Source organism: Schistocerca cancellata, chromosome 1 (assembly GCF_023864275.1).
Source record: "Schistocerca cancellata isolate TAMUIC-IGC-003103 chromosome 1, iqSchCanc2.1, whole genome shotgun sequence".
NCBI lineage: Eukaryota > Metazoa > Arthropoda > Insecta > Orthoptera > Acrididae > Schistocerca > Schistocerca cancellata.
The window spans coordinates 193,833,008-193,905,096 of NC_064626.1; the positions used below are offsets into that span (position 1 = coordinate 193,833,008).

The 72,089-nt window shown below is 44.8% G+C and overlaps 1 protein-coding gene across 1 annotated transcript; it reads right to left on the minus strand.

Moving 5' to 3' along the window:
• Positions 1 to 22,884: 22,884 nt before the first annotated feature.
• Positions 22,885 to 39,574, minus strand: LOC126162689 (basic proline-rich protein-like). Its single transcript, XM_049919380.1, has 2 exons — positions 39,562 to 39,574; positions 22,885 to 26,129 (listed from the first exon to the last, which is right to left on the minus strand). Exons 1-2 carry the CDS (start codon positions 39,572 to 39,574, stop codon positions 22,885 to 22,887), a joined length of 3,258 nt encoding a protein of 1,085 aa, XP_049775337.1.
• Between the last annotated feature and the right edge of the window lie 32,515 nt (positions 39,575 to 72,089).

The window sequence follows — 72,089 nt, forward strand, 5'->3', positions numbered from 1 at the left end:
TCGGACAGCTTCTTGTTGTGTCCTTTCGTCAGATTTTGGCAGGGTTATTTGTCGGCACATTTTATCGCTGTGGCATGCCGATTGGGCTGCACTTACAGACAACAAGCTTCGGGCCTTGAAACCTCTTCCCGTGGCTTGGACGTCCTCCTCACGCCCTTCTCGGCGGGAGGAGGTCGTTTTGGCCCGGTTACGCATTGGACACTGCCGGTTCAGCCATCGCCATCTGCTGACGGCTGCGCCGGCGCCGTTCTGCCCATGTGGACAATTGCTGACGGTCCGCCACATTTTAATGTCCTGTCCTGATTTTAACACATTGCGTCTAGATCTTAACCTGCCATGTACTTTAGATGCCATTTTAGCGGATGACCCACGAGCAGCTGCTCGTGTTCTTCGTTTTATCAATTTGACAAACCTCTATAAGGACATTTGATGATGCTGTTTTTTAATCCTATGCCTGTCAGTCTGTCTTTTATAGAGTTTTCCTTTTTAGTTGTTGTTTTAAACTTGTGCCTCGCGGTGCATTCTTAGAGTAGTCAGGGCGCTAATGACCATTGAAGTTGTGCGCCCTAAAACCACAAAAAAAAGCCATTCTAAGCGCCGTATTAATCCTTTCCATTACCTTCGCCGAACACAGTAGTGTGGTGAAAAGCCGATATCACTCAAGTTTATCAGATCTTTTTCCCGACTTGTGGATGGCGACGGCACGACGTGTTTTCAGCGAGTCGATTTTGATCTTTTGTGTCCACAAACAATTGCAAAATTTGAGTAGCAGCAGTTTCCCCTTGTGTGGGATGTGCCGTAACCTGGGTAGTCGGTATAATCCGGATCCGTATCAGGAGCAGTAACCTTCCCTTGCGAGAGCGCAGTCTGGAGTTCCTCCAGCGAAAAGGGTTGTGTAATGCCACTTCCCCTATCTTCTTTCCACCTCGCCCCTTGTCTGTTACGCCAGGTGGAGCTATCATACACAAGAACGATTCTAAAAGTCGGATGTCTCTTGTCTGATAGGTTTTATTGTTCTGTATTACATTCCAGATCCAGGTTAATACAGTTTCTTCGCCGACTGGAGTGCAGAAATTGTCACGATTTTTAGTTTTTCCTACGTGAATATTTTCTTGGCTATAGCTTATGCTTTCTCAATGGCAAGATAGCTTGTGTCATTAGAGACACTTCTGTATTTTCTTAATGTCTCCTTGCGTTCCTAGAGGACTGCGTCACATTCTGAACCCCACAATCAGGGTGATTGGCGAGTAGTTGTCCGCATATGTCGCTTTTCAGGTGTTGAGACTACCGCTGCTTCATCGATAAGCGACACCAACACGTCATAGACTCTTTCATGATTCTCAGTATAGGCTATAGATTAGTTTTTCTTCCAGTAGTATTTCGAATAGGTTCCAGTTCGCTTTGTTTGTGTTAAATTTCCGTCTGATTGCGCGGTTGACAGTCTCCATAAATTGTACGTTTTTCATAATTTGAGTTGGCAATGGATCCGCACCGAAAGTATCCGCTATTACTTTCCATGTTGTTCTGGTACAGAGTGCAGTTGATGCTATGCTAAAACCCTCTGCCGTCAGAGCTTCATTTGGTCGGACTACTCGTGTGGATGAGCCGCCATTTAGTACTGTAAGGTTTTCCCAATCTAGTACATCCACTAGCATTTTTCCCTCATTGTGTTGGCATTTCTGCAGCCCCCACAGTGCATGGTGCTCGTTAGTCTCCTAGGAGCAGAAGGCGTTTTTCGAGCGAGGCAGTGATTGTTGTTAACTGCTGTCTGGAAAGGCTTTCATTAGGTGCTTTGTGTACTGAGATCAAATTCAGAGGGAGGTCGTTGATCTGCAGACGGATACCCATCCTTTGCAATGGGTCATGCTGAGTGCCCATACTGACAGCGGAAAGGTGGCTGCCTTGTTTTACCAGCAACGCTGCATTGTCGTAGCCATTGTCTCTATCCTCTCAATGACGGAGTAGCCCTGGCGTGCGAACGATTCGTTCCGTTTTAACCGTGTTTCGATGATGGTACAAATGTCTACTACAGTGTCGAATAGAAAATGTCGAAGGCCATGTTTGTTTGCCTTGAGCGATCTTGCGAGACGAAATTTACATCAACGTCTCTTGTACATTTTGAAGTACACAACTAAGCCAGTGCATGATAACCATCCTGTCAGTGAAGATAAAAAAAAACATCGAAATTGGAAATTCTTCGTGTAGCCGAAAAATCTTTGTTCAGTGGTAGCACGTTGTAAAATATTACACAGGCCAACGAAAAAATTTTTAAAAAGTTTCTTTCCTTGAGAGCTGATCTTTACACGAGATTTTTATGAGCTGAATTCAAATCTAGCCTTAGTTTTTTGTGTCAGCCATAGTTTTCGAGCAGTATGCTTTTTACTATGTAGTATAAAAATCGTATTCTATACGGTGACGGGGAAATTAATGAAACGCTTTGCTACAACATAAGCATGGTTTATATTTACAGTAAGCTACTTAAAACAATGATACGTGTTAATAGAAGTTTCACTTGTCAGCTGGAATTGGTTTGTATTTTCTTTCTCTTTTTTCTTTGAAGCTTCTTGTGTAGCATTTTCTGCGATGAGTCGCTTGCTGAACTTCTCGGTGAAGTGACACAGTAGTCCCCCATAATGTTGGCCTTGGTAGCGTTTTCCCATCACTATCGTTGCTCCTCACTAACATCTCTAATATTGTCCGGGAAGTATTCAAGGTGACTGTTCAAAAAGTGAATTTTCAGGCTCATTAAACATCCTAAAGTTTTAGACCTCTTTAACATTGTAGCTATAATAGAAACATATTCTGGAACTTTTCATGTCCTAAGAACTTTGTAACGACTTGCTTGAATGTTACCCATGCTTCTTTCTCATTTAAGGTCATTGTGGATTCAAAGTTAACATCAGACATCAATTTTCTAATGTCAAGTCCGACAAAGACTTCTTCTTTCAGTTTAGCTTCTGAAAGGTGTGGAAACTTTTGGCAGAGATACTTAAAACATGGTCCATCTTTAGGCAAAGCCTTTACAAACTGTTTCATTAGGCCCAACTTTATATGTAAAGGTGGAAGGAGAACTATGGATCTAAAAGATTTTTGCGTAGAATGTCCTCACCAGGTTTTACAGACTCCCTCACAGGCCAGTTCTTTCGGCACCAGTGTTGATCCCTAACCCTACTATCTCATTCACACAAGAAACATGTAAATGTAAAGCCACCTTGCTGACTAAGGGGCATGCATGTTACTTCGCCACATATCATCCAACCACGAGCAGGATAGCCTATTTTATTTAGCACTATTTCTAGGTTTTCGTAGCTTTCTTTCATATGCACAAAATGTCAAACAGGTATACATGTTACCATTGTGTAATAAAACAGCCTCCAGTCTTCCTTTTTGTATTCAATACCAAACTCATTCATTAGACTGGGGATGTCTGAGCAGTACACTAAATCACGTTCTTGTTAAAAAAAAAACTTGGGAAATTGCTGCTCTTTCTTTCTATAAATGTATATGCTCGTTCCATCTGCCAATAAGTTCTTTTATTTAATCTAGAGCCCAACAATTCAGCTTTTTCTTTCGTTAAGCCCAGATCCCTAACCAAATCGTTAATCTCTAGACTTTGTGTATTACAGTGGAATTAACCATCATCTGGTTCATGTAAATCAGATTGTACATCAGAAAATACTTATGTTGGAATAGAATTTAAATCTGGTGGTTCAGGAACCGGCAAATCGACAAAATGCCCTACTGGTCGGATGGCGGACGGAAGGTTAGGGTAGCTTATAACCTTGTTTTTCGAATTATGACCAGTAATATCAACACTGCAAAAGTAGCAGTTATCGGAATGATTTCTTGGCTCCCTCGATATCATAGAAAGAATAAATCTAAAGGCTTTTCTATCCTTTTGGGACCATTTTCTCAGATCTTCAAAATCGCACGCACGCACGCACGCACGCCCCCCCCCCCCCCCCCCCCCCCAAGATTTGTTTTGATCACAAAGTTTAGATCCAGAGTATAATAGATAAACATTTTCACAGAGTCTGTAACGTGTCTTTGGTGTTCTTAAATCACAAATTCGACACGAATATAACAAACTGTCGACAGAGTTTTTACAACCACGATTAGACATTGTACTGAGCACATGTACAGGAAACGGGAAAGTAAAGTTCGGTTGACAGTTAACAAAACATCTGTTAACATAAAAACAGAATCGACGGTTTTTTGTCAGCAAATGTTTTTTACCAGTGTTACCAACGTCATATACAATCATTATACCTCATTTTAAAATTATTTTAACTATATAATAGCTGTTAAATTCTTTAAAAATCGCTTAAAATAATAAATTTAACAGAAAAATGATTATTCCTTGGGATTCACAAAAGAACAATGGCCATCACCTTATCAACTGACCAAATGCTCTTTGACTTCTGTGGTGCACTTTCAGCAGCCTTTTCCCATTGTTTTGACTGCTGTTTCGACTCTGGAGTATAATGGTCTGATCGTTTCAGGTTTGATCAATAGTCACAAGTCGGCGTAAAAAGTCTAGAGGATTCTGATCAAACATCGCCAGACATTATGTTGAACTGCTGTGCCGGATGTGCTTTTGGTCAACAGTGAGCAATCGAGACACCCATCTCGTACAGTTTCTTCGTAGTCAACTCTCAGTGCAGAATACAATGTACTCGCTCAGTTCAGACGTCTACAGTCTCAGCAATGTCAGGAATTTTAATTCGACTGTCTTGCATTACCGTATCGTGGATTTGTCAGCGGTTTACTCTGTGGTGACCTCAGTTTGCTGATGGAGCGCACTTCGTCTTCGGTACTTGTACGACCGCGTTTAAATTAATTAATCCAAAATAAATCGTTTTATATGATAGTGGATGCATTCTTGAAATTCTTCGTACGGTTCTTGGAATAATAAAGCGTACCGACAGTGAAGGCGTAACAAAAGTTTTCACTTCTTTACGCTGTTTGCTAAATCTCAATTTTTGTTGTTTATTTGTTCGAAGGATTTGTAATTTTTCAGATGACGCAATCTGACGGTAATAAAATCTTATCAGGGGACCGCCCCTACTCATCACAGATTCCGTCCAAATTTATGGTATATACAGTGCTTCACAATGAAAGAAGGAAAGAGGAGCTCCCAGTGGACAAGCGTTTAGAAAAAAATTGCATTTTTAGCGCAGGTCGGCCGATGCATGGGCCGTCTGCAACGATTGGCATAGCGGAAGGTATACACAACGGTGATCAGAGGGTCGCAGGGTCGAGTCTCTGTGTGAAAACTATGTCTTCCTTTGCAGTGTTTGTTTACGCAAGTGGCACTGCAAAGCAACCGAAATAATGCACAATGTATAACGTTTATTAATATTCTCATGGAAGGCATGAAAAGGAAAGACAAAGGAAAATTTGATACTGCAAATAAGTTTCCGAGAAAGGACTGTAATTGAAATGTACAGGACTTGGTATTCCATTAGTTTCATTCTGGCATTTAATAGTGCTCAGCAGCTAAACGCAAACACTATGGTCCCAGTGAACTAAAATCGACCAATCCAGAGTGAAAAAGAAATCATAGACCGAGAAGACATCATCACAGTAAATTTTTTTCCACAACACCGGCGCTTATGACCTCAGTTGCTTCTGTGCACTCTAACAAATCCAAAAACAAAATTCCACATCACCAACTATCCTCATCAAAATTGGGCGAAATAATGGGTAGCACTTTGTTTGCAAACTGTGCGATGAATGTAAACAAAGTTCGTTTCTCTATAGAAACTTCAAGGCAACCATGTCGCCCAAGTCGAAAGAATGTGGCGTGTACGACACGTGCAAGATGCAGACACAATTACTGCGTCCCTCTTTTCACTTCGAATATTACCACAGCACGTGTAAATGAACTATAAAATAATATAAGTATCCAACTGCATATACCTCCCCGGAAATTTATTTCCTATTCCTAATTTTCCTTTGCCCTGCCTTTTCATACCGTTACCAAAATATTAATACTCGTAAATATGATGTATTGAGAATTATTTCAGCCTATCTGCAAAATATAAAAAAATGCTGCGAAGGGATCAGACAACCTTCGAACCACCGCTCTGTACTAGATCTGCTGCCTCGTAACTGAGCTAACATAAATAGTTAATGACTCGTCCGACCAGCGCCAAAATACTTACTTTTTTCCAAGCGCATGGCCATATTTATTCTTAAGCACTGAATGTTTAGAGAGTTGTGATAATGTATCTTCTTCTTTCGAAGAACTAGACCCCTTTATGAGGTTTGATAAAAAAATAACGAACTTTCTGATTTCGCCGGCTTTATGGATTCAGTTTTCAAACTCTTTCATCTTGTTGTTACACATGCTTCTTATGTATGTCCGTATTTTCAGCTGTTCTGAATGTTTTGTTTGATGGCAATCGAAAAGGTTAAAAGTGTTGTAGAATGCTGGGGAATTTTTACTTTTCAAGATGATGTATCAAAGAATTTGAATTAAATTTTGCTTGAAAAGAGGAATAACGTGCAGCACCGCAATCGAAACGTTGACTGCAGATCTTCTATAACTAAGACAAGTGTGTACGGTGGTATAAGCGTTCCAAAGGGCTTGGAGGAGACATTGAAGACGAATACCGTTCTGCACTACCTAGCACATATATTGGACATGTGGAAGAAGCAAAGAAAACGGTTCTGGAAAACCGCCGAATTACCAACAGAGAGGATTCTGACGACGTCGGCATATCGTTCGGCTCATGCCAAGTATTATTGTTTCGGATATTTTGGGATTGAAACGTCTAGCAGGAAAGTTTTTCCAAAATTGTTGAACTTCCGCCAAAAGCAACGTCACTTAGACGTCGCTCAGAAATTGGTGAATGAAGTCAGCGATACATAACTTCTAAATAAAGATTAACAGGTAACAAATGATGGGTATAGGAGCTAAACTGTCCTGTTTTTTGCCAAAAACATCACGTATTCCTTACTGACCGTACGATTCATGATGCACTACCCCATTGTAATCGAAGAAATCAGTGGAAACTGCCTGAAGAACAAACACTGAAAAAATCGACAATCGCGATCAGATGTGAGGTTTCTTCTCACTGAGTTCTTCGATTACAATGAGATAGCGCATCAAGAGTCGTACGGTCAGTAAGGAATACGTGATGTTTTTGGCAAAAAAAGAGATCATTTATGTGGCCCCAGCCAACGTTTTCGCCGGGCATGCCCCCCCCCCCCTGCCCCCCGAGACTTCTACGACGTTTTGCCACCACTGATGAGGTAGAAACAAAATCGTTGTCGGAGTTGAACGGCATAACGAAAAGCGGGTTGCAGAAGTGCTTCCAAGATCGGTAAAAGGGCTGGCGCATGAAGGGGAGTAATCTGAAGGGCACAAGGTTGTGTTGATTAACAAGTTTTTTCAAGCGAACCAAAAATTACCGTTACTTTTTGACCACACGTCGTACAAGCGAATGGTACGGTGTTCAGCACCTGCGAGATGATAAGTTCTGGTTAGGTCGATCTTCCCTTGTTCACGATTCGTTGGAAATTCAGTAAATTATAGAAGAGACCTACAATCATTCACTTTCGAATTATAACGTACAATGAGTTTATTAGCGCCTTGGTAGTTTTTTAAGAGAATCTTGCCAATGCGAGACTTTTTTACTCCAGATAGATGGAGCGAATTACGGAAAAATTTCGAAGTTGTCACTGGTTCAACTTTATCGTAAGCAAACATTCGGTCACTTAAAACAAAGAGAAATTCTGTGCTGAACCTGGAGCTCCTTCAGCGATGCGCGCCTTGCCGGAAGTCGTGTGGTCGTCTGACCACCTTGACCTCAGCACCCGCGAGTGCCCGAGTAGTGGGCAGCAGCAGCGGGCGCCCACACAGCCCTCGCTCCTGTCTTCTGCGGCAGATCAGTGCGACCAGCATTTTGAGACACTGCGGCGGCGGGAGGCAGTCTGCTTCCCTGTCAGCAACGTGGTAGGCGGCGAGCGCAGTCAAGCTCCAGCGTGCGCGATGCTGACCTGCGCACGGTGAACCTTGTCAGCATCGCCACTTGGTGTTGGCCAGCCTTCGTGATCGCACGTGTTGCGAATGTTCTCCCTGTAAATTTGACGAGATTCAATATGAGTGTTGGCGCCGGATAATTATGCCTCCCCTTTGTAAATTGACCGGTTGACCGGTTGACTGCTTGTAATGCCATTTGGTTGATAGATCATAGATACATATGTTTGTTGTGTGCATCTAGATGGTGAGAAACTGGTGGAAGACACATGTGCTGGTTCTCTAGTCAGAAGTGTTAAAACCTTAGTTGACTTCGTAAAGTGCAAAGATGATCTGGAATCTTTTAAATCACTGACATAGGTATTCGTTAAAAAATAAGAGTGGAACTACCAGTTTACTCTAGTTTAGAGTTTACATGTAAAGCTCTTCGCAGATGAGTTAAGTTTCTAGTTACTCAGTGGTTTGCAGCGCGTCCCACATAACGACCTTTGTTATGTTACGGTTTCTACAAATATAATTTCCACTCTCTATCTTCGGTATTACTGTGCAAGCGGTCTGTAGCAAAGTGCTATGTGGTCGGTATCGAGAACAGTCGCATAAATGGTATATTCTTGCAAACTTCGTGAAAATACATGACATTCCGGAAATTTATCGTATGCTTCTCGATGGTTTCAGCACAAAAGTGTCACAAGTACGTAGTTTTTTTTCTTTTTTGCGTAAAATCGTATGTTGCAGCTGATATCGGTTTCGAGATGGGTGAATTAATTCGGGATCGACGAAGCATTTCTCATCGACAGTGTTCAGAAATTAAATGTTCTTGTAATCCGAGAGTTCGGAGATGATCGCACGCAACTAGTTCAGAAACCACAGCAGCAAGCCGGCCAGATCTGAAACAGTACCGTCAACGGACGTCTTTGTGCCAGGGAAACCAGCCCTGCCTGTGTACACGATGTACACGATGTACACCTGTTCAGAGAGCGACCGCTGTCCGTGGAAGATGCTGGCATCAGGCCAGTGTGTGTGCGTGCGGAGGGGGGGCGGGCGGTTGACTCGTGTTCATTGGCCGGCCGCTCCGCTGTGGACGACCGACCGACCTCGTGCTGAGACTACTAAATACGGTGCCTGTGGTTTTCTTCCGATCTGTCTTCGCGGTACATGGGTGTCTGGTGGTAGGTAGTTCTGTGCAGGATGCTCAAATGATGTCTGGCGCAGGACACGATTTAATACAACGGTATGGTGTGGTGGTACAGTCGCTTGTGGTGATATAGCCTGGTTGCATCTACATCCATGCTCCGCAAGCCACCTGACGGCGTGTGGCGGTGGGTACCCTGAGTACCTCTATCGGTTGTCCCTTCTATTCCTGTCTTGTATTGTTCGTGGAAAGAAAGATTGTCGGTATGCCTCTGTGTGGGCTCTAATCTCTCTTATTTTATCCTCGTGGTCTCTTCGCGAGATATACGTAGGAGGGAGCAATATACTGCTTGACTCCTCGGTGAAGGTATGTTCTCGAAACTTCAACAAAACCCGTCTTCCACTGCAGTTTATCTATCATCTCTGCAACGCTTTCGCGATTACTAAATGATCCTGTAACGAAGCGCGTTGCTCTCCGTTCAATCTTCTCTCTTCTCTCTCTCTCTCTCTCTCTCTCTCTCTCTCTCTCTCTCTCTCTCTTGTCAACCCTGTCTTGAACGGAGCCCACACTGGTGAGCAATATTCAAGCAGCGGGCGAACAAGTGTACTGTAACCTACTTCCTTCGTTTACGGATTGCATTTTCTTAGGATTCTTCCAATGAATCTGTCTGGCATCTGCTTTACCGACGATTAATTTTATATGGTCATTCCATTTTAAATCACTCCTAATGCCTACTCCCAGATGCGATTGGATGCAAACGACTCCAGTAATATACTATGCCACCCGATCAGAAAAAAACAGTGCATTTGCGCTAGGTGTTGCAGGTGTTTCACATTTACAAGCAATTTTAGAAGTGATGTCATGATCGCATGGGTAGAATTGACATAAAATCGATAGAATTACGAAAATGACGGAAAATACATATAAATTGAGGAAAAATACACTGAAATGTGGGGAAATTGACGAAGTACTTCCGTGTCTTTTGGCTGGTGCAGAACAATTCTTGTATGTAGGAACGAGTATGTGGCAGCAAGAGGAATCGAAGATACGTTGACATGGAAGCACCAGGAACTAGGGAACAGTCACTTCTTTTTCTGTGGAGGCATCTTTCTAATGTATGTATACTGAAGTGATACACCCGAACTGACCACTGTATTTGACGCTTTCCAAGAAAACACCATCTGCCTCTAAACTTGCATGCATCTGCTTTAAGGGATAACAAAGTGGATGGGTGATTGAGATGGAGCTGTAACGAGGTATGATTTAATGGCTGACTGATGATGCATTCTAGAGGGGGGTGGGGGGGGGGGTAGAGATGCTGCTGCAGGTCAGTTGATCATTTTTTTCCGTTGTTCTGTCAGGATGCATCAGTTGTGTGACGTGGAGCACTGTCTACTTGCGATCGTTAACAGCAAACCTGTCTGTCACCAGATGACTTCCATCTCATGTATGATGAAACGTGACCACTCTGTTTCGACACTTCCCTATACGCATACGAAGATTTACATGACACTCCATTCCCTTGTCGCATCTTGAGTGAAAAATCGAGACTTCAATTTCGTGACAAAAATGATTACAAGTTAGCAACAAGTGTTCGTAAGGCGCTGCAATCCTTTAACCATCTGCTTCACGAATGTCCTGTTTACAGGGTTAGTGGCGGCATGACGTGTAATTTCATATGTCAGACACCGCTGCTATGCGTTTATCTGTTTCATTGTAAGAGGTATTCTCCATTATTAATGATCATTCTACACAGGACTGATGCGAGCGTAGTATAATTTCGGAACCATGATCGGATGTGAACACAGGACGCTAAACGACTCTGGAAAGCTAGACTGTGCGTATATCACATAGAGCTGATGTTTTAAGAAAGTAGTGTTTCCATTTTACAGTTTGTTACCATAGTTAATTGTAGAGAAACCTGCAGGTGTGCCATGTGCAGGAAACATATTTCTTACATTAGAATATTAACAGTGCTTCATTCCACACAACTGATAGGTCGGAAACTCTAGCGATCTAACATTATAACCTACTTAAAGTGCAGAACCGTGTAGCCATAAGAGAGCATGTGTTCGTTCTCTCAAACGAATAACCTCCTGGTACTGATCCTAGACACTAGGACAATACTTCAGAATTGATAGCGCAGTTGATTTACGTAAAATGCTTCAAACTACATCTGTCTGGAGCTTGACCATGCATAATAACGGCCCGGTTCTTGTTCTTCTTAACCGCCTATCACATCACAACACTTTCTAATCTACTACTATATATCTATAAGGAGTGCTAACCACCTCGACATAGGGGGGTCTAGAGAAATCTTGGATGGGTTCGGACTTTGCAAGCTCCATTGATCCACAAGATGCGGGATGTACTGTTCTACCCCTGGTCATTTGCAGGTTTAATCAGTAACGGTGCTGCAGGATGGGTTAGTCGAAGATAGTGCGAGGGATCTTTCAAACTTTATTCTAAGATTGCGAGAATGCCCTGTGACACCCATCCGCATAGAGACAGATGGTAAATTAGAAACTATGCTCAAAGTGCTAGAAATATGTAGATCGCTGTCTGGTATACATAGATGATGTATATGTTCGAGAATTAACAAAAGAATGAGGTACTGCAGTCATCTATCTACATTCGCAATGGTACCTGGAAAGTACAGAAGGGGCGGTTTAGCAGTGATACTGAAACTGCGAAGCATACTGTCCCAAAATTGGTAGGTGTCTAGATGACTGTAAAATTGTTCACACTGTCTGTGATGCCTATTATTCCAGTGCATCGACGGTGTCTTTTCCATCCCACCCGTCCACCGGTAAACTGTTGATTACCATATATTGACTGATGTCCCTTGTTTGAGATGGAGCAAGAGTCTTGGTGGAGGGGCGGCAGCTAGCACCGAAACAGTGATCACATACATAACTGCAACATGAGGAATCAATCGAAACGGAACACAGTATCACCAGCTATCCCATCACTGTGACAGATGAGTTTAAATGTAGAGGTTGTCAGTCACCTTGGGACAGAAGTTTGGAAAGGCTCCTCAACACTGTGAAACTCTACCAGTTTTCTTACTTTGTGACTGTCTTCAGTAGTAACAACATGACTTACACCAAGCGATGTCTAGTTTTCTGTGTGAGACAACGAATCAGAACATGTTAACGTCAGTTTAGAAACTGACACAGACCTCGAACTTGTGGCAGTAAAAACACAATGTCTGGCAGTGTACAAAGCCGGTTACAGTGGAAAAAGAACAATTTTTCAAATGACGACACAGGAAGCCTCTCTTGCGACTGACGGTATAGTCTGTGGGATATGGTTTTCCTCCTATAGTACGGGCGTTGACGCTTTACACTGGTCTGTGGATCAATACCTGTGTTTTTTATAGGATCACCACGTGCACTCGATGGCATCACGCAGATGGTATTTGTTTCCGATATATGGGAAGAGAGATGTGGTAAAACTCTTATCGAGTTCTTAATCTGATGAAGTTAGCAGATCTTTTACAGTTCCTGATTTTTCTCTGTTGGGTGGTACGGAACAACGATGATAAAATGCTGGGGTGATAGGCGTGAAAGGATCCTGAGGTACACGGATCTGCTTCAGAGTGCAGCACCTGTATGTAGTTTGGAGACGCACCACAATACAGTAGCAAGATCCTCGTCCTTCTCCCAGTTCCCATTCTATCTTTTATACGACAACATATTCCCATCCCCATCAAAAGGTCAAAACACAATGCTGTTGCACTAACTCAGCTTAGCCTGTTTGTACATGGGCTGCAGAATGTTGTAGATATAGCTCTCTCCAACTTCTGCTCAGTTCTGACTTAAATTGGAACGATCACATGCACAAAGCTGCAGGGTGGCAGTGCAGAGTCTGATGGGGCAGTTGCAGGATGCATAGGGACAATCTAAAGTTTTACTGTAGCAGGTTCGAAAAGGAGACTCGTTTCGAGATGTGAGAGTGCCAGAAATACTAGTAAAAGACTCCTCCATAGGCTGCAACGTAGGTATGTGATTGAATCGAATGACTTGGCTCCAATTCATAGGCAGCATTTCTACCGAAAACGTAGCACTAGAGATCTGAAAAGCTAATGTCAATTTCTTGCGACCTCAATCAGCACACTATCTACTGTTTGTGATCCTTCGCAGTCAACCACACTATAACCCAGTGGATATATCGCAGAACCCCTGACATGGCTTTGAGACAGAATGCGTTACAAATACTAGAGAAAGATCTCGTGGCTGCATGGGCGGTCAGCAAATATCGGCTTCATACGCCGTTCCTTAGCTGAATCACTTTCAAAATTCGGTGATTTTATTAAGAACTTGAACCAGTCGGCGACGTGTAACCGCACTGTTGGTCTGATAATATACACTCCGGCAATCTCCATCTATATTCAGTGTCGCGGTGTTTGTCTGGAAAAACCACATCATTCGGAGGTAATGTCATACCTCGGTTTATAAGGCTTGTATAATATTTAACACAGATATCATTACCGATACTTGTGAGCACCTGTAGAACCGCTTGTGACAGTAACATAGTCGTTGCGAAAGTGTTATTATCATCTGTCGGCTTGTAAGGCGATTACATCTCTCTAAGATACAATGTTACCACTCACAAGAAGAACTTATGAGACATGTCCACCCATCGCTGATTTTCGGTCAGTATTATTTTGTATCGGAAGCAATCAGTTAATTGACGGAGTATTGTACAGGGTATTTATCAATGAATATTAGGGTTTTAATGCTTTATAATATTTATTATATTAAACGTACAGTTATAAATGATACGTCAAATGAAAGAGCAACTCACAGTTTTACCAAGAACCTTATAAATGTTCAATGTGAGCACCATTTGTCACGCAGCACACATCAATTCTGCAGCTGAGTTCTTCCCAAAGGTTGATAATTGTAGCAACAGCTACTTCAATCCGGCTTCTTAATTCAGGTAGGTCTGCTGGTAGCACAGGCACGTACACACGATCCTTGGTGAATCCCCAAAAGAAGATATCGCGTGGCGTTAGGTTGGGTGAACGTGGAGGCCATGCAAAGCAAGCCCTGTCACTGGGCCCCTTGCGGCCTATCCAGCGCTTGTCTAGCGGTTTGCAGCGGAAACATTGCGCGCTGCGCATGCCCACTGGTACCAAACACAACTGTTTGAGTTGCTCTTTCATTTGACATATCATTTGTAGCTGTAAGTTAAATGTAATAAATATTATAAAGCGTTGAAACCCCAATATTCATTTATAAACACCCTGTACGTAGTAGCAGGGAATGCATGATAGGTTCACTTCGAGCATGAGGCTTATATTTTGTGTGTGTGTGTGTGTGTGTGTGTGTGTGTGTGTGTGTGTGTGTGTGTGTGGTGAGGGAGGGGGCCGGGGGCGCGCTCGACATGTGCAAAGAAAATGATTATGACCTGTCGTAAGGGAAGGTATGGATTTGATGTGGAATACTGCGATAGCCACAAAGGGAATGAAAGATTTTTTTTAACTTGGAGAAGTACGTCAAGTCATCAGAGTGGTACAGATATTTCTATTTCCATAGCCACAGCTGTCAGAAGGGGGTATTTCTGATACTTCGTTGACTGTCGAATGTTGTTGTATTGAGACCATAATCGTAATATTTAATTGTAAATATAGTGATCAGATATGTACGAGGGTCACTCCAAAAGAAATGCACAATATATATTTTTTTAATCCGTCTTTTATTCTACATGTTTGAAAGTTTTACAGTGTGTAGATACATCCTTTAGGAACAATATTTTCGTTTCTCCACATAATTTCCATCCCCCTTAACTGCCTTACGCCATCTTATAACCAGCGTCTGTATACTCGCACGGTAAAACCCCTTGACCAAGCTGTTGGAGCCACTGTTTTGGCAGTGTGCACAAGGGAGTCATCATCTTCAAACCTTGTTCCACGAAGAGAGTCTTGCAGTTTCATCACCTGTCTCAATTCTTCCAAGAAATTCATCTCCACCATTATCGTACTGTTCCAAAAGTTCGCTGCATAAAGATTTTCTTGTTGCTTTGTGAGCCACTGTCAACATCCTGGAAACCCACCTGGCACAAACCTTTTTTAACGCTTTCAGTATTCTGCACACACATCCTTCCCCTATCCCAAGGTAGCGTGACAATTCGTTCACTGTGATGTCTGTCAGCAGTCACCAATTCGTTAACTCTCTGCACATTGTCTGGAGTGTGTGCAGTACGAGGCCTGCCGCTGCGAGGACAGTCCTCAATATTGCCGTGCCCACTTTCATTATGTAACCTGCTTGCCCACCGACTAACTGTACTGCGATCGACAGCAGCATCTCCGTTCACTTTTTTCAACCTCTTGTGGATGTTTCCCACTGTCTCGTTTTCACAGCACAGGAATTCTATGACAGCACATCGCTTCTGACGAACGTAAAGTATAGCAGCCATCTTGAAGACATGCTGTGATGGCGCCACTCACGGGGACTGGTTAAACTGAGTTTGAAAACAAGCGGGAAGGATGTATCTACACACTGTAAAACTTCCACCCATGCAGAATGAAAACTGTATTTTTACAAAAATAGTGTGCGTTTCTTTTGGAGTGACCCTGGTATGTGGTCGGCTTCCTAGGATGGTTCTGTGTGGGGGTGCGGTGGCCTGTGGCGGGAATTACATTTCCAGCAGACAGCAGGAGTCGTCCACAGTGAGAGACCGGTTGGGGTACAGGAATGTAATTGACCGGGCTGTATCGTCCTATAGACGGTTAAATAGCGAACTAATACTCGGTATTTGTTGGGCAGTCTTCGTGATCACATGTTTCTCCGTGGAAATAAGATTATTTTATATGGACGTGTATTTGCGCCGGACCATTATTCACTCCCAAGTAATTGTCCGGTTAACTGCTTCTGCATATTTCCTGTCTTTATTTTGTTCAGAAAACATCGATTGTGTTGTGTGGTTCTAGCAGGTGAAAGATGGGTGGAAGACACGTTTGCTGCTTCTCTAGATGTGAGGAACACCTTAGTTGACTTTGTAAATTATAAGGATGATTTGGAATCTGTTATCTCACCAACGCCGGTATTCGGGAGTGGAAACATCAGTTTCCTCTATTTATTTCGAGTTTTCATGTAACGGTCTTTGCAGACGGGATGAGTTTAAAGTTACTCAGTTGCTTACAGTATGCTCCACCTTGCTAAAGTTTCAGGTTTCTAGAGAAACAATTTCCAGTCCATATCTTCGGAATTATTGCGTGCAAGCGGTCGGTAGTATACTGCTGTGCTTGATATGGAGAATTATCGTGAAAATGGTACGATATTCTGGAAAACTATGTGAAAATATATATGTTCCTATAATCCCAGAGTCTGGAGATGCGTACAGCGAGGAAGCAGGTAGGGGCCAGAAACAGTAACGCCTTTGTGCTGAGGGGAACCGACCCAGCCTTTGTACACCAGTTCAGTGTGTCCGAGACAGCTTCCGGATTACGACGATTTAGCTAGCGGCTCCACCTGGTTGGGTGAATAGTGTACTAAATCCCAGTTTGCGTTGAGTCGCCTTCAGGTGTGTGTGTGTGTGTGTGTGTGTGTGTGTGTGTGTGTGTGTGTGTGTGTGTGTCACTTGTACACTCTGCAGGAATTTGAAAAGATTCAACATAACGAGTGTTTGCGCTGGGGACACTGGTAGCATTCGGACTGCTACCACTCAGGTCCTCGCCCACAGCCGGCTGGCCCCTCTCTCTGGCTGACGAGCCCTTCCGCGGCTGCAGTCATGAGCCACGTTTACAGCGGCAGTTTCCTCCGCTGGTGCTACACTGTGGCGCGGAGAGTATGTGGGATGTATTTGACGATCTGTAGACCACTTTTGCGGGGTTTAACTGTCAGTGCGATATGGCGATCTGTACAAAATAATTTTGCCGCTGAAAGTCTCATCTGCAGAAAAAAAATGACGGACGGTGCTCCCACACAGGCGGCAGAGGCAGAGGTTCGGTGGGTAAATTCAGTAAGAGCGAACGAGGAGGCTCCATTCATTCGCAAGACATCCTTTGTTCTGCGACGTAGGAGCCTCAACAAGCCGTTTTGATAAAGATTGGGGCAAGGTATCTACGGAAAGTTCTGAGAGTAAAATGCGAATTCTGTTTTTCATAAGTGTTCTGATTTTCCCCTCCGTGCTTACAGCGCTCTCTTTCGAAACAACAGGAATGTGGTGTTTCCACAAGCATGCACAGACATGATGAAGGCTTTTAGCGGTGAGAAGGGTGAACCATTACATGTCGAAAACAGATGTTACAAGTGATGGATGGGTTGTCTCGTTAGGATCGCTAGGAAGAATGCATCCTGTGTTATTCTAGGAAGCATTAGATTTATATAGCGTGTCCAGAGGGAGACGTGGCTGTTAGTCACATAGACATGTGACGTCAGTATAACACTGATAACCTTGTTGCTGCACCTGCGAGGGTGAGCCAGTAGGTAACTGTCTCGCTGGACATGTAGGCACTAAAGTTAGAAGTCATTGACCCAGAAACTGTGGCTAGGTGAATACGTGTTTCGATACTTATTTCTCAGGTGTCAAGTGTGAAAGCGATTTGCCACCTCATCCTTGCGAGACCCGAACTGACACCTCCACACGGTTTGGCAGCTGACGGCTGCGTCGTCACTTCACAGGGATCTCCAGTGCATCCCGAATCCTGGCAGTGTGTGAGGATGTGTTTTTTATTAGTGACCTTTTGTTTAAGCTATATTCTATCGATTTCTCACACCAATAGGATGCAGGGAATTAAAAAAACTACCCATTACATGTGTAGGATATTGATTCAATTAATTTGCTTAAATTTTTTCTATCAGTGTGGTTTTAGCGGTGCGCTGGTTAAGGGGAGGTTGTGTATGGGTGGGTGACATGGAGCAGAACGGCATGTGAAGTGCAGAACACCAGGTTAGTTTGCATAGTTTATTTGCATAATTTTTGTGTAAAATGAGTACAATAGTTCAAGGAATGTAGGTGACATGGAATTAACCACTTAACAGAACAAAAGGTTAAGTGCTGACAAAGGAAAAAACATTAAGTTATGCAACATGTTTGCCTCATGTAATTACTTCTTACAAGACCTACATCTTTCCAAACAGCAGAGAATGATGAATAAGAGATATCCAAATTGTGCCAACTGAATTTTTATAAACAAACAGTATACCCTCGAATTTCCTTCCACTCTGCCACAGAGCCACCAATTTTCGTATATCCAATACATGGCCATTAATCCCAAAAATTGTTTATTTAAACAATATTCCATACACTGCAATCGATTTCCTGCTATATTCCATACACTGCCATAAATAATTAAGCAATATTCTATACATTATCTAAATTATTTAAACAATATTACATAACCTGCAAACAAGTTCCCTCGAAATGACCGATCAACTGAGTCTTTTTCCGCCAGTTTCCGGGCGGAGGGGGGGAGGGGAGGGAGGGAGGGCAGTTTACCAGAGGGGAAGTGGTTAATTAATTGATGAATTTTAATTAAGTAGTTACTCAAATTGATAAGAGTGAGAGGGGCTACTCGAATAACTCAGATATGAAGGTGTACCTTTATCGGCAAGGGGAGGGGGTGAGGTGGAGGTTTCCTGAGGTGTGGGGGAGGGGGGGGATGGAGCGGGGAAACAATAGGTTAAGGACCTGTCAATCAAAGGAGAATATTAGGTTTGCCCTTGAGTGCATAATTGCCGCTGATGTCGGAACCCACACTAAAAAACCGCTGGTACCACCCTTGTCGTCCTACTACCGTATTATGACGTGTCTCCCAACAAGCATTTCCGGCTCCCTTTTAGTTGACGGTTTTTGCAGTCGTTTGCAGTTCTGCATGGCCTTGCCTGCTTGAGTGCCGTCTTCGGCATTGTCTCGATCGTCTTTACTCCTCGAGCGTGGACAATGGCTTTCTTTTTTCCACTGACAGTTCTGTTTGTATGGATTTCTGGCGGCGCAATTCGTTTCTTTCAATGTCTTTGTCTTGGACCTGTTGCTCTTCGGTTTGCTGAAACTACAAAATTCCTGGTGCTCATGTCTGATAGGAAACTTTCTTGGTCATTCCACGTGTCTTACCTGGCTGCTCGCTGCATGTGGTCCGTCAATGTCATGTGTGTCCTCGGCGGCAGTTTCTTGGCGGAACGGATCACCCCCTCTGTTTGTACGGGTTCCTTGTACGTTTGGAACTAGACTACAGGTGTTTCGTTCGCGTATCTCCATGTCCGTCCCTCTTATGCTGTCTCAATACTATCCACCATTATGGCACCCGCTTCACCAGTGGCACCTTTTCCACTAGCTGGACTGAGATGGTTTGCTGAAGCAACTGAACTACCTGCGTCATACCGCCGTGACTTTCTCCCCTGCAGACACGCCTGCCGTTTGTCTGCCTTGCGCGGCCGTCCATCCTATGCCACCTTCTTCGGTGACTCCTTTGATCGCCAGTACGGGACACATCCCTCTTCTGTTGCCTCATTGAGTCTGTTTTGGCTATTGCTCTGTCTACATAACTTCATGCTACTTGCTACTATCCCAATGGGTGTTAAGTAATCATCGCCTTGGCTTCGTGCAGTTGCACGTGTTCAACTCATAGTTCATTCTCTTCCAAAGGACACTACTCCAGACTCACTCTACTCTCATAAGTAGGACTCTACTCCAGACCCCCTATATTCTCATAAGTTTCTCTGCACAGAACTTCGCCTCGGTACCTTTAAGTATACTGATGGTTCTCAGACTTACCTTGGTGTCGGTGTGCCTTCGTCATTGGCGCTGACGTTTGTCAGTGTCGGCTTCTGGAACACTGCTCAGTATTTACAATAGAGCTCTTCAGCCTGTGTCGTACATGCAGCGGTATAGGCTTTTGAATGTCATCTGCTCCTATCCTCTGTGCCCTACAGAGCCTCTATGTGCTGTACACCATCCATCCCTTAGTGCCATGAGTCCAGGAAGGCTTTCACTTGCTCATTCCTGATGGACCCACTATGATGTTTGTGTGTTCCTGGTTACATCGGTCTGATGGGAAACGTTGATGTGCCACAGCTTCAGTACTCATACCTTGGCCTGCTAGTTCTTCCAGTTCCTCATATGATCTTTCATCTACATCATACTCCGTAAGCCATCTAATGGTGTGCGGTGGAGAGTATATTCTGCACCACTATCTGATCCCTACAGCCCTGTTCCAATCGCGAATAGGGCGTGGCTCTAATTTCTCGAATTTTCTCCTCATAATCCATACGAGACATGGATGTGGGGGCAGTGAAATGTTTTCTGACTTGTCCTGAAAAGTGCTGTCCCGAAATTTAAATAGTAACTCCATCCGCGATTTACAACGCCTCTCTTCTAACGTCTGCCAGTGGAGTTTGTTTAGCATCTCCGTAATGTGCCCTCGCTAGTTAAACGATCTGGTGACGAAACGTGCCGCTCTTCGTTGGATCTTCGCTATCTCCTCCTACCAGTCCTACCTCATAGGGATCCCAGATAGATGAACAATACTCAGGTATCAGGAGAAGAACCGGCTTATAAGTCACTTCTTTCGGGGATCCGTTAAATTTCCTTAAGATTTTTCGAATGAAACGGAGTCTGGTGTCTGCTTTTTTTCCCATGTCTTTTATATGGGTATTCCACTTAACGTCGCTCTGGATAGTCAAGACTAGTTATTTTACGGCAGATGCTGTCTCGAGCTGTTTGTCATTAATAGTGTAGTTGTACAGCAGTGGGTTTTTTCCTACGTATGCGAAACACGTTACATTTATTTATGTTCAGGTTCAACCGCCGGAGCCTGCATCAATCATCAGTTCTCTGCAGGTCGTTGTGCAAATTCTTACCGTTCTCTGGCGTTGCTGTCTGTCTGCAGTAGGTGTCACTAAAGCATCTCCACTGGTCGTGGGGAATTAAACATGCCCCAGCATCTTGGACCTCCTGTCTCTCTCACCAGAAAGAGATCATCTTCTGTAGGTTGCGTATTGGGCACTATATTTTTAGCCATCGCAAATTAAGTGGTGATCCCACCACTGTGCTGATTGCCCTCAACCTTTGACGGTTCAACATTTCCTGATGGAATGCCCTTGTGTGTTTTTTTTAACTGTCTGCATTCTCATATATGTTTGCCGTCTGAGTTATCGGCCGTTTTAGCGAACGACTTATGGGCTGCCAACCGCGTTTTGTTTTTCTGTCGTAGATATATGGAGAAGACTCTTCAGTTCAGAAATTTAGTTCAGGACCTCCTTTGTCTCTAGGGCGTATTTTATGGACCTTTCTCGAAGTCCATGTTTTTAGCAGTCTTCCCTTCTGTTGATTGGGCTTAACGTTTAGTCGTTTTTAACTCATTTTTCGTCTTCATGTTTTACAGTTCTGACACGGGCGCATATAATCCTAGGTGTTTCTGTGCCCTAAAACAAAACAAACGGAAACTGTGCCCACAAACACCACAACCGCTAGGTCCATCATCATCGTGGTACTCACTGGTGATGCCAACTCGTTCAGCAATTCAGCTGTACCCTGGACTGTCGCATTCACTATCACTGACCTACACTGCATTGGACATGGCGTCGGCATTATTCTATATGTAGCAACAGTTATACCCCTGCCCACCCTGTTACAGATTACCAAATAACCCATGCAACTGCATTTATATATTATGGTTGCTATCACTTCTGGGACAGGATTTCACAAAGGTTCATTGATACCTCGAATGTGAACTGCTAATACCCTGCAACTTCTCATAATGCTCGTGAAGCCATTGTGGAAAGGATGCTCTCTTAAATTGTAACTACCTGTGGTATACTTCCATGAAGTGTAACACAGTTCTACACTCTGCTCGATCACCCTACAAAAGACAGTAGTGATCCTGAAGAGAAGACCAACAACCAAATTTGGGTGAAAAATAGCTGCCAAATAGCAGACGGGTTTGGAAGTGTATCAAGAGTCATACTCAATCACTTTTTTCAGCATTCACGAAGGGAGGTTAGGTAATGCATTCAGCCATGTACACCTCGATACATGCTTACATATCTATGATCTACTTAATGGAGGTGAGGCCCAGTCTCGTCCTCCTTCCGAAAGATATTGCCAGTACAAGAAAAAGGCCACATTAATGTCCAGACTCAAGATGAGGGGGATGAATATTACTTTCCATGGTCACTTTTCGCAGGCAATAGAAATTACCCAACAAATGTAATCCTTTGTAATAATTAAAATATGTCTAATGTCCATGACCATTATAATTTCTAAGCCATTTCGTTCTTAATAAAACTCCAGGACATTTCAAAAGCACACTGGACTCGCATTTAGGACGACGACGGTTCAATCCCTCGCCTGATTTATGTTTTCCGTGATTTCCCTAAATCGCTCCAGGCAAATGCCGGGATGGTTCCTTTGAAAGGGCATGGCCGACTACCTTCCCTATCCTTCCCTAATCCGATGAATCCGACGACCTCGCTGTCTGGTCTCCTCCCCCCAAGCAAACCAGCCACAACATTTCAAAATTCGTGGGGGAGTACACTGAATATGCGGTTTATATTTACAGACTTGGAGATAATAGGAAGCCAGAACACACATTGCAGAGCAAGGTAGTAAAGCATAAAGTAGTTGGACCACTCTACTTTACAAAATTTGCTCCCTTGGCACGCCAAACATGTAGATTCCTTGCAATTATCAAAGATTGAGAAGCAACACTCCTTGTGAATCAAAAGAATGTCGCTCTTAATTTATCAAAACATTTTGGTACACGACATTTATCATAGATGCGTCAAATCTTTCACCAAGAGATATTATCTAGGACACCTCATAGTTTGCTCGAGCCAGGAACAGCCTTGTGTGGAACAGCCTTGTGTGGAACAGCCTTGTGTGGAACAGCCTTGTGTGGAACAGCCTTGTGTGGAACAGCCTTGTGTGGAACAGCCTTGTGTGGAACAGCCTTGTGTGGAACAGCCTTGTGTGGAACAGCCTTGTGTGGAACAGCCTTGTGTGGAACAGCCTTGTGTGGAACAGCCTTGTGTGGAACAGCCTTGTGTGGAACAGCCTTGTGTGGAACAGCCTTGTGTGGAACAGCCTTGTGTGGAACAGCCTTGTGTGGAACAGCCTTGTGTGGAACAGCCTTGTGTGGAACAGCCTTGTGTGGAACAGCCTTGTGTGGAACAGCCTTGTGTGGAACAGCCTTGTGTGGAACAGCCTTGTGTGGAACAGCCTTGTGTGGAACAGCCTTGTGTGGAACAGCCTTGTGTGGAACAGCCTTGTGTGGAACAGCCTTGTGTGGAACAGCCTTGTGTGGAACAGCCTTGTGTGGAACAGCCTTGTGTGGAACAGCCTTGTGTGGAACAGCCTTGTGTGGAACAGCCTTGTGTGGAACAGCCTTGTGTGGAACAGCCTTGTGTGGAACAGCCTTGTGTGGAACAGCCTTGTGTGGAACAGCCTTGTGTGGAACAGCCTTGTGTGGAACAGCCTTGTGTGGAACAGCCTTGTGTGGAACAGCCTTGTGTGGAACAGCCTTGTGTGGAACAGCCTTGTGTGGAACAGCCTTGTGTGGAACAGCCTTGTGTGGAACAGCCTTGTGTGGAACAGCCTTGTGTGGAACAGCCTTGTGTGGAACAGCCTTGTGTGGAACAGCCTTGTGTGGAACAGCCTTGTGTGGAACAGCCTTGTGTGGAACAGCCTTGTGTGGAACAGCCTTGTGTGGAACAGCCTTGTGTGGAACAGCCTTGTGTGGAACAGCCTTGTGTGGAACAGCCTTGTGTGGAACAGCCTTGTGTGGAACAGCCTTGTGTGGAACAGCCTTGTGTGGAACAGCCTTGTGTGGAACAGCCTTGTGTGGAACAGCCTTGTGTGGAACAGCCTTGTGTGGAACAGCCTTGTGTGGAACAGCCTTGTGTGGAACAGCCTTGTGTGGAACAGCCTTGTGTGGAACAGCCTTGTGTGGAACAGCCTTGTGTGGAACAGCCTTGTGTGGAACAGCCTTGTGTGGAACAGCCTTGTGTGGAACAGCCTTGTGTGGAACAGCCTTGTGTGGAACAGCCTTGTGTGGAACAGCCTTGTGTGGAACAGCCTTGTGTGGAACAGCCTTGTGTGGAACAGCCTTGTGTGGAACAGCCTTGTGTGGAACAGCCTTGTGTGGAACAGCCTTGTGTGGAACAGCCTTGTGTGGAACAGCCTTGTGTGGAACAGCCTTGTGTGGAACAGCCTTGTGTGGAACAGCCTTGTGTGGAACAGCCTTGTGTGGAACAGCCTTGTGTGGAACAGCCTTGTGTGGAACAGCCTTGTGTGGAACAGCCTTGTGTGGAACAGCCTTGTGTGGAACAGCCTTGTGTGGAACAGCCTTGTGTGGAACAGCCTTGTGTGGAACAGCCTTGTGTGGAACAGCCTTGTGTGGAACAGCCTTGTGTGGAACAGCCTTGTGTGGAACAGCCTTGTGTGGAACAGCCTTGTGTGGAACAGCCTTGTGTGGAACAGCCTTGTGTGGAACAGCCTTGTGTGGAACAGCCTTGTGTGGAACAGCCTTGTGTGGAACAGCCTTGTGTGGAACAGCCTTGTGTGGAACAGCCTTGTGTGGAACAGCCTTGTGTGGAACAGCCTTGTGTGGAACAGCCTTGTGTGGAACAGCCTTGTGTGGAACAGCCTTGTGTGGAACAGCCTTGTGTGGAACAGCCTTGTGTGGAACAGCCTTGTGTGGAACAGCCTTGTGTGGAACAGCCTTGTGTGGAACAGCCTTGTGTGGAACAGCCTTGTGTGGAACAGCCTTGTGTGGAACAGCCTTGTGTGGAACAGCCTTGTGTGGAACAGCCTTGTGTGGAACAGCCTTGTGTGGAACAGCCTTGTGTGGAACAGCCTTGTGTGGAACAGCCTTGTGTGGAACAGCCTTGTGTGGAACAGCCTTGTGTGGAACAGCCTTGTGTGGAACAGCCTTGTGTGGAACAGCCTTGTGTGGAACAGCCTTGTGTGGAACAGCCTTGTGTGGAACAGCCTTGTGTGGAACAGCCTTGTGTGGAACAGCCTTGTGTGGAACAGCCTTGTGTGGAACAGCCTTGTGTGGAACAGCCTTGTGTGGAACAGCCTTGTGTGGAACAGCCTTGTGTGGAACAGCCTTGTGTGGAACAGCCTTGGGTGGAACAGCCTTGGGTGGAACAGCCTTGGGTGGAACAGCCTTGGGTGGAACAGCCTTGGGTGGAACAGCCTTGGGTGGAACAGCCTTGGGTGGAACAGCCTTGGGTGGAACAGCCTTGGGTGGAACAGCCTTGGGTGGAACAGCCTTGGGTGGAACAGCCTTGGGTGGAACAGCCTTGGGTGGAACAGCCTTGGGTGGAACAGCCTTGGGTGGAACAGCCTTGGGTGGAACAGCCTTGGGTGGAACAGCCTTGGGTGGAACAGCCTTGGGTGGAACAGCCTTGGGTGGAACAGCCTTGGGTGGAACAGCCTTGGGTGGAACAGCCTTGGGTGGAACAGCCTTGGGTGGAACAGCCTTGGGTGGAACAGCCTTGGGTGGAACAGCCTTGGGTGGAACAGCCTTGGGTGGAACAGCCTTGGGTGGAACAGCCTTGGGTGGAACAGCCTTGGGTGGAACAGCCTTGGGTGGAACAGCCTTGGGTGGAACAGCCTTGGGTGGAACAGCCTTGGGTGGAACAGCCTTGGGTGGAACAGCCTTGGGTGGAACAGCCTTGGGTGGAACAGCCTTGGGTGGAACAGCCTTGGGTGGAACAGCCTTGGGTGGAACAGCCTTGGGTGGAACAGCCTTGGGTGGAACAGCCTTGGGTGGAACAGCCTTGGGTGGAACAGCCTTGGGTGGAACAGCCTTGGGTGGAACAGCCTTGGGTGGAACAGCCTTGGGTGGAACAGCCTTGGGTGGAACAGCCTTGGGTGGAACAGCCTTGGGTGGAACAGCCTTGGGTGGAACAGCCTTGGGTGGAACAGCCTTGGGTGGAACAGCCTTGGGTGGAACAGCCTTGGGTGGAACAGCCTTGGGTGGAACAGCCTTGGGTGGAACAGCCTTGGGTGGAACAGCCTTGCGTGGAACAGCCTTGCGTGGAACAGCCTGCTGTCCTTACAGGTGAAGAACATCCACTACCAGATCCAATGTTCATTCATTGCGTATACAGACTTGGTACCTCCTAGCTCCTGTGACATGTTTGTGATTATGACCCCACTGCCACCCATACAGTCGTCACAGAACATTTACCACCGTACTCGGCAGGATACGAACTTGTATACTCGTATGACTCATATCGCAAGTTTGATTCGCATGTCGGGAATAATCCTGTGAGACGGTTGTTGGCTTAGCTCGAGAACCTTGTATGGAAATTGATGGGATTTATCGCAACAACATTTTCGTGACTGACTCGTAGAACAATGATGTCCTGTATGAGCAGGCAGCCGATCGTCGTGTTGCTGGGCTGCCACTGAATAGAGAAGACGAAAGTCCTTGTAGAGACCATAGTCATATATGGGGGACGTTCCACAGTGCATCTCACAACTAATGCAACTTCGAGCCAACTATCATGCTAGTGTCCATCTTCTTTCACAATTTGAGTAGGCATGATGCCCACTTCCTCGTTCAACATTTGGTTGATTCTGGGTTGAAAGGTGATAAGGTTAGTCATTCCTGCTACTATTGAAAAGAACATTTCATCTTCCAAGAGAACCACATCAAATATATTTCTTTGATTCCTGGAACCGCTTTGCCTCATGAACGTCTCTCTTCAGAGTCTTCGCATCAGGGAGACATGCATATCACCAGACCACATATTCCAATGATGCAATGTTTCAGCTTGTGATAAAGAAGGGGGTCTGTCCACATGAAATCCTGGATTTTTCTGGAGACACTGTATGAAACCGCATTGCCCGACATAACCACACTGTCCGGTATACTAATGGGCACTGCAATAATGGAAGTGGAGGATGAGCAAGGTGGGAATGTTTGTCTGGAGTTTAGCGTCCATTGTTTAGGAGAATATGCTAGATTATAGATGAATACCAATGTACGCTTCCTCACATACATTTTAGAGTAGTTCTGCCTGAGAACATAGTCTCTGGATTCTGCTTTCTATTTCGTCATGCCAGGCCTTCCGTGGGATTCGTTACACGCAATATGTCAGCATTGAATGGTTGACTGCTGTTGACATCTTGCTCTCCTATGAATGCAGAATTCATGGGAAAGTTTCCCAGTGACTGCACAGCACGCCAAGATGAATAACCCATGGATGAGTGACGAGAAGTACAGGCGATCTAATGATTTTAGATAAATCATTTACCTAGATGTAAACCACCTCTGTGGGTTCGCCGCACAACAGAGCGAGCCATTTCCAGAGTCCCAATGGATGTGTGAAGGAGAAATTGCCAGACTGAAGGATAAGATCCGTGAACCAGGTGGGGATGCTAATGAAAGAAAGATCCTGGACTTCGAACTGGCGTATCTCGCCCATTTGCATGATGAACAGTCAGGTGCCAATATATTAATGCCAGTATATTAACAACTTCGGGATGGAGCCCTTTTGTGGGACTGGGCTCTCTGGACACGGCCGGGTAACAAAGAACATTATATTCTGCCCTATAGAAACCTCAAGTAATGCCACAGATTTGGTATGGAATCTGTTAGTCACACGCAGAAACTACTCCTAGCAATGTTGCCATGGATTTCCATGTTTATGAAAGACTGTAGGGATGGCCTAGATTCCAGTGCAGTCCATGAAGCCTGTATACATTGGTATGTGTGTTGTGGACCTCTGCAAACTCCACATGTACCGCTTACAGAAAGAGTTTGCGAAGCCAAACTTCGTCAATCCCAAGTTACATGTATGGATGTAGTCAGTTTAATCTACTGGCTCAAAGACAGGGATCCATGTGAAATAATTAGATACTCTTAAAGAACTAAACACTTCTGGACACGCAGCTAATAATCCTTTTGAAATAATACCAGAAAACAAGTAGGTTATTGGCCTAAACAAAGATGAATTGAATGGATCACAGAATGTGGAGTTTGTTGGCACTCATATCAAAGATGAGAGTACTGTGTAGGTGCAGATGCCACCCAGTGGCAGGCTAATGGTGTGCATAGTGTGGTCTCAAATGTTATCTCGATAGAGAATTAGTGTGCCTGCTTTATGGGATTGGTGCAGCTCCACAAATGGTCAGTCTATAGAGATTTGATGAGGGCTGCTGCACCGTAACATACAGTTAATCTGTGTGGATGGGACTGGCACCATATGGTATTCACAATACTCATTGGATTGATTGTATGGCTCATAAATTTATTTGAAAGTGGGAGATGAGTGTGTGTGTAATAATAGGATTAGCCATTGTGTGTGTGTGTGTGTGTGTGTGTGTGTGTGTGTGTGTGTGTGTGTGTGTGTGTGTAACACCAAAGAACTTGAGAATAACAAATGACACTATGTGATCAAAAGTATAAAGACATCTGGCTGAAAGTAACTTAAAAGTTCTTGGCGCCCTCGATTGGCAATACTGGAATTTAATATGGTGTTGGCCCACCCTTAGCCTTGATGACAGCTTCCCCAGTCAGGCGCTGGAAGGTTTCTTGGGATATGGGAGCCCATTCTTCATTGAGTGCTGCACTGAGGAGAGGCATCGATGTCTGTCGGTGAGGCCTGGCACGAAGTCGGCGTTCCAAAATATCCTCAAGGTTTCTATAGGATTCAGGTCAGGTCTCTGTGCAGAACAGTCCATTACAGGGACGTTATTGTCGTGTAACCACTCTGCTACAGGCCGTGGATTAGGAACAAGTGCTCTAACGTGTTGAAATACGCACTCACCATCCCCAAACTGCTCTTCAACAGTGGGAAGCAACAAGGTGCTTAAAACATCGATGTAGGCCTGTCCAGTGATAGTGGTACGCGAAACAAGCGGTGCACGCCGTCTCCATGAAAACACGACCACATCATAACAACACAGCCTCCAAATTTTACAGTTGCCACTAAACACGCTGGAAGACGACGTTCACTGGGAATTCGCCATACCCACACCTTGCCATCGGATCGCCATATTGTGTACCGTGATTCATCACTCATCACAACGGTTTCCCACTGTTCAATCGTCCAGTGTTTACTCTCTTTAACCAAGTGAGGTGTCGTTTGGCACTTACCGGCGTGATGTGTGGCTTATGAGCAGCTGCTCAACCATGAAATCCAAGTTTTCTCAACTCCAGCCTAACTGTCATAGTACTTGCAGTGGATCCTGATGCAGTTTGGAATTCTGATGTGATGGTCTGGATAGATGTCTGCCTGTTACACATTACGACTAGCTTCAATTGTTGGTGGTGTCTGTCAGTGAGATGAGGTCGGCCTGTGCGTTTTTGTGCTGTACGTGTCCCTTCCCATTTCCACTTCACTATCACATCGTAAACAGTGGACCTAGGGATGTTTGAGTCTGGAAATCTCGCGTACACACGTATGACACATGTGGTACCCAATCACCTGGCCATGTTTGAAGTCCGTGAGTTCCGCGGAATGCCCCATTCTGCTCTCTCACTATGTCTAATGACTACTGAGATAGGTGATATGGCGTACCTTGCAGTTGGTTGCAGCACAATGCACCTAATATGAAAAAATACGTTCCTGGGGGTGGCCGGATGCTTTTGTCCACATAGTGTACTAAATAGAAGCATTGTGTGTACATCAAATACATACCATTGTAAATAACAATGGAAAATATTAATAAGCAAAAGACAGTAAAAATGTATTACAAAAACAAAATTGTTCATAATCTGTTGGTTAGTTGGTTGTAGGGTCTATAATAATTACATCCAAATCCTGCAGCTTGTTAATTATTAGTTACAGCAAACATGCATTTCTTCCCAGTAATGCTCAGACCTCGAATGGAAAAGCCTACAAAGTCGACTTGGTAATGAGGGGTCATAATAAGGGGGGACAAAGGTGAGCTCGAATCTTATTGGTCCACCTTGGTTTCGTACTGTTTTATTGTGCTCCAGTTGGCTGAGAGAGGTGGAGTGATAATATGCGAGTTTTAAGAGGACATCAAATAACCTTAGTTACGTCATGATCTTGACTATAACTCGCACAATTGCCTAAGGAGTGTGATTAGTTTCCCTGGATGACCTTGATGAAATCCCAGTGGTTTCCTGTGAGAAGTGGAGTGATCTTGAATATAAATTGTCGAAGTGGGTAATCTGACGCTGGATGTTCAATAATTGGTAAGATTATCTTCGCTGAAACATACATTGCTATACTGTTGCCCTTTAAATCGCGTCCCCTTAAATCCTGTTCTCAGGAAGTGCCTGTCCCTTTAAATCTAGAACATACGCTGCTATCCTGTCCCCAGACAAAGCTTATTTCAGTCACATGTGACATTTTTTTGGAATAGAATTTTCAGTATCGTTAGTGCATATAACTAGCGCATAACATTTTTGTAATTAAATGATGATGACTCAAGGAACCAGATTCCTGTGTGTTGTAGCATAAATTTTACATGTCAGTAAATAGTTCATTAATTGTAACAAAAGTTCCACCTCATTTTGCCACTGAAGTTATATTTTAAAGTGGTTTTTGTTAGGAAATGAGTTATCCTCTGGTATTAAGATGAGCACTGAAAGGAAATACATATTAACATTTTGAGGACTTAGAAGCTAGGGTTTAGTTCATACGGCGGATTCTGTGATATTTCAGTTTCTTCACTTTGTAAGAGCGCGCTTTGCCTGTGAAATCCTGCAAAGAGAGAGACTTAGAATTATAATTTGTTATATATGCCTTAATATGAAAAAATTTCAAACAGTTTGGAAATGAAGTCCTGTTTTATTAGCACCAGGGATATTCTTAGTGTTGTGGTTAATAATGTTTGACATTACTAGTAAATTACATTATTACGTTGTACAATGTGTGCTCATTCATTTCTTACAGTTCCATACACATAAAACGTCGAGAACACAAACGATGTTGCCCTTGGAGTTAGCAGAGGAGGTAAGTGTTTTTGTAGATTATTCATACACTACTGGGGGGAGGGGGGAGGGGGAGGGGGGGAACATTGACATATTAACAACTAAAATATAATTGATATTGGTCAATGAAACTAACTGAAAATGTAATTTTACATTGAAAATTGGTTAAATTTACCTCATTGTATAGAATTTCCAAAGGTTTTGAAAAATGAATCTGTATATCACAATCTTCAAAATAGTGCATGGGATCTTCTCTCGCATTTGTGGAACATCGTTACTTTGTATTTAAGTTTTTAGTAAGTGTATTTCTTTTACATGGTTAATTTCGTGGAAAATGTACTTCTGTATTTTCTTCATAATTGGTAGGAAATCGTATCATATTGCTCAAAAGTGTAAGTTCTCTCACATTTTTTATTTGACCTTCTTTGTCGATGAATTACGTTGAAAAATGAAAGACATAGTGGTTGGACACACAGATATTAAAGGTATTTTCGGTGTCTTTTTATGTATGGTCTGTTATCTACAATACTTATAAAAGCAAACATACTTGAATGTATTTCTAGGTTGTTAATATTTTATCTCATTGTCGATGTACACACACAAAGTTCTGCATCACCGCAGTTCCCAGAACTCCTGAAAATAGACGTTGACTGTGGATGTTGTATTACAGACAGTCTGACTTTTCAGGGATATCACTAAACCCACCCAAAGATGTAAACAAACAAGCACGAGCAACGCCTATTACACAGAGGGGGGTCCGACAGCCGATCAGTTCTAGTCATTCCACCAGGAAGGAGGTACATGCTCGTTTTGTCTGTAGGTCAACCATGCCTAGACAGTCAATACCTCGGTTTGGTCGCTTCCGCATTGTTACTTTGTGCCAGGAAGGGGGCTCAACAAGGGAAGTGTCCAAGCGTCTCAGAATGAACCAAAGCAATGTTGTTTGGACATGGAGGAGATAGACAGGAACTGTCGATGACATGCCTCTATCAGGTCGCCCAAGGGCAGAGGATGACCACTACCTACGGATTATGGCTCGGAGGAACCCTGACAGCAACGCCATGTTGAATAATGCTCTTTGTGCAGCCACAGGACATCATGTTACGATTCAAACTGTGCCAAATAGGCTGCATGATGCGCAACTTCACTCCCAAAGTCCATGGCTAGGTCCGTCTATGCAACCACACCACCATGCAGTGCGGTACAGATGGGCCCAACAACATGCAGATTGTACTGCTCAGGATTGGCATCACGTTCTCTTCACTGATAAATTTCCCATATGCCTTAGAGACAATCGTCGGAGACGTGTTTGGAGGCAACCCGGTCAGGCTGAAGGCCTTAGACACACTGTCAAGGGAGTGCAGCAAGGTGGAGGCTCCCTGCTATTTCGGGGTGGCGTTATGTTGGGCCAGCGTACGCCGCTGGTGGTCATGGAAGGCACTGTAATGACAGTACGAAACGTGAATGCCATCCTCCGACTGATAGTGCAATCATATCTGCAGCATACTGCCAAGGCGTTCGTCTTTATGAACAACAATTCGCGCCCCCATCGTGCACGTCTTGTGAATGACTTCCTTCAGGATAACGACATCGCTTGACAAGAGTGGCAGCATGTTATCCAGAAATACTCTATCTAACAGGGCTGTTAATGGACAGCGTGACCCACCAACCACTCTGAGGGATCTACGACAAATTGCCATTGAGGACTGGGACAATTTGGACCAACAGTGCTCTGATGAACTTGTGGATAGTATGCCACGACGAATGTAGGCATGAATCAGTGCAAGAGGACGTGCTACTAGGTATTAGAGGTACCAGTGTGTACAGCAATCTGAACTACCACCTCTGAAGGTCTCGCTGTATGGTGGTACAACATGTTATGTGTAGTTTTCATGAGCAATAAAAAGGGGGGGGGGAAATGATGTTCATGTTGACCTCTCTTCCAATTTTCCATACATGTTCCAGAACTCTGGGAACCAAGCTGATGCAAATCTTTTTTTGATGTGTTTACGTAGTTCTTGTTTATTAAACACGTTTTCAATTTTTGGTCTCCCCCCCTCCCTGAGGCTCGGGGTTCTATCATGAGTTCATGCATGGCTTACACAGGACCCAGTGTTATTCCAGCCCTTTTTTCCTTACCGATCTGCATTTCCTTATCCATTATCCTCCTTTCCTCCCTGTCGTAACTCCTTCCCCTCTGCCCCCACTTTCCCCTCTTGGTTTTTGTACCTACAGTATGTTGACCTGGCCAGCCATCTGGTTTTCTGTATTCCTTCCAGTTTTGTTGCCATTGCTTTTTCTTTTTGATCCTTTCTTGTTTAGTGTGTCTGGTCCCTCTTTGGAGTTTGACCTCTACTTACAATTTTTCTCTCTGAAGCGTGAGATGAACAATTTGGGGAATAACTCCCTCCTAGTACATATGGCGTTGATACCTCTCCCCCTTCCTTCCCTGGGGTAGCTCCACATGGCATTCTCTCCTTCAACTCTCCCATTGGGCGTCTTCCACCCTCTGCCATTTCGTATTGGCCGTACAAAGTTGACCAGTAGTTTTTTACCCAGCAGTGAGCGCCGCGCCCAATCCCCCTCACCTTGTAGTTGCCCCCCCCCCCACCACAGTCATCCATATTTTGCTGGATTGTCCCTGCGTTTAGGCCCTTCTCACTACATATCCCCTCCAACCTTCCTTGTCCTGTGTGTTAGCAGATGATCACCCCCCTGCGGGTTCGGGGGTTAGAATAGGCCCGCGGTATTCCTGCCTGTCGTAAGAGGCGACTAAAAGGAGTCTCAAATGTTTCGGCCTTATGTGATGGTCCCCTCTCGGGTTTGACCTCCATCTTTCTAAATTATTCCGAAGAGCGAGCCAATTGGGGAAGGGCGCCTTACGTGGTGCACTGTATCCGTCGTGCAATTAGACCTTTAGCCGTCTTTCTCGTCGTTGCAATGGTGTCCCGCTCGTTTTCGATCTCTTGGGCGATTACCACACTGCACTCTGCAGTGTTTCTTTTAACTGCGACGACGACCTTGGCCATTTTTGCACCTAAGATCCAGCACGGTAGCCAGTCCGTTGTGGTGGGGCCGCCATGTACCCTCTTGGTTGTAGCCCCCTGACAACACAGGGATCGCTCTACTGATGCCTGCGCCGTTCACTCCCCACGTATGCCAAGGAGTAGATGCCCATCTCCCTGGGGCATCAGGACTCCCGGCAATGGACATCCTGCCAGGTGGCTATTGCTGCGGCTGGGTGGCGCCCGTGGGGAGGGCCCTTTGTCGGAGTAGGTGGCATCAGGGCGGATGACCCGCAATGAAGCGTGGTACATCATCTCTCGCTGGTGGGCCACCACCAGCAGTCTCTAAGCGATCGAGGTCTAACCTCAACGGCAGGAAATACGATCCACGATCATTTCCCTCCCTGGCCACTCCATGGGAGGAACGTATGGCAAAAGAAGGCAGTGGAGACTATTCACCCCGGTTCCTTGTGTGTACGCGAGTTGATGGGGAATCGTTTATGTCAACCAAGCCCCAGTTTTTTGTGGAGCATTTGGAGGACAAGTTCGGGGAGGTGGAGGGCTTGTCCAAGATGCGCTCTGGTTCTGTGCTCATCAAAACGGCATCCTCTGCCCAGTCACGGAGGTTGCTCAATTGTGACAAGTTGGGGGATGTTTCAGTTAACATCACGCCGCATAAGAGTCTGAACATGGTCCAGGGTATTATATTCCACAGGGATCTTCTTCTGCAGTCCGACGATGAATTACGCGCCAACCTCGAACGACGAGGTGTTCACTTCGTCCGGCGCGTCCATCGGTGTCCGAGGGATAATCAGGTAGCCACCGGTGCCTTTATCTTGGCCTTTGAGGGTGATGTCTTACCCGAAAAGGTTAAGGTGATCGTTTACCGTTGTGATGTGAAGCCATATATCCCTCCTCCGATGCGGTGTTTTAAATGCTGGAAGTTCGGGCACATGTCATCTCGCTGTACTTCCAGCATCACGTGTCGGGATTGTGGACGTCCTTCGCATCCTGATACTCCATGTGCCCCGCCTCCTATCTGTGTTAACTGCGGAGAACACCATTCCCCCTGCTCGCTGGACTGTAGGATCTTCCAGAAAGAAAGGAGGATAATGGAATATAAGACCCTGGACCGCCTGTCCTACACCGAGGCAAGGCGGAAATTTGAGTGGCTACATCCTGTGCCAATGCCAACTAGTTATGCCGCTGCTGCAACACCAGTTCGATCTCAGCTCGGTCAGCATTCACCGGCCCCCTTGGTTGTGGGGGGCACTTCACTCCCTGTTGCTCCTGCTCCATCTACTTCAGGAGCAACACCACCCCAACCACCGGGGACATCTGTTCCCCCTTCACAGCCGGAGAAGCGTGAGCCTTCTTCGGCTCCTCTCGCTCGGAAGGGGTCCCTTGGGGCCCTCCCATCCCAGGCTTTGCCCAGTGCCAAAGCGGACACCCGCAAGTTTGTCAAACAACCACCGTTCGCTGGTCGTAGGGCGTCACGGTCGTCTTCAGTCCCAGAGACTGACCCAGCGAGGCCCCCCCAGCCAGAACCACCTAAGGCTCAGCGCGCAAAGCAGTCGAAGAAAAAGGCTCCCAAGCATCCTGAAATTGCGGTGGCACCTGTCCCACCGCAACCTTCTCCCTCTGCGTCCGAAGATGAGGTGGAGATCCTGGCGTCCGCTGAGGATGGAATAGATAGCTGTTGTCCAGGTGGTGACTCAGTAGCAGCAGGGGCCCCAGAGGCGTAATCTGCCTCCCCAGTCCCTTCACGCCTTTCCCATCCTCCAGTGGAACTGCAGCGGTTTCTTCCACCATCTAGCTGAGCTCCGCCAACTTCTCAGCCGTCATCCTTTCCTTTGCATTGCTCTGCAGGAAACTTGGTTTCCAGCAATGCGAACCCCCGCCCTCCGTGGCTATCGGGGTTATTTTAAGAACCGAGCAGCTTATGAAAGTGTGTCTGGTGGCGTCTGCATCTATGTCCTTAACTCTCTTCACAGCGAGTTTGTACCTCTACAAACAGCTTTAGAGGCTGTCGCTGTTCGGGTGTGGACGCCACAGGCTATCACCGTCTGCAGTATTTACCTTCCACCTGATGGTGTTGTCGCACAGCATGTCCTGGCTGCTCTGATAGCCGAACTGCCGCCACCTTTTTTGCTGCTGGGTGATTTCAATGCCCACAACCCTCTATGGGGTGGGACTGTCTCCGATGTTCGCGGTCGGGCCGTGGAGCATGTGTTGGCTCAGCTCGACCTTAGCCTCCTGAACACCGGTGCTCCCACGCATTTCAGTGTGGCCCATGGCTCGTTCTCGGCCATCGATCTCTCTATTTGCAGCCCTGGCCTTGTCCCATCCCTCCACCGGAGAGTGCACCCTGACCTGTGTGGTAGTGACCATTTTCCCATCTATTTGTCACTGCCCCAGTGTCATTCTTCTGGGCGCTTGCCCCGCTGGGCTCTCCACAGGGCTGACTGGCCAGCTTTTACTTCCGCTGCAACCATTGAGTCTCCCCCACAGGGTGACATTGACGAGGTGGTTCGTGTTTTAACCACGTCCATCATTTCAGCGGCCGAGGCTTCCATCCCCCGTTCTTCTGGCCTCCCTCGGAGGAAGGCCGTCCCCTGGTGGTCGCCGGAGATTGCTGAGGCTATTCGCGACCGTAGGCGGGCTCTCCAGCGTCATAGGCGGCACCCGTCTCTGGAGACCCTCATCGCCTTTAAGAGGCTCCGTGCCTTCGCCCGCCGTCTTATTGCACGGCGTAAGCAGGAGTGCTGGGAGCGGTATGTTTCCTCCTTGGGCTCCCGTGTTTCCCCCTCGCTCGTGTGGTCCCGGATACGGCGGATTTATGGACACCAGACCCCTACGGGTGTCCCTGGGATCTCTTTGGACGGCGCTGTGTGCACGGACGCTGCCGCCATTGCTGAACACCTTGCTGCGCACTTCGCTACGAGCTCTGCGACTGCAACTTATCCCCCCGCCTTTCGCTCTCTCAAGGAGCGGGCCGAGCAGACGCCATTATCGTTCCACACGCGTCGTTCTGAAACTTACAATGCTCCTTTCAGCGAGAGGGAATTCCTCGCTGCCCTCGCCGATTGCCCTGATACAGCACCAGGACCGGACTGCATCCACGCACAGATGCTGAAGCATCTCTCCAGGGACTGCCAGAGACACATTCTCGCGATATTTAATCGCATTTGGAGGGAAGGCGTGTTCCCGTCGCAATGGCGAGAGGGTGTTATTGTCCCCATCTTGAAGCCCGGTGCGGACCCACTGGCGGTGGACAGCTATCGTCCCATTACCCTCACCAACGTTTTGTGCAAATTGCTCGAACGTATGGTGGGGCGGCGTTTGTGTTGGGTCCTTGAGTCGTGCGGTCTCCTCGCTCCATCCCAGGGTGGCTTCCGTCGGGGCCGGTCTGCAGTGGACAATTTGGTGTGGCTGGAATCTGCTGTCCGTATGGCCTTTGCCCGACGTCAGCATCTCGTTGCTGTGTTTTTCGATCTGCGGAAGGCGTATGACACCACATGGAGGCATCACCTCCTCGCCACATTGCATGAGTGGGGTCTTCGTGGTCGGCTCCCGGCTTTTCTTCAAAGCTTTTTATTGCGCCGCTCTTTCCGGGTGCAAGTCGGTGCTACCTCTAGTTCCTCTTATATACAGGAAAATGGGGTCCCGCAGGGCTCGGTGTTGAGCGTCTCCTTATTTTTAGTGGCCATTAATGGTCTGGCAGCAGCAGTGGGGTCGTCGGTGTCTCCTTCTTTGTATGCCGACGACTTCTGCATCTCATTTAGCTCAACGACTACGGGAGTCGCCGAACGCAGGCTGCAAGTCGCCGTTCGCAAGGCAGCATCATGGGCTCTGACTCACGGCTTTCAGTTCTCTGCTGCCAAGACTCGAGTAATGCACTTCTGCAGGCGTCGGACGGTCCACCCTCATCCTGCACTTTACCTCGACGGCCACCTGCTTGAAGTGGTGGACACTTGCCGCTTCTTGGGACTCGTGTTTGATGCCCGGCTCACATGGGTTCCTCATGTTACTCAGCTGAAGCAAAAATGCTGGCGGCACCTCAACGCCCTCCGCTGCCTTAGCCACACGTCTTGGGGTGCAGATCGCTGCACGCTGCTGCGGTTGTACCGAGCCCTTGTGCAGTCCCGGCTTGATTATGGGAGCCTGGCCTATGGGTCTGCGTCCCCCTCAGTGTTGAAGTTGTTAGACCCCATACACCACTGTGGGGTTAGGCTTGCCACTGGCGCTTTTCGCACCAGCCCCGTGGATAGTCTACTGGTGGAGGCCGGGGTTCCCCCGCTGCGGATTCGCCGCCATCGTCTGCTCGTAGACTGTCCACGTTCATTGCTCGCCAGATCATCCCAATCGTCGCCTGCTTTTCCCTGCTATGGTCCTCCATCTGTCCGAACGGCGACCTAGGTCTGGGCTTTCCGTCGCTGTCCGCGTTCAGTCCCTGCTGTCGGAATTGGGTTCATTCCCTCTTCCGCCTCCCTTCCGGGTCCGTGCACCTACGCCTCCCTGGTGTTTGTCCCGGCCGTCCGTCCGTCTGGACTTGGCACAGGGACCCAAGGACTCGGTTCCGCCTGTGGCCCTCCGTCGCCGTTTTCTTGCTCTCCTCGCCTCATTTTCGGACTGTGAGACTGTCTACACTGATGGTTCCCTGGTTGATGGTCGCACTGCCTACTCTTTTGCTCATGCTGCTCATGTTGAGCAGCGCTCCTTGCCGGCTGGCTGCAGTGTTTTTACTGCAGAGCTGGTGGCCATATTGCGCGCTCTTGAGCATATGCGTTTCTGCTCAGGTAGGTCCGTCGTCATCTGCAGTGACGCCCTGAGCAGCCTTCAGGCCATCGACCGCTGCTATCCCTCCTCTCCTCTGGTGTCCTCCATTCAGGAGACTGTTTCCGCCATTGCCCGTTCTGGTCGTTCGGTGGTCCTGGTTTGGACGCCCGGTCATGTTGGCATCCCAGGGAACGAACGTGTAGACAGGCTGGCCAAAGGGGCGATCGACGCCCCGGCTTTGGAGGTCGGCCTTACGGCTCGCGACCAGCAGCGCCGTAAGCTGATTGGGGTGTGGGCTGCTGAGTGGCGTGGCATGACAGCCCCGAATAAACTGCAGGCTGTCAAGGGGACGACCGATGTGTGGCGTTCCTCCATGCGGGCTTCTCGCAGGGACTCGGTAGTCCTGTGTCGGCTGCGCATCGGCCATACATACCTGACGCACGGCCATCTGTTGCGTCAGGAGGATCCCCCCCTGTGTCAGTGTGGGTCCCGGCTGACGGTCGGCCACATTTTGCTGGAGTGTCCTCGACTGCGCACACTCCGGCAATCTTTTAATCTCCCGAGCACTTTGGCTTTGGTTTTATCCGACGATGCCTCCATGGCTGATGACGTTTTAAATTTTATCCGTGGTAGTCCGTTTTATGGTTCGATTTAGGGAGGTCCTGCACCTTTCCCTTTCTGTGTCTTTTGTCCTTGTGTCTGTTGCTGTTCTTGTCTGTAATGTTTGTTGCTCCATTTGTGTTCTTTTAGCGCCTGGGGGGACGTCTCCTCCCCCCTTGGTTTTTACCTGCTCCGTACATTTTCGGCTCGCCTGATTTTGGAATTGGGGACTGATGACCTTCGCTGTTTAGTCCCCCTTAAACATCCCAACAACCACTACCACCACAGACTCTGTGAAATCTCACTCCACTTCAAGTTGCATTGTGCCTATTGTATTCATTCTGGATGCAATTTCTGTGTCTCATCGTCACAGTGAATGTCCAAGGAATACAGAAAAGCTGCAGTGGTGCATCGGAATCTAATACTGGTCTCCCAGGAGAATCTCAAAGCACAGACTCTGTGAAATCTCACTCCATTTGAAGTTCATTGTGCCTTCTGTATTCATTCCGGATGCAATTTCTGTGTCTCATCGTCACAGTGAATGTCCAAGGAATACAGAAAAGCTGCAGTGGTGCATCGGAATCTAATACTGGTCTCCCAGGAGAACCTCAAAGCACAGACTCTGTGAAATCTCACTCCACTTGAAGTTGCATTGTGCCTTTTGTATTCATTCCAGATGCAATTTAAGTGTCTCATCGTGAATTTGAAGGTAAAAGGAATACAGAAAAACAGCAGTGGTGCATCGGAATCCAATACTGGTCTCCCAGGAGATGCTCAAAGCACAGACTCCATGAAATCTCACTCCACTTGAAGTTGCATTGTGCCTTTTGTATTGATTCCGGATGCAATCTCTGTGTCTCATCGTGAATGTGAAGGTAAAAGGTATACAGAAAACCTGCAGTGGTGCATCGGAATCTAATACTGGTCTCCCAGGAGAAGCTCAAAGCACAGACTCTGTGAAACCTCACTCCATTTGAAGTTGCATTGTGCCTTTTGTATTCATTCCGGATGCATTTTCTGTGTCTCATCGTGAATGTGAAGGTCCAAGGAATACAGAAGACCTGCAGTGGTGCATCGGAATCTAATACTGGTCTCCCAGGAGAAGCTCAAAGCACAGACTCTGAGAAATCTCACTCCACTTGAAGTTGCAAATGTCTTTTCTATTCATTTCCGATGTTATTTATGAGTCTCTTCGTCACTCTGAAGGTCCAAGTAATATAGAAAACCTGCAGTGTTGCATCAGAATCTAATACAAGTCTCCCAGGAGAAGCTCAAAGCACAGACTCTGTGAAATCACACTCCACTTGACGTACCATTGTGCCTTTTGTATTAATTCTGGATGCAATTTCTGTGTCTCATCGTGAATGTGAAGGTCCAAGGAATACAGAATACCTGCAGTGGTGCATCGGAATCTAATACTGGTCTCCCAGGAGAAGCTCAAACCAAGGACTCTGTGAAATCTCACTCTACTTGAAGTAGCATTGTGCCTTTTGTATTCATTCCGGATGCAATTTCTGTGTCTCATCGTCACTGTGAAGGTCCAAGGCATACACAGAACCTGCAGTGGTGCATCGGAATCTTAAACTGGTCTCAAAGGAGTTGCTCAAAGCAGAGACTGTGTGAAACCTCAATCCACTTGAAGTTGCATTGTGCCTTTTGTACTCATTCCGGATGCCATTTCTGTGTCTCATCGTGAATGTGAAGGTCCAGGGAATACAGACAACCTGCAGTGGTGAATCGGAATCTAATACTGGTCTCCCAGGAGAAGCTCAAAGCACAGTGTCTGAGAAATCTCTCTCCACTTCAACTTGCATTGTGTCTTTTGTATTCTTTCCGGATGCAATTTCTGTGTCTCTTCGTCACTGTGAAGGTCGAAGGAATGCAGATAACCTGCAGTGGTGCATCGGAATCTCTTACTGGTCTCCCAGGAGAAGCTCTAAGCTCAGACTCTGTGAAATCTCACTCCACTTGAAGTTGCATTGTGCCTTTTGTATTCATTCCGGATGCAATTTCTGTGTCTCATCGTGAATGTGAAAGTCGAAGGAATACAGATGTCCTGCAGTGGTACATCGGAATCTAATATTGGTCTCCTAGGAGAAGCTCAAAGCACAGACTCTGGGAAATCTCTCTCCACTTGAAGTTGCATTGTGCCTTTATTTTCGTTCCGGATGCAATTTCAGTGTCTCATCGTGAATGTGAAGGTCCAAGAAATACAGAAAACCTGCATTAATGCATCGGAATGTGATACTGGTCTCCCAGGAGAAGCTCAAAGCACAGACTCTGTGAAATCTCACTCCACTTGAAGTTGCATTGTGCCTTTTGTATTTATTCCGGATGCAATTTCTATGTCTCATCGTGAATTTGAAGGTAAAAGGAACACAGAAAAACAGCAGTGGTGCATCTGAATCTAATACTGGTCTCCCAGGACATGCTCAAAGCTCAGACACTGTGAAATCTCACTCCACTTGAAGTTGCATTGTGCCTTTTGCATTCATTCCAGATGCAATTTAAGTGTCTCATCGTCACTGTAAAGGTCCAAGAAATACAGAAAACCTGCAGTGGTGCATTGGAATCTAATAGAGGTCTCCAAGGAGAAGCTCAAATCACAGACTCTGACAAATCTCACTCCACTTGAAGTTGCAAATGTGCCTTTCGTATTCGTTCCAGATGCAATTTCTGTGTCCCATCGTGATTGTGAAGGTCCAAGGAATACAGATAACCTGCAGTGGTGCATCGGAATCTAATACTGGTCTCCCAGGAGAAGCTCTAAGCTCAGACTCTGTGAAATCTCACTCCACTTGAAGTTGCATTGTGCCTTTTGCATTCAATCTGGATGCAATTTCTGTGTCTCATCGTGAATGTGAAAGTCGAAGGAATACAGAGGTCCTGCAGTGGTACATCGGAATCTAATATTGGTCTCCTAGGAGAAGCTCAAAGCACAAACTCTGTGAAATCTCACTCCACTTGAAGTTGCATTGTGCCTTTTGTATTTATTCCGGATGCAATTTCTGTGTCTCATCGTGAATGTGAAGGTCCAAGAAATACAGAAAACCTGCAGTAATGCATCGGAATGTGATACTGGTCTCCCAGGAGAAGCTCAAAGCACAGACTCTGTGAAATCTCACTCCACTTGAAGTTGCATTGTGCCTTTTGTATTCATTCCGGATGCAATCTCTGTGTCTCATCGTCACTGTGAATGTACAAGGAATACTGAAAACCTGCAGTGCTGAATCGGAATCTAATACTGGTCTCCCAGGAGAAGCTGAAAGCACAGACTCTGTGAAATCTCACTCCACTTGAAGTTGCATTGTGCCTTTTGTATTCATTCCGGATGCAATTTCTGTGTCTCATCGTCACTGTGAAGGTCCAAGGAATACAGAAAACCTGCAGTGGTGCATCGGATTCTAATACTGGTCTCCCAGGAGAAGCTCAAAGCACAGACTCTGTGAAACCTCACTCCATTTGAAGTTGTATTGTGCCTTTATTTTCGTTCCGGATGCAATTTCTATGTCTCATCGTCACTGTGAAGGTCCAAGGAATACAGAAAACCTGCAGTGGTGTATCGGAATCTTATACTGGTATCCCAGGACAAGCTCAAACCACACACTCTGTGAAATCTCACTCCACTTGAAGTTGCATTGTGCCTTTTGCATTCATTCCGGATGCAATTTCTGTGACTCATCGTGAATGTGAAGGTCCAAGGAATACAGAAAACCTGCAGTGGTGAATCGGAATCTAATACTGGTCTCCCAGGAGAAGCTCAAAGCACAGAGTCTGAGAAATCTCTCTCCACTTCAACTTGCATTCTGCGTTTTGTATTCCTTCCGGATGCAATTTCTGTGTCTCATCGTCACTGTGAAAGTCCGAGGAATACAGAAAACCTGCAGTGGTGCAATGGAATCTAATAGAGGTCTCCCAGGAGAAGCTCAAATCACAGAATCTGACAAATCTCACTCCACTTGAAGTTGCAAATGTGCCTTTCGTATTCGTTCCAGATGCAATTTCTGTGTCCCAACGTGAATGTGAAGGTCCAAGGAAGACAGAAAACCTGCAGTGGTGCATCGGAGTCTAATACTGGTCTCCCAGGAGAAGCTCAAAGCACAGACTCTGTGAAATCTCACTCCACTTGACGTTCCATTGTGCCTTTTGTATTAATTCTGGATGCAATTTCTGTGTCTCATCGTGAATGTGAAGGTCCAAGGAATACAGAATACCTGCAGTGGTGCATCGGAATCTAATACTGGTCTCCCAGGAGAAGCTCAAAGCACAGATTCTGAGAAATCTCACTCCACTTGAAGTTGCAAATGTGTCTTTTCTATTCATTTCCGATGTTATTTATGAGTCTCTTCGTCACTCTGAAGGTCCAAGTAATACAGAAAACCTGCAGTGGTGCATCGGAATCTAGTACTGGTCGCCCAGGAGAAGCTCAAAGCACAGACTCTGACAAATCACACTCCATTTGATGTTGCAAATGTGCCTTTTGTATTCATTCCGGATGCAATTTCTGTGACTCATCGTGAATGTGAAGGTCCAAGGAATACAGAAAACCTGCAGTGGTCAATCGGAATCTAATACTGGTCTCCCAGGAGAAGCTCAAAGCACAGACTCTGTGAAATCTCACTCCACTTCAAGTTGCATTGTGGCTATTGTATTCATTCCAGATGCAATTTCTGTGTCTCATCGTCACTGTGAAGTTGCAAGGAATACAGAAAACCTGCCGTGGTGCATCGGAATCTAATACTGGTCTCCCAGGAGAAGCTTAAAGCACTGACTCTGTGAAATCTCACTCCACTTGTAGTTGCATTGTGCCTTTTGTATTCATTCCGGACGCAATTTGTGTGTCTCATGGAAAAAGTAAGTAACGGAAGTCGACAGGGAAGGGCATGGAGAAGCAGCATTAGAGTAAGAATTTAAGAGAGTTTTCGATGAGTTGCGGTCACATAATGTAGAGGGATGGATAACATTCAGTCAGAATTTCTAAAATTATTCGGCGGTGTGGGAACAAAACGACTAGTCACGTTAGTGTGTAGAATAAATGAGACTAGTGATTTACAGTGTGACTTCCGGAAAAATATTAGTCGGCAGAAATGGATTGGTTTGAGTGACTTACAGCGATGGACTAGTGGGTTTGTTTAGGGGAGCTGGTGGGTCTCTGAGGTGAGTTGCATGTTAAGAAAAGCCCGAGTACGTTCGCATGACACAATTTTTAGGAAAGTTTTTAAAGGCACTGAAAAAGGAAACTGAGGGAGCTCATAACTTGCTTTTCAATCAGAGTCCTTTAAATAAACAGGAACTTATTCGAATTTTTAGTACTCCCATAGGAGCATTGTTCCACCGGTTGACAGATCCTTGGAATACTCGTAGAAACGGTGTTCGTCTATAGAATGTTCCATGGTCGCTCATTGTACACTGCCATGCGAGTAACGAATCCTAGAGCAAACGTTTATCTAACTCCATGCGAGCATGAAGCAAGTCCTGAAAATGAGTAATTTTGCACGGATATGGATACATGATGTTTCGCAGAACTTTATGCACTGGTCTCACAGGCATGTCCAAAGTTCGGGTAATTCCCCGTGCACTCCATGTTTACACACCTCTGCTCGAGCCTCCTGGCAATGCAGAATATTTCATCAGGAATATCGTTATCATTTACTCCAGACCCTTGGCAGACATCAGACCAACAATCTTTTCCATACCCCTGAGTGTCCAGAACTTCTGCGGAGCTGCTGGCGCACAGTCACCGTTCTTGTAAAAGAGCTTTACAAGCAGCTTGCGATCCTGCATTGAGATAGTTATTCTGAGTATCTCAGACGCAAACTGAAAAACAGCCGTTTACCATGTGTCTTGTATTTTGCATATTTTCCCCCTTACTGCGACATCTAATGGTAAACCTTTCGTATTTATTTCCCTGTAGCGTTTCCGCCTTTTTCGATTATAATCCGTTCAAGTTATAAACAGTTCTGAGAAGTGGTTAGCTGTTTACAGCGTTTTGAAACTGGAACTAATATTTTTATAACCCTATGATTCGATAACGTTATTTTCCTTTCTAACACCATTATGGTAATGAACACCCGCAATCGAGTTAAACAGATTACGAAAATCAATTTTGAGTTACCATTAGTAGGGTCCTGATTTAGAGGTCTTATCCTTATTCACCCCATTATGATCTGAGCAATTGTCGTGTTGTTATCAGGAGGTCGAGCGGAGAGCGAGATTGAGTGAGCCTGCAGAACGCCAAGGCGCTAACGAGGCGTCATTCAATTAAAATCATTTCTCGGCGGGAATTTTGCAGTCCCTCTGTCTTCTTCCCTGCGCTGTCTAGCAGCGAACGTGCCGAGTCCGCGCTGCTTGAAAGCGCGAGAGGCAGCGAGTCAGCGTTGCGGCTACGTCGCAGGAGGCTGCGTCCCCGCAGCCCGGCGTGGCCGTGGACGTCCGTCAGAGGCTCAGCGCTCTCGACGAGTGGAGCCGCACCGAGGCTCGGTCCCAGGAATCTGCTCGTGCCTGTTGTCGGTTGTCGAGGTGGTGTTACCCCAGTAGCGGTGACACGGGCGCCCAGCCTAAGCTGAACAGCTCGAAGAGAGGTAGATCGGCTCTTCATCGACGAAAGACAGGCTCCCCCCCACCATCACCAGTCAGCTACTGTTGTGGTCGGCAGGAAAGCGGATCGTGTATCAGAAGTCCCCTGTGAGGCAGGAGGGCTGTAGATTTGCAGCAGTGGACTCCAAGTTGCCGGAAGCTTGTAGATGGTAGTTGAATTCACCATAGCATCCTGTAAATTGGGAATGAAGTGGAACTATCACCCTCCCCCTCCCCCTCCCCCTCGCGCATACTGGTGACTGAGATGACTGAATATCCTCTTTCCAAGCCTGTAAGCGCTCTCGTCTGCTCTAGTGTTTAACTTCAGGGTTTCAGAGAGTTCCTTTATGTGAACTTTGCGTCCCTAAAGGTATTCTTATGACAGTCTGATGAAATGCGCTCGTAGAATGTTTGTACTTTTGGCCTCCAACGTTGACATTCAGTTACAACACCGTTAAGAAGCCGGTAGCAGTTGCGGTCCAGTTAGCCGTCTCTGTCGGTTTTTAACAAAATATTATCCGTGCACTACTTACTATTCCACTGTGCAACATACCTAAAAACGCTTAAATCTTTCTTATAGGTCTCAAAGGGAGCTAAATTGGACTTACACAGAAAAAGTGGGGACTAAAAGGACTTGTTGCTACAAAACATGATTTTTAAATAGAATTTCTGATCCAATACTATGGAAAAAATTCGCAAAAGAGTTTCTGTAAAGTTTGGGAGGTAGGATACGAGGTACTGGCAGAAGTAAAGCTGTGAGGACGGGGCGAGAGTCGTGCTTGGGTAGCTCAGTTGGTAGAGCACTTGTCCGCGAAAGGCAAAGGTCCCGAGTTCGAGTCTCGGTCCGGCACACAGTTTTAATCTGCCAGGAAGTTTCATATGGAGCTGCTGATGATAATGCACGTCCCCACATCGAAAATGTCGTAATGTACAAGTTAGGCCAACGTAAGTGGGAGCCACTTGAACACCCGGCCTATAGTACTGATCTCATCCCGATGGATTATCACGCCAGCGCTCTCTTAACATAAGACCTTGACAAATCAGCTGTACCTGTCGGAGGATGTGTATCAGGTAGTTACGGACTTCGTCAGCCAGCAGACTTGTTGTTTTAGCTAACAGTTATCTCCAGTCTGATGCGTCGGTGGGATGATTTCCTGAATGCCCACGGTGATTTTTCCTGATCGGCATACCGATTGTGGATTGTACAGCTTTTAAGCAGAAACTTTCTAATCGTTCTTTATAAAAATTAGATGACTGACAGGCATATGTGATTGAGCTTAAGTTGACATTTTATATGATTACGATCTTATTTGTTTAGTTACTGTCCTTCTCTTAGTAATTGTTTGTTTAGGTAATCCGTTGTAAAAAGACATTTACTTCAGTACCAAGCTCCACAGCTCAGATTACGCGCTCCACTAGTCAGTAGAGCAAAAACACTCTCCTATGGCAAATCTTAAAGCGGACAGCTTTCGTCTAGACTTTAGTGAGGATTTAGTGTCATCTAATCTGTCATGGGTCGTTCTAAGGAATTGCCGGCCGCGGTGGTCTCGCGGTTCTAGGCGTGCAGTCCGGAACCGTGCGACTGCTACGGTCGCAGGTTCGAATCCTGCCTCGGGCATGGATGTGTGTGATGTCCTTAGGTTAGTTAGGTTTAAGTAGTTCTAAGTTCTAGGGGACTGATGACCACAGCAGTTGAGTCCGATAGTGCTCAGAGCCATTTGAACCATTTTTTTCGTTCTAAGGAACACAACATTTTACGACCTTCCTGCAATATACCAGGAAAGTCGACAATGCAAAAATTATTTGTAACAGATGTATGAAAAGGCTATTGCTCGTATTAAAACAGACATTTATGACCACTGCATTTGGCGTTCAGTCGACGGGACTACAGACGTCTATGGCAGACCTTTCTCAGCCTCCAAAAATGTACTGAGAGACAGCAGAAAAGTTTCATATTACACAGCTTAGAAGTGTGGTTCATTGTGTACTGCATTTCCGAAATGTTATTTGATTGTAGCGTTAGGCCACGTACTGTGGTCATACTCACGTACGCATACCAAGTCTGTGATTTGTGTGAGTGACATATGATAGGATTTTTTCCGTAAAAGGCGTCCCATTACTATATTACCAAAAGAGAAGATAGTTGTAGCACCGGTAAATATCTCAACTGCTTGTGAATTTTTCCGAGTTTCGTCATAGGGAATAATTAGTAGCTCATTTGCCACAAAGAACTACAATGGCCATGTCAAAAATATAATAACCGTTTCTATATTAATATTGGAGTCCATTACACTTTCAATTGAAGGAGTCCAAAAACGCTAAAGTCAGTCTTACAAAACCCAATAATGCGGGCGCTTGTCATCATCACCAATATTATTCGCTGCTTATTAGCATCGGTCCCAGGGCAGGCTCACAACAATGAGAAAATCGCGCGACGTGACTGCCGTTGCTTAGCAACTGTCTGCTTTGAGAGCTCAAGTCATCCGGGCGTGTGTCGGAGTTCTTTGAGAGGAATACAGTGATTACAGAGTTTGCTGCCGTTCTTAGCACTTAGAAGTTAAATAAGGTTTTGAAAGAAGGTTAACTGTTGAAGAGAAGCAGACTTGTGACGAAAAACAATGGAGGTAAGTGACCAATCCATACTCAGCCATCGTAACAAGTCCACGCTGAAATCTGATACTGTAGGCAACCATTTCAAAAGCTGCTACTGCTGAATGCTGTGTGTCCTAATGAGAGTAAAATACAGCGTGAATCCGAGCATCGCCAAAACCACTTCCAAAGTTTATACGCGTATTTCCTTAGTATTTTGGCTCGGGAGTCTCCTGTGAATCATGCATCACTCAGCTTTGATAGATGTGCTCCGCAAACCGCTTTACGGTGTGTGGCACAAAGTGTTTCAGCACTCCTGCCTTCCCTTTTGTATTCGCACGTGGTACAGGGAAGGCCTCCTGTAAACAAACCATCGTAATGAATCCAATTGTTCCGATTTCCCAGTATTTAGCTTTTCGTGAGAATATGTTGCCCATCGTTCTTCGATATGTATGCTCTTGAAATTTCTGCAGTACCTTCTTCGTGCTGTACAACAACTTGCGGCGTCTGCGACTAGAGTACGTATTTTGAGCATACCGTAACGTTCTCGTGCCAACTCGAGAATCCTTTGACGAAACGTACCGACCTTAGTTGAATCTTCTCACTCACATATATTACTCAAACCAGACAAAGGCTCCAGAGTGATCAGCAATGCTTAAAAATCGGTCGAACAAAATTTTTGTAACCCACTTCTCTCGTGAATGAATTACAGTAATACTGGCCTGCAATTATGTGCATGTACCCGACGATCCCTCTTGAATACGGTAATGCCTTGCACTTCTTTTCCAATCGCTTGATGCGAGTAATCTGTGTAGAATGTCGCACTGTCTCATGCATCAACAATGTGCTTCCTCTGATGAACGATTTCTGTTGATTTCCTATTTCGTGGTCGCTTGTTTCCAAACTAGCTATTCGGAATTTGTGCGATGATTCAAAGGAGCAATAATTGTTAAGCTTCGTGGCGTATTATTTTGGGACAGTCAAATACAGTAATTCGACCTTTATTGTATTCTATTTTTGGGCCAGTAGGGCTAAAGCAGCAACTAATTAGAAAACTTCTATCGTTTAAGCGGACTTGCGATGAACACACACACATTCAGTGGATCTACACTTATGCTCTCAGCTTGAGCCTCACGAGACTGACAAAACGAGCAGCGGATACCTCTCCGCTAAACCACGTGAAACTAGCGTAGATGCAGTAATCGAGGGTGCACGCTGCTAAATTTTAACTCCAGTTCAGGTGTGTGCATGTTCCTACAAGCAGTAAATATACGGTCGAAGGAAACAGGTCTGTTAAATGGTTCATCCGCAACCCTCCGACCCTTCGCCATCTTAGATTAATTCTTCGGGATATATGCTAAGCAAAACAGATCGCCTTATATCCGTTGTCAATCGAATTAAATTTTTTAGAGAATCAAGAGAGATCGATTTCGATTTGTTTTGCGTTCGTAGCGTGAATGTAAAACTGCAGTAGTAAAACAAGCATCCCAATTAAATAACGTGTTTCGTCACTACGTACGAACCTATTTGTCTGCTTACCATTAAGTCCTTTATGCTCAGTACACATGAAGGTGGAAGTGAATTAAAATATGGGATTAGATACATCTGAAAAGAATTTTAGGAATAAATAATTAAAAAATAATCCCAGATACGGAATCATTTTCACTATTGCCTCTCATTATCGCAATTTACTGTTCCACTACTGAGAACCATTCATTATGTGCTACAGAATTGAAGTGTATCGTAGGACAGCTTTCATACTGAATGTCATTATCATCTTAGCATTAACGTTACCATTGAAGTTTATCTTAACATTTTATAGAAGTTTACATGTTCAGTAAAGTATGTTTCACATAAGTTTTCTTAGGCATTAGAAGGTAAAGACATTGCACCGTGCATGTCGCCATGGGATGTACGTATTAATCTTCCTCCATTACGCAGGATTTTGCATCTAAGTACGAGATATAAGATGACAATTTCGATTTTAACAACTTGTTTGCATGTTCCTGAAACTACGATCTTCAGTATTCTTATTCGGATACAACGATATATCAATCACAAGAAAGGTGTAACATGAATATAATTAGTTAAATGTTCTCAAGTCTGATGAGGATGTTCCTCACAAGATGTATGCTACAAAGTCACGGAATTTTCTGATTCTGCTGCGGCTGCACATTGGGCTGTGTTGTAACACTGGTAGCTGTTTACAGTAAACGCAACTAGCAGTTAATTTGAGAATCTCATGCGTTTGATCATGATATATTTACTAGCGGACTATTTACTGAAATTTATGACTAATGCAATGAAAGAAACTGTTTAGCTTTGTTGGTCGTAGGAATCGTTCCCTACTTAAGAGACAACCCAGAAAGAGGGATGGATGTGGATGCTAACCATGGCCGATTTACTCTATGACGCACTGCTTCACCCCTTACCTTTCATCTCTAAACAAAATAACGAAAGATTTTAGTAAGCTCCAGGAAGGAAGGAAGATAATGAAAAGTTCATTACTCGGATCCAAAAATTTACCACCTGATTTCTAGAGCTGCGTTGGACCTTCGGCCTATGCTGTGAAGCTCTATATTCACAGACGTGGAAAGTTGGTTTTGACGTCTCGTCGACTTTCGTATTGGGCAAAGGTGTACTATTAAATGGATCATAAACTTTTCAGGTGAACCAATCCCGTTTCTTAAGTTGCTAGAGAAAATGAATTAAATTTCACGTGAGGTTGCACAAAGACGGTGTGAGTAATTTTAGACGTATGAAACTCCAGAGAGTTAACCGCTCCGCCAACACTACAGCATGGCTAAAACTTTACAAGAGAAATCGTTTTGTGTGTTGGAATTTGCGTGAGGTCAGTCCCTTGTTCACGTCCAACGTCATTTCGCCGGCGATACAGCAAGAAGCCACCTCTGCACCTGTAGATTTATTAGTGGTATACAAAATACTTGAAAGTTGGTTGTATACCCACAGGGAAGGGCATTGGTCGGCTACGCACGTGTGATGATAACGTCGAGCATATCCGAGACGCGTTCACACAGAGCCCTCTCAAGTCCACAAGAAGGCAAGGACAGGAATGTAAAGTTCCTCAAACAACTGTGTGGGTGTTCTGAAACGACGTCTGCATATGAAGGGGGAGAGTGCAGGCTACAGAAGGCTTCTCGGGGAGGCCACTCCGGTTAGGCTGACAAACAGATTCCAGGTGCTACTTGCGGCTGACAATGTCCCTCAGTCAGATGCAGTCGCTTGCCCTATTTCAAATGAAACGTCTCGGCCTGCAAGATCCGGGCACTCACAAAGGTTTGGTTTATTGGTAGCTGGGAGGTCCAATGTCAGGCGCGTTATGGAGACCCTTATGGATACGGCTGCCAAGGAAGGGAAGAAAGCCCATGTGCATACCCGGTAGGGCCAATCCAGATGTGGAACGGGTCCTTCCGGATGCCATGAAGAGCACAGGGTGGAGCCAACTGCAGGTGGCTAATAGAAAGTACTGATGTTCTAATCGTTATACGTACTTAAAGTTATGCTTAGGCGACATTTTTTGCGAAGAACCTAACGGTGTTCAGAAAGGATAGGCTAAATACAGCTGGCAGTCGCGTGTTTATTGCTATTAGAAGCAGTTTATCTTGTACCGAAATTGAAGTAGATAGTTCCTGTGAGTTAGTATGGGTACATGTCATTCTTGACAAACGGAATAAAACAATAACTGGATCGTTTTACTGACCTCCCAGCTGAAATAATACACTTGCTGAAAGGTTGAAACAAAACTTCAGTCTAATTTCAAACACGTACCCGATTCATACAGTTATAGTTGGTGACTTTAAATTGCCCTCGATATGTTGGTGAAAATACGTGTTTAAATCCGAAGGTACCCTTGAAACATCATGCGAAATTGTGCTAAACGCATTCTCTGAAAATTATTTCGAGTAATTAGTTGACCAACCTATTAGAATCCTAAATGATTGTATAAACACTGTTGATCTCTTAGCAGCAAATTATCCTGAGCGAGTAACGAGCATCAAAACAGATACAGCAATTAGTGAACACAGGGTTGTTGTAGCGAGCCTAAGGACCGTAACTCCAAAAGCCACTAAAAATACTTCTATTCAAACAACCCGATAAAAATTCGCTTCACTGTTTCCTGACAGACAATTTCCTTTCCTCCTTAATTAACAATGTAACCTGATATAGCTTGAATTCAAACAAATAGTATCGACAGCAATTGAAAGATTTATACCAAACAAATTAAAAAACGTCTACACAAACCAGATCATAACACCGCTGCAGAAATAACGAAAAAGCATGCCAAACTTAAACGGACGCAAAACACCCAAAATTGACGATCTTTTACAAAAGCTCGAAATTTAGTGCGGATATCAACATAAAATGCTTTTATTACTTACCATAAAGGACCTTTGTCTCGAAACCTGGTAGAAAATCCAAAGAGATTTTGCTCGTATGTTATATATCTAGCGAGATGGCACAATCAGCGCTTTCTTGCGCGATAACAAATGAAATAATATCGATGACAGTACTAGCAATGCAGATTTGCTAAACAAAGCCCTCCGAAATTCCTTCAACAAAGAAGACGTATCAAATATTTCATAATTTCAATCAAGAACAGCTGCCAACAAGAATAATTTTGCATTAAATGCCCTCGGAGTAGTGAAGCAACTCAAATCATTTAATAAAAGCAAGTTTTACGGTCCGGAATGTATGTGAATTAAGTTCCTATGAGATTACGCTGATGCAATAGCTTCACAATTGACAATATAAACAACAGCTCGCTCGTTGAAAGATCCGTACACAAGGACAGGAAAATTTCACAGGTCACACTAATACTCAAGAAAGGCAATAGGAGTAATCCTCTAAATTACAGAACCCTAGCATTAACGTCGATATGCAGTCGGATTTTGGAACATGTATTGTGATCAAACTTTTACCTCGAAGATTTAAAAAACATCGTTCTTATGAAACAGAAGTAGCTGTATACTCAAAGATGTGTTGAGTAGAATCTACAAAGGAATTCATATTGATTCCGTTTTTCTAGATTTCCAGAATGTAACTGGGTGATCTCTTTTGATGCTAGTCAATTGTCAGGATGAGCATTACTGCAAAGGGCATTTGATTCCAAAACATTATGTCAGGGTGAAAAACACTAAATAAATTACTTTTCCTCTCTTAACAACACGTGGGCAGGGTGGGTTCTTCCTTGGCTCGGGTATGAGGTAGAATGAAACAGCATTTTACATAAGACAATTTTTATTGAAGTTTGTACAATGGTTTCCTTACTGGATTGTTCTGACTGGGAGAGTGCCAGCTGTGTCGTTTGCGAAGCCTCTGCTGCGTGAGCGGCGGCGTCTGATTATGCCTGGCAGTGTGTATCTCGTGTCGCTGTTTCGCCCAGTTGACGGGAGACACGCATCGTGAGGTGGCCCGTTTAATTATTGAGAACGAAGTCGTGAATTGGATGGTGATACCTCGGATGTGGCGTCCCAGTGTTACTCTTCTCTATGCGGCCGCGTGTGTCAGTGTTGTGCGTCGGCCAGCGTCCCGGATTCGAACAACAGACTCCAGCTTGCCAGTCCTCGGCTGTCAGATCTTCATCACCAGCTCACAGGTGACGGCTGATGTGAGGCCGTCTCCTTCCTATCCTCACGAGTCACCCGGGTACGTAAAAATCAGTCTTCAAATACCTTCTGACTTCTGTCTTCTGGCGGCGAGGCTGCTGCTTGCTATCCCATTACAGCGGCGGATTTGGTGCTTCTGTGTACGATGTAGTCTCTTCCTGCATGATGGTCTTCAGCACCGACTGAACTGTACTGTAACTGCACTCGAACCAAAACTGAACTGCAAACTACTACTGTCGGGCCCACTGCGTCTTGCGTATTTATTCACTGGAGGTGAACGACTTCACGGTCATTGCCTCTTCTTGAAAAGCTTCTCGAAGAATCTTCTTAACGTCGGTCATTGGTTCTGGGAATGTAGGCGAGGGCCTTTGATCACATGTGACAACTGATAAACACGTGAGCCGGTCGGGCGATGCCCTGACGGCTGAATCTACAGCTTCCGCTTATATGGGGAGGGCGATGGCTTCTCCTGAACGTGCCGACTTCACGGTCATTGCCTCCGCTGCACTGCCCGCTATTTGCCAGTGTGTAACTCTTCTAAACTAAACTAAGTTTTTCATGTATTATCTAATTTCTACTTCACTTCACATTGATTTCACTAATTTATTTACCTATCTTAAGTACCACTAAACAAGAAGGCTTTTGACACCGTACTTCACAAGTGGCTTGTAGTCAAATAGCGTGCTTACTTGATACGGCCTCACTTATGCAAGTGGATACGTGATTTACTGTCAGAGAAGTCACAGTTCGTAGTAGACCGAGCGAGACTGTCCAGTGGTTAGCACACTGGACTCACATTCGGGAGGACAACAGTTCAAACTCGCATTCGGCCATCCATATTTAGATTTCCTGTAATTTCCCTCAATCGTTTCAGGCAAATGCCGGGATGATTCCTTTGAAAGGGCACGGATGATTTCTCTCCCCATCCTTCCCTATATAGGGGGCAGCGTTTCACGGATATGATGGATTTGGGATGGGCATCATTAAATCACAAGCGTTTGTCGTTGCGGCGGGACCTTATCACGACATTTCAGTCACCAGTTTGCTCCTCCGAGTGCAAAAATATTTTGTTGACGCTAACATACATCGGGAGAAAATATCATGTTTATAAAATAAGGAAAATTAGAGTTCGCACGGAAAGGTATATTTGTTTGTTTTTTCTGCGCATTGCTCCAGAGTGGAATAACAGAGGATTATTGTAAAGGTGGTTCGATGAACCCTCTTCAAGGGATTTAAGTGTGATTTGCAGAGTATCGATGAAGATGTAGATGTAAATGTATACAACAAAAGTTTGAAAGTGAGGGTCCTAATTTAGACCCTCACCCTCTAACGGTCCACGACGTTATCCCTACAGCAGCAGGTCAGCTCGGAAATCATAAGACGCTGGAGCACCTATCTTTAACGACTTCATTGGTCCTGGTTTTCTTACCTGGTAAGCGCTTTCAGATGCTCCAACACTGTTCTAAGGAGTTCCAGCCTCGGCTTTCAGAGACTGTGGGTGGCACATCCTGCAGTATGAGCATACTGAAAGAGTGCCCTTGCATTCTGAATATCTCTTCTTGCTCGACAGTACCAGGTACTTCTCCCTCTATGTCATAATTAGAACGCTGGATAAGTTTCGACAAGGAAATGTGGAAAAGCCCTGTTCTCTCTGTTTCCGGCCTAGACACCGAGAAGAGCACGTGGTTCCAGTGCTTGCTAAAATTAAACATGACGTCAGTTCTAGACTGATCAACAGAATTAACCATCGAGGGAGCTTAGCATTGGTCAGGGAGACAGTACGTGACATAGGTGACCGACGTGATGTGACATCAAGAGTTTTGCTGTCTCTACACCATTTTATACCAAACCTTCTAACCAGACAAGTCTTGGATCGAGTTGATGGCATCTTTTGGTCAATAGCGGAGTACACAAGGAAGAAATCGCGTCCTGTCAACTAGCCAAGTTTGAACGTCTTAATAACAAGGCGCAGCCGAACGAGGACGCTCGCACGGTCGTCAGCCTGAGTGAGAAGGGATTCGACGCAACCACATTGAAAGTGCTCAACAAGGGTCTTAACTTCTGAGTACCCCCATAAATGTTCCTGCGGCGGCCTTCGTTAGTGCAATGGAGCAGGTGGCCCTGAAATTTACTGGCAATGATGCTGAAGAAGTGCGAGGGGAGATTCGCAGAGCGCTCACGAAACATCTCTGGAGATGGGATGTTTTCCCTTAAACAACTCAGGGAAGATGATAGCGTTGTGGTGTTACCAGCAGATGAAGGGAAATGCTACCCTCGTCCTACAGAAGGCAGATTATGACAGTGAGGTGGGACAACTTCTGGACGACCCAGTATAAATACCAGTGGACAGCGACTTCACAAGACAAGGTGGATAAGATGATCTGGGCTCTTCTACAGGAAATCGGCCTTCCAGAAAACATAGTTAAGCAGCTAAGAGCAAAATCACCAGTGACGCCAACACCTTACGGTCTGCCTAAGGTGCAAAAAGCAGGCGTTCCTCTACGTCCAGTAGTCAGCAACACGGACGCAGCCACCTACCTCACTGCTCAACACCTACAGAAGATTCACTCCCCATATGTGGGAAAGTGTGCCCGTCACATTCGTAACTCAGAGGATTTCCTATAACGCCTGAGGCAGTTACAGGTGAAGGTATCTGACATCACGGTCAGTTTCGACACGGTGCCCCTGTTCACCCTCGTAGCACTGAATGATTCACTTGATCTGATAGGGAAAAGTTCAACGGTTCTCTACTTGACTTATTGAGACATATTTACCTCGACGTACCTCCTACAAGGGGCTCAATTGTACGTGCAAATGAAAGGGGTGGTAATGGGTAGCCTTCTCTCACCGATGATGGCCAATCTCCTTATGGAGAGATTTGAAGATGAGGCACTTACATCGGCCCTAGATCAACTGCAATGCTTTTTTAGGTACTTGGAAGACGCCTTTCTTACATGGCATCACGGGAGCGTAAATCTCCACGTTTTCTTGGACCTGCTAAACTCACGCTATCCTAACATTAAATTTATCATGGAACTGGAGATGGATGGGCTATCCCATTCCTAGGTGTACTTGTCAAGAGGAAGGCAGGTGGTATCTTCAGTCACAGTGCGTAGGCCTACTCCAAACTCACTCAGACTTGTAACTGCACGCCAGCAGTTACCACTATCCGACATAGAAAAATAGTTTACTCAGAACTGGTTGAACAGACACGAATAATTTGGCGACGCTGATGGAACACTTGTAATCAGTGTTCTACAAAAACGGATACTCTTCTAGATATGTTCAACAGGCACCGCGGTCTGTTTACCCATCAGTGGTTCGTTAAGAGGTTAAAGATGAAATGAGAACGTTGGATATTTGCCATATGTCAGGCCGATATCTGCAAAAATCAGTAGAATTCTCCTCGAACATAACATCAAGAGCGTGTTCCATCCACCCACCAAGCTTAAGGCTGTTCCAGGGAGTGTGAAGGTTTACCTGGGTCTGCGGAAACCAGGCTTTTACCACATACATTTTTAATGTGGGATGGAATATATCGGCCAGACGACTAGTACCGTTGCCATTGGTGCAAAGAACATCACAGGCACACTATACTGACACAGGAAACCAAGTCAGAGATTGTCGTGCATTGTTTAAAATTCACTCATTCTGTGAACTATAACGATGCCAAGATTGTAACACATACATCGAGATATTGGGGCAGGATTAATCTATTGAGATTAAGGTCACGGAGAGTATTATTAACCGCGACACCAGTTTCCAGTTGAGTTCTGCCTCGAATTCGGGACTCGTTCTCCTGAAGTCTCAACGGGAATAACATGAATACCCCATGGGACACAAATATGAAGACGGAATTAGAGTAAACTGTTCGGCGCATGTAGCATAGGACGCACATGGAATGGTACCTCAGACAACAGATCAATATCTGTGGACGCTCTACCGGGTCTCGAGCGACAGTTTGAGCAACAACGGCCTGAAAACAACACTGCAGCCGCCCCTGGTGGGCACGGACCTCGCACGGAACGCCTGACACCGCACGCAACAGAACGTCCTACCAAGATCATAGCTGGCGAAAACCGGAAGATAAAGTGTCTAGCACGACTTGGACGTCGTTCAGAACTGCAAGAGCGACATTGACAACGGGTATTGACCACAGCGTTCGGAACTGCCGCGGCCAGAGGAGAGCACTACAGTCGCTGCTATTGGTCGGTGCATGACGCGGGGCGGGCCTGGCACGACGTAGTCATAAATACCGGACTCGTTCCACACTGGAATCAGTATCAGGCAGCAACTGAAGAAGACTGCGGGTTACGCAGTTGAAATATCGGTGCAAGAAAGCGGCGAACAACCGGTGGAAACCCGAAAGTCTTGATTTTTTTTTTCTCTGCACATTATTTCCTACTCCAAAATTTTCTTTAGTTTTCAGTACTGCCTGCTCAGTGTACAGACTGAATAACATCGGGGATAAGCTACAACTCTGTCTCACCGCCTTCTCAGCCACTGCTTCCCATTCCCGCCCCTCGACTCTTACAACCGCCGTCTTGGCTTCTGTACAAGTTGTCAATAGCCTTTCACTCCCTTTATTTTACTCCTGTTACATTGAAATTTTCCGAGAGAGTGTTCCAGTCAGCTTTCCTGTAAGTTTTTCATACCTCTACAAATATTATAGACATAGGTTTGTCTTTCCTTAAATTATCTTCTAAGAGTGGTCGTGGGGTCAGTATTGGGTTGCCTGTTATACCTTTCTAAGGAATCCTAACTAATCTTCCCAGAGGATGACATATTCAAGCATTTCCATTCTTCTGTAGAGAATTCGCGTTAGTATTTTGCAATCATGTGTAATTAAACTCATAGTTCGGTATTGTTCGCATCCGTCAGCACTTGCTTCAGCGCGGATGCACAAACACGTTCGACTTCCTGCTGGAATCTCGAAGTCGCCAGCATGAAGGACATGGGAGGGGACTGCAGTTAGGTGGCGCCAGACAGGAATGTGGTACTGCTGGGGGATACATGGGGTTTCCTATCGTGGGGTTTCCTACAAGGGTGCAGCAGGTAGAGAAGCTGTCCAGAGCAACCGGTTCCCTGACGAGGTGTTTGGGATTTGAGCCTCCCCCACTGGTTGTCTACCCCATTCCCTCACCCTCAGTCCAGGCGTTGTCGCCGTTTCCCAGACAGTGTCGTCGTCGATCAGCATCAATAATTTCGCAAAGTTAACTTGCTCATTCTGGAGTTTCGTCATATATGCCATACGAAACTAATTATTTGTATTTGGCGGATCTCATTCACAAAAATGCGCTTTTAACGGTATTTTTAAAGTTCTAATACACAATCTGCTATATATTGAATTTTTATCTCAACATTTCTGAAATTTTACTTGGTAAATTTCTTACATAAAATGGTCACTCGTTCTGTGAAGCTTCCAGAATTTTTGGTGTGGAAGGCAGAATGAGCACTCAGACAGCTGGTTGCCCACTTTTTTGCCAGAGACTTTTAAACACGATCATATTTGCCTTTATTGTGCTCCAACAGGAGCATTTTTCAGCTGATTATTATGCAGTTCATTTTATAAAGATGAAATTCCAACTAGTGTAACATTGGTGGAGTCATCTGTATTAAGCAACTAAATTTCATCATCTGTAGACATCAAGAACAACACTCTAGTTATCGAGACTTTATGCGCCGCATCTAACCATAGGGAAATATTCTGTAATTTCTTTCGGACGAACACGCCCATTGTCGCGTAAATATTTATCTAATTGCTAACTGTAAACTGGGCGTTGCCCGGATATTTATTCATCCCAGTTTTATGTCAGTTCATCCACTCTTCCCTCATCTCTCTTGTCCATTTAGTCCAATCTCGTCTCTCTATCCACCTCCTCCTTCCGCCCAACCGTCTCTCTTTCCATCTCCTCCATCTGCCACCCTCTCTCACAACACTTCATCCTCCATCCATCTTCCCGTCTCTGTCCACCTCTTCCTCCGCTTTTTCTAATAGTACATCAAATTCACAGTAACACCCCTAATTTATGTGTTTATTACTGTGGTCCATTAGTCATTCATCACCTTCCCCCTTTCTCTGATTACCTGCTGCTCACTCTCTCTTTTAATCTGTTTCTCTCACTTCTCTGGGTGCACCTCCTCCCCCCTCCATGCCACCATCACTTTCTCCTCTCTCCGTATATCTCGTCCTCCGCCTCCGTCATGCCGTCTCCTCTTTCCCCGTCAATGAAAAAATACGTATATTTTCCAACTTTCATGCTGACTGACGATATGATGTTGAATTTATTTAAAGGTAGACCAACCATCCTCCATACGTTGTTTTGTGTAAATGCCTTCACCACGAAAACTTACATACATGAGCCAATTCCCAAGCTGTTCAGTCAAATGGTGTGTAATTCTGTTGTAAGGCACTGTCCGCCATACACCGTATGAAATTTCACGTAGACAGTGAGGTTTCTCTTGTTTTGGAGATCAAATGTACAAAATTTCATCAAGATCGGAGCGACACTGTGGCTTTTGTTGAAATATGTAAGCAAAGTACCCTCCACCACGCACTGAACGAAGTTTTATGTAGACGGTAACATTCCTCTTGGTTTGGGATATAGGAATTCATTTTTATACACCCCGCTCACTCTATGCTTTCAGTGTTACGTAAAATAATGTTATACCTTGTAAATTATCACGACACAAAATGAAGACGATAAGCAGTGTGGGACTTCCTTCCGTTTGCGTTTGAAACTCTCGGAGAGATCCTGTGAGGGGGGTGGGAGAGGGCAGAAAGGGGAGCCTCGATTTGTTTTGCCGGCCCGGGCCTCTGACAGGTTTAGTGTGCCACTGGTCGTAGGAAACCACCTGGTAGGAAACCCCACGGTAGGAAACCCCATGGTAGGAAACCTCACGGTAGGAAACCGCACGACACCCTGCTGGGAGGAGCGCCAAGATTGTCAGCGCGCGTTGGGGTAGCACATTTGTTAACGTAACTGCCTAGCAATCAGGAGATCCCGGTCTCGAATACCTGTCCGGCACACAGATTCACTCGTCATCGCTGACTCTGTATAAATTCCCGGATGCAGCTGACATCAATATTTCCTTCCCTTCCAGTCAGTTTCTCCGCATTTTTTTTCCTACAGGATGGTGCCCCTCCACGCCCACACCGAAGTGATGACCAACCAAAAAGTTCTACTGCCGCCACCACATAACATGTTAGTTTTCGAATCATGAGTCACAGGATGCGGGCTGTGATGTTGTCCGTGCTTCTGGGTAGGATTACTTACTCACTGACATGTTCCATCAGGAGACAGAAAGTGAACGAAAGCGATCGAAGGGTAACGGTTTGTAAGGGCAGAGGGGAAGAAAGTGCCAAGGCAAGCACCAAGAGAAAAAAATCCCCTGCCACAGTAGGACTGGTAGTAATGGTAGTAGCGGCTTGATAGCTGCGACAGTGCATGCAAGATGAGGTTATGTTAGTGCGAGGTATCGTGCATTGTTACCTTCGTCGTTGCGGGTGCTCGTTGTAGGGCGCGCTGCAGCCGCTGCGTCACTGTAATAGTTCGAGGTCGTCAGACATTAGTGGGCGATCGGCCATAGATCAGATCACAGTGTAGGGTGTGTGTGTATGGCTGGTTTGCGTGTTGTGTACTGTACGGCTTCCCTGCGATTGCCTGTTTTTCGGCGGGTCAAGCATCTGGGGTTGCCAGTAGTAGCTATGTTGCAGGGGCTCGCCAGTACTGTTGTGTTAGCGTGCTACGGACCATAGATGTTCAGTTCCCTTCTAATAGTGTCTTTGGTCTATTATATTTCCATCTATGGTTGTGGTCTTAGTTCCCCAGATAAAGAAGAAACGGGTTACGCGAGTGTCTCGTGTTTCTGTAAAGTCGTATGGAGAGTTTTTGGAATACCTGCAAGACGGTATCTAGTCGATATTCCCGGTGAAGATCCGCGGCTCGTGTGTAACGCCGTGCATTGCTTATGATTCTGAGTACTTTGTTTTGTATGAGCTGCAGACGGCGCAGGCGTGTGGGCGGAGCGTATCTCCAGATGGGAGCAGCATACGTCATCAGAGGTCTAATAAGTGTGATGTACATGGACCTGGACACCCTCCTATTCAGAGTGCTACGCCTGTTAAGCATAGGATAGTTTGGTCCTCGCGTTTGCCTTATTGGTCCCCCCCAGAGTAGTTTCCGGTCCAGCTAGCCACCAAGGTATTTGACCCTCTCACGGAAACGTTTTGGGATTGCATGTAGTGTTATTGGGTTGCAGCGTTGATATTTTCGCAGTAGTTTCGATCTTCTAGTGAACAGAACGGCTTCGCACTTCTCGACGTTTATTCTAACACCCCATTTTACCAACCAAGGCTCTGCCTCTCTGAGAGCAGTTTGTAGTCGTGAGTTAATGTTGGACGGTTTCCAGTCTTGCTCGAGGATGGCAGTTTCATCCGCGTAGATTGCCACCATCGTGTTGCGTGTAGCTGGAAGGTCATTAATGTAGAGGTTAGACAGTATGGGCCTTAGGATGCTTCCTTGGGGTGCTCCAGCCTGGATACCATGTCATGTTTATTGTTGGCCCTGCACGTCGGTGTTGAAATTCCTGTCCGCGAGATATGAGCGTATGAGAAGTACGAGCCCGTCGGGAACCCTCCGTCGCTGAGTTTGCGTATGAGGCCGTTGTGCCACAGACGGTCAAAGGCCTTTTCGATGTCCAGGAACACTGCCCCAGTTGCTTTGTTTGTGTTGTATCCGTGTGTTATGTATTCGACGCGCAGGACCTTAAAGCTCCATACCCCAGAAGGAAGAAATATTAGTCGGCTGGTGCAACGGGTCATCCCACTTGATACTGACCAGGTGATGAGGCTGTTGAGGATTAAATAAATTCTGTATTTTCGATTCATCTCTGTAATATATGTTTGAGAGGAGACGAAAATAAAGCAGTAGATACGACATGTGATTGAGGGTGTTGGTTTGTTGCCTTCGCCAATGCGTTCTCTAGATTGAAAACGTCTGGTAGTGCGTTGTTGAACGGCTAGCACGCTAGCACTTGCCAGTCACTACAGTGGTTGGACTGTGGCAGTGAGTTGAAGCAGCTCTAGATGATGTGTCCGTATCTCCCCTCTAGGCTCAGTTCAGCACGATGGACGACCGAATTAAAATCAATATCCCTGAGTGAGGAGGCAGTTGTGTGAATGTCACACTCTGTACACACCAAGATCACATGCAAATTTAAACGTGTATTCATGCTGCTCTTACATATACACGCAATGAGTACAGATTCGTTGTTGGTTAACCTTCCTAGTGTTACGATTTTAATGGCCAGAAGGACACGTTTTCTGGGTGGTTGATTTACCATTAAAAGGATACACTAAAGCAGGAATTAGAAAGGTAGCTCTAAACTCTGTAACCTCTAGATGAAAAGTGTTGGATTTATCATTCGTGTTATGCGTTCTTAAGACTGTATCTTCTTATGTCAGAGGAACGCTTACCAATGGGCATTTAATTTCCCTTTTCTCGTAATACACTTGTCTCGTAATATACGTATACATGTATCAGTATTTCTGCAACATTTCCTCATAGAAAAATTAAAGACCAGGTTAAAACGTCGAGTAGATGTCCATATCTTCGGAGTAATATCACAACCACGAATTGAGCAATGTTGGTTAACGGAGTGAACTGTGAACCTCTTCCGTGGGCCCCGCCAGGCATTGACCTCAGTCGTTGTAAGGTACCAAACAGAAGGGCATAATGAGGGTGGTCGGACGAGTATGTGAACCCTTGTTATCCCGAATGTGACAAAACTGTCCTCTTCGTCCCTTTTCTTGAATAATGCTGCCTTACAAGATCAACAGAAACACTCCAATTAATTAATTAATTTATCCTTCCGCACAAGTAGTTAGGTCTCGATAATTGCTAATCATCTTGCTGTTGCAATTCTAATGGCCAGCGAGGTTACGTTAGTAGTCGCGATTGCGTCAGATGAGCTAGGTACAATGAGTCCGTGTCTCAGCTTACGTACAATGCGTTACTGCCGATTTTTCTTCAGTTTAGAAACCATTAATGGATCGCACGGAGTAAAGCATTTAATTCCCTGTTTCAAAGAATGCCTGTGAGAGTACGACATTGGGACATTACACGTGTCGACTAATTTTTCTAGCTGTCTACACAAAAGGCGCACGAGTTTTGTAAATTAGTGAGCTGTGGGGTGAGTCAAACGATCTGCAGAAGCGATGTGTTCCTGGCGTGTGGCATTAGCTAGCAACAGGTGGCTGCCAGGAGCCACTGTGCTGTTTCAACGGTCCGCAGTGGCGATTTCCTCTGCAGGCAGGGGCGGTTCTAGAAGTTGGTCGAGGGGGGAGGCTAATTGGGGGAGGGGGGGGCGGTATTGGGGGAGTGGAATATCACCTAACAAAAGGAGAGTTGGGGTCCGCCGACAAATTGGTAAAATTTGGTGTTGCTTAAAGTAGCTTCTGGTAACTGTTTTGGAGTTCAACGTAAAAGAAACTTATTTTCACATGGGAGATTTTATAAATTACATAAACCATGAAAAAGGTCGACTTACAGCAAATAAGTTTTCATTAATTTTCTGGATACAGAAGGTAATATGAATGTAGAAACTAACTAGACATGAATATAAAAAAAAATCTGTAACAAAATTCACTGTATATATCCGTCTTCTGCCCAATTTTTCATGCTCATTCGCCTCTGTTTCTTTTTACTGAACATATCAATGAGATTTTCGATGTCCATACCTCTTTCTTTATGGATATTTGCAAGAGCCAATCCATTTAGTCTCACCTGCCCCATTGTGTTACGCAAATAAGTCTTTATTCGTCTCAAAGTAGAGAAACTTCGTTCAGGAGTGCTTGTGGTGACAGGAATAGTCCCAAATATTTGGAGTAAAACATATACATTTGGGAAAAACTGCTTGTCACTGTTCTTTAATGCTTCAGTTACTGTTTCAGGTCTTTTACTTTCATCAACCCACTTTTTCTTCCATAGTTTCAGTTCTCCTTTCATTAAAAGCGAAGAACTCTCCAAAAACTGTTTATATTCTCGGATGCCTGGATCACTTCATCCTCGCTGTATTTTAAACAGTATGCAGGAATAAGTCCTTCAAGTGGTAATATGGTGCGAAAATCTTGGGGAAATCTTGTTTCTAGCTCGGCAATAAAACTATCCACAACAGGTAAAAATACTGTTCGCCTGAAGTATTCCTCGGCATTTGAAGCAGGAACGTTGTCTCTTTTGGTTTGTGTTGAAATAGTTCTTGGCATTGCTATTTCACATCCAATATCTTCTGCCAGTTTAACAGCGTCTTCAAAAATACTTCCGAATTCTATTTCCGAATCCGTCCTTATATTGTTGAACACCTCAAGCACAGCATTGACATGATTTAAGGCAGTTGTTAAATCCATTTTAGAACTTTGGAGCTGTTCGCTTAGTCTTAGAGTTAAAGAGAAACAATATGCTGCAGTTGCTAACGCTACTACGAAGTCTCCTCTTCGGAGAGCAGAACTAAACATGCAAGCTTTACTAGCCGTTTCTGCGTTGGTTTCACGACTACTTGAAAGTTCTTCAAGCAAGGTCACGACCGGGACAAATAGCTCCTTGAAAGTAATAAGGGTATCGTGTCTTTCCACCCATCTTGTTGAACACATTGCCTTCAACTTTGTTTTCTTTGATTCTGTGAACGGTAGTCGTGATATAACCTCCTCTAGGGAACTTTTTCTGTTTGCAGGGGCAGACAAGAATGCTGAAACTGATCCTACAATTCCCATCATATTTCTAACTATTGGAGTATCACAAGACTTAGAAATGCACGAGTTCAAAGAGTGGCTAAAACAGTGGGTATAAATAGCCAACGGTTGTTTACTTAAAATAAGAGCTTGAACTCCTTTAAATCTCCTAGCCATGTTTGAGCCGCCATCATAGCCCTGTCCACAAAGATACTGATAGCTCAGCCCCAGTGTCTTTAGTTCTTCATCGATGGCTTCTGCAATCGAAATGCCAGTAGCTGATTTAAGCTCATTAAAACCCAGAAAGTCTTCTTTGGTAACAAAGGTATCTATGTCAATGTACCTAACACAAAATGTCATCTGTTCCTTAGTGCTGACAGCAGTTGTTTCATCACATATAATGCTAAAAAATTTAGCCTTTTTCACATCCCTCGATATTGAGGAGCGAATGGCGTCACCAATGCAATGTATGACTTCGTTTTGGACTGTGTTACTTATCATAGAACTGTTTCGGCCACAGGTCCATACGAAAAGCCAAAAGACTCTGAAACACTCCATGTTTTCCCTGTAGAAGATCATCAGTTTTTTCTTCTTTTAGCTGAGGAATTAAACCATGATCACGATGTCCTCGTAAAGGTAGGTTATTTCTAGCACACAGGACTATAGTCTTTATAATAGGCCTCAAGCGTTTCCGGTTTTCTTCAATAACTGAAGATTTCTTGGTATCGAGGACAACGGCAATACTCTTTTTACTTGATTCCATACACTTGGTGAACTCTATAGCCTTCTCCGTGGAAAATTTGTGATATTTTGTGTTTTCATGATGAAGATCATCTTCCGTAGCCTTCTTGTATTTGACCAATGGTTCTTTTACCAGTGTTTTCAACGTCTATAAAAATAAATTAAAAATGTCTTAGGTAAAAAATTAAGTAAAGAAAAAATAGCGCAAACACCAAACCTTGCAAGTGCTCTAAATGTTAACAACATAGAAATTTTTGCTGAGAAAGCAAGCCTGAAAACTATTTGAATAAATCTGTTTTTGTATCTGAAGTGTTTCCATTTAAAAACTACACCTCCAAGTTAGTTACGTTTTTTACCTTGCCAGTTAAAGGTTTCAGTTATTTAGAATAATCGAAAGTTGTAATAAGTACCTGGGAGCCGATTCCGGAACCTGAAGGAGAAAACAGAACACGTGCAGTACAAAATCCATCACGTAACATTTTACTGTATGAAAGCCAGTTGTATTGGCTCATCCATTTATGCTTAAATCTTCGGTTTTGCTTCCCTTGTAATTGAGTAGGAATAGAAAAGTTAGCAGGAGGCTTCCAAGTATTCTTTAAAAACTTAAGCTTCTCATCATCACGTAAGGCGCCTTTAACAGCTCTTCCTGTCATATGGGTCATAATATGTTTCAGTCCTTTCTCATCTTTCTTCCTGTGAATTAAATATGCTTTAAATGTCAATATTACGTAAAAGTGGCTCAACACAAAACTATACAGCGTTATTTACACATATAAAAACTTAAATTTATTATGACCACCAAAATGTCACCATTAGTCTTCCAAAACATTAACATCATATCCCTCGGTCTTGCTCCCTCCCTCTACAAACATTCGTATGTACTCCCCCGATAAACAGTATTGAAATGGTCTTGTGTATTGACATGCTTAATGAAGGTACTAACCCCAGAAATTCCGTACAGTAATGACAAGGAAAAAAGACACACAACAGTGAAGCAGTAAAGAGTAAAAAAGCAGACAACAATGGCTTCTTCAGACAGTGTTTCAGCTACCTAATGTTACCTGCAGCCCAGAACAATTGACTGCCATCACCTGACTTTTACCAATTCAGGGCTGTCAAGATACAGTTTACACACTGTAACTCTTATTTGTTTGTGAAACTGGTCTGCGAACGGTATTTATGAGTCCAAAGATACATTAAAAACTATGTTTCTCTTAATTTAGTGGCCTTCGCCTGGAAGTTTTGTTTGAAATGTTCCTACAGAAAGGGTTCAAAATTTAGCACGACATTAGGGATCTATGTCAGTGAAGGTCGTTGGTTGGTTCCGCCCTGTGCCATCAGTCGGTCGCAGTCAGATTAATAACAGCAAATCCAGGAAAGATTCCGCATCACATTATTTACTGAACGCCTATAAGCTTTCTTCTAGTAGTCTGAAAAGCTTTTAGAAACTTCAGAAATGCTCTCACATGTTTATAGACTATTACTGAAAGTTGGTAGATCTTGTTGAGAAAGAAAGATTTAAATAATTTGTACAGTGACAGAATAAATGAAGGTCAATTTAGACCTTACATAAGAGCTTTATATATCGTAACGGGAAGGTGAATATGACACCTAACTTAATTTGGTGGTAATGAGCAAATTTGCCTGTAAGTATGTAATGCAAAAGGGATGACACTCAATCGACGGTATTAACACACCGATCATGTGATGCATGTCTATGAGCAGAAGGTGAGACAAGGAGCGAGGAAAAACGTTTTGATTTGGAAACAACTGTGAGGAGAGGAGAAGGCCACACCACAGGGGTACCACGGAAAGCACTTAGGGCGCGTCCCAAGGCGCGTCAACGACCGACCGACCAGGTGACGCAGACCCTTTTGGTCGAAAAAAGCCGTTACACGGAGAATGAAAGAACCCAGGTGGGGAGACAGTTCGGCTACGAGAAAGACAAGACGGATATTTTCGAGGACTCTTCTCTGACCAGGCGTCAAGTGTAGAACGGGGAGCATAACGCTCTGTACGACGCAGAGGAGAAATTTGTGTGAACACTGCGTTCACAGCGGCTGACGTCCAGCTAGGAATTAGCTCCAACAGCGGAGAAACGAACCAGACAGTTAGTTAATTGTTCTTGAGAGAACTCAGAGGGCATTATAATACGCACGCTGCTCCAGCCATGCGCGTGTATATTGCCATATTCCAAGACTAGGGATGAGTATTTAATTTCTCGCATAACGAGAAACATAGGGAAAAATTCAGCAACGGTTTAATAAGCTTTTATAGGAATTTCAGAGGCAGAGAGCGGCAATGCATATGGTAGCTCATCACAGCAAAGGTAAATACCGCGTGCAGAGGCGTATACTTGTTGGTTCACCAGCTTGTGTCCACTATAAACTCGAGCGACCCTGAGTAATCTTTTGCTCAACTTGTCACAAAACTAACCATCCTCCGTAGACTTGATTGTCATCCTAAATAGAACCGAACTTTGAAACGGAATCGGATGATTTATCGTAGTACTAAGCAACATCATAACGTAACTGTAAGAATAATTTTGTAAAGAAACTTCTAGTTAAAATTTTATATTGTTGTGTTTAGGATTAGTTAAAATTCAGAGGACAAGATGCATCATTTTCACAACTGTCTTTAACATTGGTACATTGTAAACTGTGTAAAAGCGTGTATATCTCTGAAAAGTTTGCAACATTAAACAAATGTCATTACAGCATACACAGTTGTGTCCTCAGTCATAGAATAAACAACCACCATCTCACATCTTACAAATTTTGTCGATATTATTAATACAAAAAATACGCATGGCCAGCTTTAGTAACAAAAAATACAACAATAAAGTGTTATTTTTCAGTACAAAATAATTAAATAATGCTGGTTTGTGCTGAAAATATTTCACATCCTTATAGACGAATGGCATCTTTAAAAATTGACCTCACTTTTTCTGTTTTCAAGCAGTCTTATTCTTATCATTAGTTATCGATTACACATAATAGCGCTAATCCTACATAATTAAACTAATAACTACTAGTAAAAAATTTCAGTAACATGAAGGAAGTGTTATTTAAAATTAAGAAGATATGACTTTTACCAATTGCTTTGTGTTGTCGGAATTGTAGTCTCTGGATGCACATGCCTGTGACGGTTTCAGTTCTATAGCGCAAGCTTCAGATTCCCTACGAGTTTTTGGCCCTATGCTCAGGTTTGCCAAAATAATCCGCTAGCTTGCGATTCATTGCAGCAATGTCTTTAAACGCTCACTCCAATCTCTAATACACTATTATTTCAGAAAAAAGTTGACAGTTCGCGACGCATGATTCGGTCACACTACTCAGTTATACACTTCAGTAATATCAATAATCGTACTCGGAAAACAGGTGTTGGCTGACAGCAAAAGGAAGCATTGGAAGGACCATTGACTGTTTTTAACAATCAATTGGTCAATCGATTGTTTTTTCGTGCAGTCTGTTTCTTCACTCGGTTGCAGCCGTTATATGAATTGTACACTCAGTTTCCGGGTTTGAGTTATTTTATTTACTTTCTCTTTCGGACTTTTCGGTTATCATATCAATATTTGGTTGGTTTTTAAAATTTAGTATCGGAGGCTGCCCTTTAAATTTATGTATATATAAATGAAACATTACCTTTTAACACGTTTCTGAAATATCTATGATAAATGTTGTAAAGATTGTTTTGGAACACTCTGTATTTTCCTTACTTCTTTATTGAGGTAATGAGAAGCCGCCAACAATCGGCGATCGTATACACCACGACGTTACCCCGCTCGCCAGACAACTGAATAATATCAATATCATTTGCCTTCTACTGATTGAGCTGTATTAAAACAGCCTTAATTTACGTTCATATTCCTTACTACAAACGCGTACTATGTTTCAACATGAACGTCCCTATAATGCACTTTCACACATTCCTGTAACTCTCGTGTGTAGTTTATGTCTATTGGTCGGTAGGTAGCGCGCACCCGCTGACATTGCCAGCACTACAACGCGTCTACAGAATGTATGTACCCGGGGAAAATAATACGATTGGACTCAGATGTCCGGCGATTCTGAAGTTTTTGTCTGGGGTTAGTAATTTAAGTGTTGGTAGGCGTACCTGGCATATTTAGTTTTCATGATTATTGTAAGTGGTACATTAATATACATCCAGTGGATATTAAAAAATAATAAGTCGCCCATTTTAAGTTAAATGATATTTATTGGTTTAGATAGTAAGTTATTTGCCGCTATTATTCTTTTGTTAAAATGTGTTTGAAATACACTGCAACCCATATTGCTACATAATTATTAAAAAAAAAGGATTGAATCTGTTGAAGTAATATATTCGCTGATTTCTGAACTCATTTTATCCAGTATAAAATGGTACTCCATTAAGGGGTGGGGGTCTATAGCCCCCTTAGCCCCCCCCCCCCCCTTGCCATCGCCCCTGCCTGCGGGACTTTGTAACATTATGTGATTGCCTTATCATTTTAAATCATTCATTAATCGAGCAGTCGCTCGGCAACAGCCACAGTTAGCAAATAATGTTGCGAGAATGTAAAAGGTGAACGACCTGTGACGTAACTTGTTTATTGTCGAAGCGCCGTCAGAGATGCAGTGAGTTATTGACTTTGAAAACCGCGGCGCGAAAAACGGACAGAAGAAGAACACTTTTACACATTTCTTTTTGAGGTACGAGATATTCTCGATGAACAGTTACTCATTCTTCTCTTGTCTCCTGTAACTTGTGTCGGACGCGCATGTCTTGCCGCCGTATTATTATTGTTAAAAATAATATTGTTCTAGTGTAAAGTAAATGTGTAATACTAAAAGTGCCTAGCAGTAGATTTATTGTGCGACGTGTATGTGAAAACGTCAAAGGAATTGTTTTTATAACGAGAAGTGCCAGTCAAAACGGCATCCATGTTAAATCCTTCATTGCAGTGTAAGTTCGTCTATTAATTGCCATAAATGCAGAGTTAAATGGAACTGGTGTATGGACTATTCATTTAATATAGAATCTATGTCCCACTTCTTCATGAAATTATTTAATTTTCTTTATGTTTCTCCCAAATAGAGAGTTCACAGAATTCAGTAGATTGCATTTAGTAGACTGGTAATTTCTTTAAGTATTGTTTAAATTACATTGTTGTGTATTGCATATCATTTGTTTTTAAATGTCCGTTGCCTGTTTACGGAGCTGACCAGCCTTAGTTTTCATTTATTTTGACCAGTGTGCAGCCATACTTTCTTTACGGTCCAGAATAGTCTCTTGTTCTCGTGACGTGCAACTCCCGACAGTCCGGTCTTGTGACGTAACAGTGACAACCGACTCGCAACCCATGAATTACATCTCTGTCGACAGCTGACGGCCGTAGCTCAAACGAACTTCATTGACTTACTGTTTGTAAATAAGTGAGCTATGGCAGACGATAAAATGTCATCACTAGAT